The sequence below is a fragment of the Peromyscus californicus genome, unplaced genomic scaffold (genome assembly GCF_007827085.1).
Source record: "Peromyscus californicus insignis strain IS unplaced genomic scaffold, ASM782708v3 Scaffold_9__1_contigs__length_137607984, whole genome shotgun sequence".
In the NCBI taxonomy this organism is placed as follows: Eukaryota; Metazoa; Chordata; class Mammalia; order Rodentia; family Cricetidae; genus Peromyscus; species Peromyscus californicus.
The window spans coordinates 16,873,303-16,945,391 of NW_026294617.1; the positions used below are offsets into that span (position 1 = coordinate 16,873,303).

At 40.2% G+C, this 72,089-nt stretch overlaps 1 protein-coding gene and 1 non-coding gene across 3 annotated transcripts; both read left to right on the top strand.

Moving 5' to 3' along the window:
• Positions 1 to 18,006: 18,006 nt before the first annotated feature.
• Positions 18,007 to 18,113, top strand: LOC128106874 (U6 spliceosomal RNA). The gene has a single exon (XR_008216905.1). It is a non-coding gene; the product is annotated as a U6 spliceosomal RNA (small nuclear RNA).
• A 7,503-nt stretch (positions 18,114 to 25,616) lies between these two features.
• LOC128105721 (zinc finger protein 431-like) lies at positions 25,617 to 49,821 on the top strand. Of its 2 annotated transcripts, none has more exons than XM_052731017.1 (4): positions 25,617 to 25,779; positions 45,980 to 46,106; positions 46,306 to 46,366; positions 47,501 to 49,821. In XM_052731017.1, exons 1-4 carry the CDS (start codon positions 25,729 to 25,731, stop codon positions 48,711 to 48,713), a joined length of 1,452 nt encoding a protein of 483 aa, XP_052586977.1. In that variant the 5' UTR covers positions 25,617 to 25,728; the 3' UTR covers positions 48,714 to 49,821. The 2 variants fall into 2 exon arrangements, with proteins under 2 accessions (XP_052586977.1, XP_052586976.1); XM_052731016.1 differs by lacking the exon at positions 25,617 to 25,779 and adding an exon at positions 35,396 to 41,380.
• Positions 49,822 to 72,089: the final 22,268 nt, after the last annotated feature.

Below are 72,089 nucleotides of genomic sequence, written 5' to 3' on the forward strand. Positions count from 1 at the left end.
AGAAAGATCCTTCCATCGCTCCTGGGAGTGATTTGCAACAGGAGCCCTCCAGTGCTTATCTGCAGCAGATACTCCAGCAGAATCCACTGATAAAAAATTTAAAATATATAAAACAAGGGAAAGAATAGAATGTGGAGAGAAATGATGAGCCCCTACCTCCCCCCTTTTTACTTTAGCAAAATATGTTTGTTTGGTTTTTTTTTAATAGTTCAAATTTTTCTTTCATTTTTTATTTTTAATTAATTAATTAATTAATTAATTTTTCTATTATCAGCTTGATACAGTATAAATTCTTATCTTAATAGTGAAATGTTTCATTGAGGCTTGCTCAGTAATTGAGTAAAACCAAAACTTATTGTAAGCCACAGTCATCCTAGGGTCCCCCATGATATATATATATATATAGCCCCCATGGTTCTGTGGGCTGCAGTCTGAGTGTTCTTTGCTTTATGTCTAGAATCCACTTATGAGTGAGTATATACGATGTTTGTCCTTCTGGGATATGGGTTACCTCACTCAGGATGATTTTTTTCTAGTTCCATCCATTTGCCTGCAGATTTCATGCTGTCATTGTTTTTCTCTGCTGAGTAGTACTCCATTGTGTATATGTACCACATTTTCTTAATCCATTCTTCAGTTGACGGGCATCTAGGTTGTTTCCAGGTTCTGGCTATCACAAATAGTGCTGCTATGAACATAGTTGAGCATGTATCTTTGTGGTATGATTGAGCATTCCTTAGGTATATGCCCAAGAGTGGTATGGCTGGGTCTTGAGGTAGTTCGATTCCCAATTTTCTGAGAAACCACCATACTGATTTCAACAGTGGTTGTACATTTGCATTCCCACCAACAGTGGAGGAGTGTTCCCTTTGCTCCACATCCTCTCCAACATTGACTGTCATTAGTTTTTTTGATCATAGCCATTCTGACAGGTGATTAAGGATGTTGAGAATTTCTTTAAATGTCTTTCAGCCATTTGTGATTCTTCTGCTGAGAATTTTCTCTTAAGCTCTACAGCCCATTTTTTAATTGGATTGTTCAGTATTTTGATGTCTAGTTTCTTGAGTTCTTTATATACTGTGGAGATCAATTCTCTGTCAGATGTGGGGTTGGTGAAGTGCTTTTCCCATTCTGTAGACTGTCTTTTTGTCTTATTGACCGTGTCTTTTGCCCTGCAAAAGCTTCTCAGTTTCAAGAGGTCCCATTTATTAATTGTTGTGCTCAGTGTCTGTGCTGTTGGTGTTATATTTAGGAAGTGATCTCCGGTGCCAATGCATTCAAGAGTACTTCCTACTTTCTCTTCTATTAAGTTTAGTGTAACTGGATTTATGTTGAGGTCTTTGAACCACTTGGACTTGAGTTTTGTGCATGGTGACAGATATGGATCTATTTGTAATCTTTTATATATTGACATACAGTTAGGCCAGCACCATTGTTGAAGATACTTTCCTTTTGCAATTGTATAGTTTTGGCTTCTTTGTCAAAATCAGGTGTTCATATGTGCGTGGATTAATGTCAGGGTCTTCAATTCAATTCCATTGGTCCGTATGTCGGTTTTTATACCAGTACCAAACTGTTTTTATTACTATAGCTCTATAGTAGAGCTTGAGGTCAGGGATGGTGATGACTCCAGAGGTTGCTTTATCATACAGGATTCTTTTAGCTATCCTGGGTCTTTTGTTTTTCCATATGTAGTTGAGTATTTTTCTTTCCAAGTTTGTGAAGAATTGTGTTGGTATTTTGATGGGGATTGCATTGAATCTGTAGATTGCTTTTGGTAAGATTGCCATTTTTACTATGTTAATCCTACCTATCCATGAGCATGGGAGATCCTTCCATTTTCTGATATCTTCTTCAATTTCTTTAGAGATTTAAAGTTATTATCAAAAAGGTCCTTCACTTGTTTAGTTAGTGTTATCCCAAGGTATTTTATATTATTTGTGGCTATTGTATTTCTCTGTTAAGTTTCAATTTGGCAGATCTGTCCAGTGGTGAGAGTGGAGTGTTGAAGTCTCCCACTGTTCATGTGTGGGGTTTTATATGTGATTTAAGCTTTAGTAATATTTCTTTTACATATGTGGGTGCCCTTGTGTTTGGGGCATAAATGTTCAGAATTGAAACTTCATCTTGGTGAATCTTTCCTGTGATTGGTATGTAATGCCCTTCTTGATCTCTTTTGATTGATTTTAGTTTGAAGTCTATTTTGCTGGATATTAGGATGGTTACACCTGCTTGCTTCTTAAGACCATTTGATTGGAAAGTCTCTTCCCAGCCTTTTATTCTTAGGTAGTGTCTATCTTTGAATTTGAGGTGTGTTTCTTGTATGCAGCAGAAAGATGGGTCCTGCTTTCATATCCATTCTGTTAGTCTGTGTCTTCTTATAGGTGAATTAAGTCCATTGATATTAAGGGGTATTAATGACCAGTGATTGTTCATTCCTATTATCTTTTGCTGGTAGTGTATGTGTACTTCTCTTCTTTGGGGTTTACTGCTGTGGTGTTATTTATTGCCTGTATTTTTGTGGGTGTATCTGAACTTCCTTAGGTTGGAATTTTCCTTCTAGTGCTTTCTGTAGGGCTGGGTTTGTGGATAAGTATTGTTTAAATCTCATTTTGTCTTAGAATGTCTTGTTCACTCCGTCTATGATGATTGAAATTTTGCTGGGTATATTAGTCTAGGCTGGCATCCATGGTCTCTTAGCATCTGCATTACATCTGTCCAGGTCCTTCTGGCTTTCAAATTCTCCATTGAGAAATCGGCTGTTATTCTGATGGGTTTGCCTTTATAAGTCACTTGGCCTTTTTCCTTTGCTGCTCTTAATATTGTTTCTTTATTCTGTACATTTAGTTGTTTAATTATTATGTGGCGAGGGGACTTTTGGGGGGTCTAGTCTGTTTGGTGTTCTATAGGCTTCTTGTATCTTCATAGGCATTTCCTTCTTTAAGTTGGGAAAGTTTTCTTCTATGATCTTGTTGAATATATTTTCTGTGCCTTTGAGTTGGTATTCTTCTCCTTCCTCTATCCCTATTAGTCTTAGGTTTGGTCTTTTCATGGTGTCCCAGATTTCTTGTACAGTTTGTGTTATGATTTTTTTGGAATTGGTATTTTCTTTGACTGACGAATCCATTTCCTCTATTGTATCCTCTACACCAGAGATCCTCTCTTCCATCTCTTGTATTCTATTGGTTATGCTTGCATCTGTGTTTCCTGTTTGTTTACTCAGATTTTCTATTTCCAGCATTCCCTCTGTTTGAATCTTCTTCATTGTTTCTATTTCCCTTTTCAGGTCTTGAACTGTTTTCCTCACCTGTTTCATTGCTCTTTCATAGTTTTCTTTAAGGCATTTATTGTTTTCTTCCACTTTTTTTATTTGTCTTTTCCTTTAGTTCTTTATAGATTTCTTCCCATTTTTTGTTTGACTTTTTCTCATTTTCTTTATTGATTTCCTCCACTTTTTTGTTTATCTTTTCCTCAATTTCATTTTTTTATTTTTTCTTGAAAGGCCTTTAGCATCTTTATGATGCTATTCTTAAGGTTGCTTTCTTCTGCTTCTTCCACCTTGTGGTGTTCAGGTCTTGCTGTTGGAGGAGGGCTAGGTTCTGGTGATGCTGTATTGCTCTTTATGTTGTTGTATGTACTTCTGCTTTGATGTCTGCCCATCTCCTCGTCTAATAGGTATAAGAGGTGCCTGTGTCTGAGTGAGTTGCTGTTGGTCCACTCTGTGTTTGTTGTGTCTGTGTCTCAGGGGGCCCTTCTGGGTCTAATCTTAGCTCTTGGTCTGATTGGAGCAGGCAGCTTCCATGTCTCAGCGAGCTGCTCTTGGGTCAACCCAAGCTAGTTGATTCTGTGACTCACAGATTTGCTCTTGGTCTTATCAGGGCTCTTGGTCCAGTCAGAGCTGACAGATTCAGCATTTCAGGAAGCCTCTCTTGGTCCAGTGAGAGGTGGTGGATTCTACTTCTCAGAAAGCCACTCTTGGTCTAATCAGGGCTGGCAGACTCCCTGTCTCCTGAGTTTATTCTTGGTCCAATGACGGCTCTTTGTCCAATGAGAGCTCTCTCTTTCTCTGGGCCTGATGGGAGCTCTGGGCTGGATGGGAGCTGGGGGCTAGTCTCCAAGTCTCAGAAAGTGGTGGATGGGTGTGGAGGCAGGGCGTATAGATTGCAGTGTCAACTGGGGGGTCTTGGAGAAGGGGAACCTTCCCATGGGAGCCCTGCCTGCTGGCCAGCAACTGGGGCCAAGTTGGGCAGGTCTTCCCCTGGAAGGGCTGGGACCCAGGGATGGGACGTAAGGGCAGGCCTCCCTGGGTATGAACCCAGTCACTCACCACTGAGCCAGATGGGAACTCTGCAGCCCTATCATATTCTTGATCAACCTGTTCCATCCTGAGTATAGGAACTCTGAAGTCCACCTGCCCTTACTGCCTGTGGAATTGAAGCTTATCAGTGTTGTTTTCAGTGATTAAGATTTTAACAATTGTTACACATGTATTTTATAGTACTTGGAGGGGGAGCTGTTGCTGCTGTATCAAATGCCAAAAATGTGTAACAAGCAGAAAACAGATTTTTGAAAAAGTTGAAGACTTTTAAAGAACAAAGTTTGTCTTAATTTGAGCAAATTGGTACCCACATGCAGAATTTTGTAAAATAAAGCTCAGCTATTGAGCACTCTGAAGAGATTATGGGATCAATAAGTTGAAGCATTATTTCCTTAGAGTGTGTATGAATCATCATAAGTTCATATGGGCAGCAGTAATAATTGTAAAGATACTGTGTATGATCAATCTTAGGAACACATAATTAAGGCTCATGGAAGAGATTCTACATATTTTGTATCTTTGGTAACTGATATATCTATATTAGAATTGTGCCTCTGACTATGCAGAACACATAGTTTTAAAATTATGAAATTACATATTTAGTAAAAACAATGGTATTCTGTACCTAACATTCTTATATTAAAAGTCATTGTAAGTAGTTCTAAGAGGCAAGTTCATACCACTAATTGCCTATACAAAAACTTGGAGATATCTAATAATACTAACTTAATAACTCTATTAAAAGCTTAGAACAAAAGGAAAAAAATCACATGAAAAGAAGGAGATGTGCAAATATAAACTCAAGGCAGAAATCAAGAAAATAGAAAAACAACATCAAAAAATAAATTAAATGAAAAGTTAGTTCTTTGAGAAAATCAAATGAGATTACCCAATCCCTGTAGGTGTAAAGTTTCTGTCCCACCAGCAACTCACAAATTATTGACATGAGACTTATATTAATTATAAATGCTCAGCCAGTAACTCATGCTTATTACTAATGAACTCTTACACATAATAAACCCATAATTCTTATCTATATTTAGTCATGTGGCTTGGTACCTTTCCTCAGTACGGCATTCTCATCTTGCTTCCTCTGCATCTGGCTGGTGACTCCTGACTCTGCCATTCCTCTTCCCAGCATTCTTAGTTTTGTTGCCCCACCTAAACTTCCTGCCTGGCTACTGGCCAATCAGTGTTTTATTAAACCAATTCAAGTGACAAATCTTTACAGTGTACAAGAGGATTATTCCAAGGAAAACTCTATCCAAATTAACTAAGGCAGAGAGAGAACATCAAAATTAAGAAAATTAAATATGAAAAGGGGGATATAACAGGAGACACTGAGGAACTCCAAAGCATGATAAGGACATACTTTAAAAACCTATACACCATCAAATTGGAAAATCTAGAAGAAGTGGATAATTTTCTCTACATATACATACAACTTACCAAAGTTAAATCAAGACCAGATAAGTAATTTAAACAGATTATCACTCATAGTGAATTAGAAGCAGTCTTTAAAAGTCTCCCAACCAAAACAACCCAGGTCCAGATGGTTTTAGCACAGAATTCTACCAGAACTTTTTTAGAGTTAAGAACAATAATCCCCAAGTTATTCCACAAAATATAAACTGAAGGAACATTGCCCAATTTATTTTATGAAGTTACACTTATCCTGATACTCAAGCAACATAAAGACCCAACAAAGAAAGAGAATTACAAAACAATTTCCCTTATGAACATACTTGCAAAAATACTCAAAAAAACATTTGCAAACTGAATCTAAGGACACATCAAAAAGATCATCTCCCCAATATCAAGTAGGGTTTATCCTAGAGATGCAGTAATGTTTCAACATATGTACACTGATAAATATAATCTTCCATATAAACAAACCAAAAGACAAAAGCCACACAGTTAATATCCAATTATGACTTGGTACCTACCATTTTTGTTTTTCTGAGTTTGTGTTACCTCACTCAGGATCATTTTTTTCTTCTTCCATCCATTTGCCTGAAATTTTTATTTTTCTTACCAGCTGTATATCTTCCATAGTGTAAACATACCACATTTTGAAAATCTATTCTTCTGTTGAGAGACATCTAGGATGCTTCCAATTTCTGGCTATTATGAAGAGAGCCACAATGAATATGATTGGGCTAGTGTCTCTTTGGTAAGATGAAGCACTCTTTGGGTATATGCTCAAGAGTGATATAGCTGAATCTTGTGGTATATCAATTTCCATCTTCCTGAGGAAGCAGCACACTGATTTCCACAGTAGCTATACAATATTTTACTCACACTAGGAATGTATGGATATTTCACTGACATCTTTGCCAGTATGACCTGTCACTTGTTTTATAAATCTTAGCAACTCTGACAGGTATAAGGTGAAATCTCAAAGTAGTTTTGATTTGCATTTCACTGTTGGTTGAGTTTCGTCTATTGACAATCTCCTCTTTAGATCTGTACCCCATATTTAATTAGTATATTTATTTTCATGATAACTGACCAAAATCTGTAAAACTACAGATGCTAAATATAGATTAAGTGGCCAGGGGAAATCAATGTCAAGGCAAAGAGAAATAGTTATGGATGGATGGGGTGGAAGTTCTAACCAGAGAATCAGGTGGAGAAGGGTGAGACAGGGTGACATGGAGGGGAAAGTCAGCTGAATTTGAGGAGTCTTCTTTGTGTCTTGGAGACTGTTATCTGCCCCTATGCAGTCAGGAACTAAATAGAACCATATGAATTCGGAAAAGGCTGACAAGGTTCATCAGGATTGGAGAATCAGCAGCAGATTAGAGCACAGACCTCCTTTTACAGTATACTTAGAATGTCTTAGGTATATAACCTATAAGATGGAAGACCATGCATATTAAGCTTCTAAAAGGAATTCAGCAATAAGAGCTAGAATGACTAGGAAATGTAACAGCATATATAGGTGGTATAAGAATGACACAGAATGTAAGAAGTGTAAGGTATTAAGATTTGTCCTTCCTAAAAAGATTGCTTTACATCAAGCAGTTGTGGTATTACTTAATTTAGAAACAAAAGAATTCTTTTACTCAACAAATTCCTATAAGATTATAAATATAAATATAAAAAATTGAAATAACAGCTACAATGGTTCCTAAGCCTGAGTGGCTTAGTCTAATTTGCAAGTAATATGATTCACCATTAAAAGTTAAAAAAAATACTGTTCAAAGGATGGTGATTCGCCTGGACTGACCCAAATATTATCTAAAGCATCTTGAAACCACAAACTGATGCCAGCTTTAAAGCAAGCTGCTATATTATGCCTGCTTAAGCTGAAACAATCTGTGGAATTCTGGGAACAGCGATGTGGAGTTGATAAAATCTATTCTATATGTACTTAGCCTATAACCCTGGGCATACTAGAGAAGTATTCCCAGGACAAAATGATGTGATCTGTATCTCTTTAGAAATAATGAATCTGTATAAATAAGGAAATTTTCTGATTGCTATTCAGTCAGTTTGCAAAGTCTTCCCATCTGGGTGTCTGACTCAAACTTCCCTTCCCATGGTCCTTACATCCTCTCTGGAACCCTTTCACTGTTGGGGCTGGCCCCCAGCAATTTTCTTTTATTAATATCCCTTAGATGCTTCCTTCTTTTCTAATGAGAAATAGAAAGAGGATAGATTGGAGTGGGAGGCCAGGTGGGAAAGAACCGAGAGGAGGAGGGAGAGGGGAAACCATAATCAGGACATGCTATTTGAGAAAAATAATTTATTTTCAATAAAAGGTTAAAACAGAGAAATCAGAAAAAACATAATGATGTAAAATATTAAGGATACTACAAGATGGGGACACTAGGAACCTAACACAATAACATGGGTCCCAGTGTTACTTTCATGTGAATAATAATCATCACATTACTTAAAGAAAAACATTAGCTTAATTGTTATTGGAGAAAAAACAAATGTTTTGTTTAAAAAAAATAGAAGTAATTATAAAAGTATTAAGGTCCCTTTCTACAAGTAAAACAAGACAAAATCGGCCTTTCTTTGTGACAACATGAAAATGAGCAACTTCTTTTATTTATTTTTTTAAGGTTTATTTATTATGTACACAGTGTTCTGTCTGCAGGCTAAAAGAGGGCACCAGATCTCATTACAGATGGTTGTGAGGCACCATGTGGTTGCTGGGAATTGAACTCATGACCCCTGGAAGAGCAGCTAGTGCTCTTAACCATTGAGCCATCTCTCCAGCCCGGAAAATGAGCAACTTCTATTGTATAGTGTATATGACCAGACTGCTTTTCACAATTACTTAAACATTTCTGTCTGTGTAAAAGCTACTAAAGTAAAATAAATTTAACAATGCAAGAAAAGAGGCTGAAACTAAGAAAAGGCTTCAATTAGGTTCATATTCAATGATTACAGATGTCACTAAAATTAAGGAATGAAAATGTACATTCACACAAATTTCAAGAGGATTAATTGCTAGAGATCTCATTAATCTATGCAGTATAGCTACCTATACACTATGTTTGTATATACACACCCATATGTGTGTGTGCATACATATTAAGCTCATTTTCTATGCTGCATTCTTCAAGAAAGACTCACATAAATACAACACATTTACTGAGCAAGGACTTAGACAAAAACGACAAGAAGGGATAAGAAAAAAAGTAGTTGTCCCCAAAACTGAAAAATTTGAGAAGGTATATAATGACAAGAAGGGGTTAAACCAAACCAACAAACAAAACAAACAACAAAAACAAACAAACAATGTAGTTGTTCCCCAAAACTGAAAAATTTAGGAAGGTATGTGAACAATTAGCTCCAATTTATTTACATACTAGCATAAAAATTCAAGGGAGTGAGAATTCTTGGAAAGTCATTTCTGTCATAAGCATTGTTCAAATTTTGAGAAATAGGTGCAGAAGAACAGCAAATAATTTTGGAAGGATCAAAAGATTCTGAAAAACAGGAGAGTTTGTAGGACTTTGGATGAAATGTGACCACTATCCAGTAATGATCTATGGTCAAAATAGTTAAAACAACACAACTGAGCAGGGCATAAAACCTCAATATAACTCCAAAAGCCATTTTAAGAATCAGAGGTTTTCCTACCATGTGGTTCAGAACATATCTCCCCTGACAGTTTAGAGTCTCCTTTCTTTAGAGAACAGCACTTAAGGTTATTATCCTAAGTAGCTTTTCATGAAGCTAGAGCTGTAGTGTTATACTTAGTTCACACAATCTGGAAGAATCAAGATAGGACATCTCCTGAGACCACCAGCCTATCCTAAGGATCAAAAGTAGATATTAGAGAATACCTTTTCAGCAGAGCCTGGAATGGAGGGCCTTTCAATGGACTTGAAATTCTCTTTTTCCTCCACGGCACTAAACACCAAAGATAGCTACAGCAGTTGGCAGACTAACTACTGAAGTCTGAGGAGTCTGCAGTAGTCAAGGTGACTGACCTCTGTGACATCAGAGTTCTGAGGATTGTGACATAACTGACAAAATGATATGTGCTTTTCCCTCATTTTTTTTTAAATCAAGATACAATTTTAGATTCAAAAATAGTTTCAGGGATGAACAGAGATACTGTGATGACACAAATTTGTACAATAGAAATATTATCATCCATTCATATCAAAAGTAACCTGTATCCCCAAACCCTAGTGTGCTATGATAACTATATATAAAATTATTTCCCAGCGCTCATTGCTGTAAAGTTTAAAAGAATAAGAGTCGTCTATCAATTTGCCCTCTAGTCACTGTAACCTTGATTATGTTGCATCAAATCAAATGTCATCATGTCAGAGACATGAATGAGACAGCATGTGGTGAGACATGAGCCAAACAGTGAAGACAGGCTTACTGTTGTCCTCTGTTAATTATGCTCATGTATCTACTAGAAAGGTCACACTAAATCAACTTTAATCCCTTCAGAGAACAGCACTTGCAATTACAGGGTGGCATCCTTGTGGGTCCTGTTTCTTAGAAAATGCCACCCTCTCTCAACATTGCCACATTATTATTGCTTTTACACAAGTATATACATATAAATTATATATGCTTTACATTTGTATATAAATATATCTAGTTATGCATATATATATATATATATATGTATATATATATACACACACACACACATAAATAGTTCTTGCTGACTCTATTTTCATTATTTGTGTGTCTATGATTTCAAGGCCAGCCACTCTGCACTGGAAAACCAACACAGGGGTTAGATCCTGGGAAAATGCTATTTTTCCTTTTTCCAGCAATCATTAGTTTTCTGTACTTCCTTTTCTAGACACGTGACCCTGTGAAATATCTTATCTTTACTGTTAACATGTCCATTGACAGTGCCATTGTTCTGGTCTTGTTTATGAAGCTGTTTCTAGGACAGACTGTTTCACAGCAGACTTCCTGTGTTTGGGCTCTTACAGTTGTCCCAACCCCTCTTCTGTGATGTCCCCTGAACCAAACATGCAGGAGATACATATAGATCTATTTACTGGGACTGGGTTTCCCACGATTTAGTGATAGCTAGTGTTTCCAATTGTGCCTTTCTATGCTGGCCTCCATTTTCTGTAAAGAGTGGCTTCTTAGAATGGGAGGGAGTGGTATCTACACTTACCTGTGGGTATAAGGACAAAATTTAGAACTCAGTAAGGGATTATGATGGTCTAGCAAAGTAGTGGTAATAGATAGTTTTCCAAGGTCCATAACCTCACTAGCCTCAAGAAGCTGGCTAAGATTCTAGTACCAGTTTATGATTTCCCTCCTCTTGAGTTAGACAGAAGTCTAGTTAGACAATTGTGGGGAGCCATTGAGTGAGTGCCACTTCTCACAACTTTATATGATCTTATCTGGCTGGTAGTTGCCATGGTCCATATATGCTGTAGTTAGATAGGACTGCATATCTGCTTCCCTCCTTTGGAAATTTGTATAGTATTCTCTGTAACCATCGAAGCTAGAACACAGGAAGTGGCTTTCAGGTTAGATTCAGCTCCAACCTTCTAAGTCCTGTGTCCATAGTGTGTAGCATCCTCAGTAATATGGGCTCATCATCAAGCCCTGAGAGGAAACTGCCAACAAGGTCAATAAACTGCATTGCTTGGGGAGTTGTTTAGATTGTCCTGACCAATGATTTGAAGGACATATCTCATGCCTGGCCCTGGTTTTACAATAACAACAGTGGGCTTCTTGTGTTGACCATCCTTTTTGTAGTTCTCAAGCCATTATCCACTATCCATTTCTGTGGTGGTTTCTTTTCAAGAACACAGTATATTGAGGAGCATAAGCTGTATTTGGGCTTTTGGAAATTCTTTTCCAACAATCATAATTGGAGTTTCACTTAATGACTCATATTACTGCATATTATTTGGATGTTCACTCATAGAGTACCAAGTATACATCATGCCTGTGGAACATATCTTTATATATTTCCTTTTAAGTATTTCACCACAGAAGGACTTGTGGCAGGCTCCAGTTGGATGATATTGCAAATAACAGTTGTTAAAATCATTTGTGTACACTGAGGAACCCAGGCCGTTGCCTAGACCCCTGCCTTGGCTATTCAGCAGCTGCTGCAGACAAGACCCAGCAGATTGTAGGCCTCTGACTCAACAGGATGAGCCCTTGAGCCCCTGACCTTGAATTCAGTCCTAGTTACTAAGAAAAACCAGATGTCCCCATATGTTAAAGAACCAATGAGAAGTGAAACTAGCAGGCTCTTGAGGTGCTTTTCTAATAAAGATGGAATGCATAATCACAGCAACTACCACAAGAGAGCAAAACTTCCCTGCAGCTATAACTAACCAATTAACCAAGGACAGGTACCTTCAGCTTGGAGGTACACCAATCCTGGGTCTGTTCCTATGTAGTCTGTAGACCCCTAGATTTTCCTGCTTTACCCCCAATAAATACACTGCCTCACTGCTACTCAGGATCTCCTCTGCTCCACCACTGTATCAGATGGATGAGAGACCTGGGTCTGAACTCACAATTAAAAGACTCTTTGTCATTGCATCAGATCTGGTTTTTGGTGGTCTGGACTTTGGGGGTCTGGACTTTGTGACCAACCTTTAGAGGTCCCACCAGGATTTCCAAAGTCCACCAAGACCACCCTCCCTTGACTCTTAAGGCGCCAACTCTCAGAACTAGCAGGTATCTTTCTAATTTGCCCAAGAAAGCTCTGGTTTCTGTTTCGGGCTGTTGGAGCTCTTTCTTTATAGACTGTTTAAGATCTAGGCAGACACACAGATCACAGGCTGGGAGACCAGGGGATGCCCAAGAATCCTGCTGGTGGATCTGGAGACTCTTCGGAGGGGGTTGGATCCCTATAGTTCTTCTGCAGAGACAGAGTGGGTCACGACACAGTCATTTGTCCAGTGTCTCATTTTCAGATCTGTGCACAGTTGTCTGTTTTGTTTGCCGTTTGTGTGTGTGTGTGTGTGTGTGTGTGTGTGTGTGTGTGTGTGTGTTGTTGTTGTTGTTGTTGTTGTTGTTGTGTTTGCTCCTCTGTTTTGGTGGTTTGAACATCCTAGGATCATAGACCAAGCCTCTAGTCGTCCCACCCCACTAAGCCTGTTCCCTGGTACTTTTAAGGACTTCAGGACATTGGGTGTCACACTGAATTGGACAATTTAAAGTTGGGGCACCTGAGAAGCCTATGTGAGCTAGAATGGCCTGCCTTTAACACTAGGTGGCCACAAGACGGCACTTTTGACCAATCTATTATTGGAAAACCAAGGAGGTCATCCACAGAAGACCAGGACACCCTGACCATATTCCTTACATTTCTGTGTGGGAAGACCTGGTCTATTACCACCACCACCACACACACGCACCCTGGCTTAAGCCTCTAGTCCTGACTCAACTGCCACAAAAGTCACAGGTTCTATGCTAAAAGAAAAGGGTGTGCCCAAGAAAGCTACCCCTTCTGCCCCGACCCCCCCCCCCATCTTGCAAGGGAGGACAGAGGAAGACCTCCTCCTCACACCCCTACCATAACCCTCACCTTCCCCTTCAAACCCTCAACAGGTACCCCCTGCCCCTCAGGAAGAAGCCAAAGTGATGGCCAGCCCCCCATACAATTGTCGATGCATTCCCTATTGAAGCTACTGGACACCAGCCACACTCTACCACCTTGCCCCTCCAGGCAATAGGGCCACAGGATGAACAGGGGAATGTGCTATCAGTACTGGCCATTTGCTATGGTTGACTTGTATATTTGTAAAAAACCAGAACCCTCCCTTCTCTGGTAACCCAAAAGGATGCATTAACCTATTAGATTCTGTTATTTTTACTCATCAGCCTTTTGGGGATGATTCTTAGCAGTTATTACAGATTTTGTTCACAAAAGAAGAGAAAGAATGGATTGTGGTGGAAGCCTGAAATTTGGTCCTGGGTCCTGATGGCTGTTCCACCACTAACCAAGCCCTCATCAATGCAGCCTTCCCGTTGACCAGGCCTGAATAAAATGTCAATATACCTGAAGGTAGAAAAAGCCTCAAAAATCTACCCTCAGGCTCTAATGGGGGGCCCTCAAGGCTGCTGCATGGTGACCTACCAATTTGACCAAATTAATAACATTTACAGGAACCAACTGAGTCTCCAGTGGCCATTTTAGAGCAGCTGATGGAGGCATTCAGAGTCTACTCTGCAATAGATCTGGAGGCAGCTGGTAACAAATCAGCTGTGATCTTAGACTTTGTTAATCAGGCCACCCCAGGCATTAGAAAGTAGCTACCAAAGATAGATGGTTTAGCAGTAAAGTGTTTGTCTGAACTTCTAGAAGTAGTAGCTAAGGTGTATAACAACAGAGAAACTCCAGAGGAAAGACCGGCTAGGTTAAGGATTGAAGCAAATGAACAGGGAGACAGGATGAAGGCTGCAGAAAATGACAAGCAGAGACATGCCATGGCAATTGCAGAGGATAGGCAGACACATGACATGGCTTACCTAGTCCTGGTGGCCACGGTTTCAGATCCAGAGAAGTGAACGCAGCTGCAGTGCCTGACTGGAAACCAAGGTAAGTCTTCCTGCTGTGAGGGCAGACCCCCCTCTGCAGAAAGACCAATTTGCCTCTTGTAAAAAGATAGCCCATTGGGCAAAAGAATGCCCCCAAAAAGAGGGACATAAAAAGCCACCTCCCCGGACAGGCGGTGGTGGCACATGCCTTTAATCCCAGCACTTGGGAGGCAGAGGCAGATGGATCTCGGTGAGTTCAAGGCCAGCCTGGTCTACAAAGTGAGTTCCAGGAAAGGCTCAAAGCTACACAGAGAAACCCTGTCTCTGAAAAAAAAAAAAAAGCCACCTCCCCAGGTGTTGATGACAAAAGACAGAGAAGAGATCGGTTGAAGGGGATGGGATTTGGTTCCCCTCCCAGAACCTAGGGTAACATCAAAATTGGAAAGGAGGCATGTCCAATTCATGGTGGATATGGGTACTCAATACTCAGTTCTGACAGAGCCTATGGGTTCTATAACCAATGAAAGGGTATGGGTATAGGGAGCCACTGACATGAGCCAATACTCAAGGACTACCCGAAAACAGGTGAACCTTGGGTTGGGCCAGGTATTCCACTCCTTCATGGTCATGCCTGACTGCCCATACCCCCTTCTGGGAAGAGACTTATTAACTAAAATTGAGGCTCAAATAACCTTTGTACAAGAAGGGGTGGCAGGAACAAACTTAAAAGGAAAAGCAATACAAGTCCTAATAGTACAGTTAGAAGATGAATATAGACTCCATGAACAGCCCTCCCCACCCTAAGAATTGGGTCCTTGGCTAACACAATACCCTGAGACATTTGTGGAGACAGGGGGGCCTGGACTGGCTCAACACTGACCCCCCATCTTGGTAGAATTAAAACCAGGGGCCACTCCAATGCCGGTCTGTCAATACCCCATGTCAACAGAAGCACGGATGGGAATAACCACCCACATCTGTCGCCTACTTGACCAAGGAATTTTTAAAGCCTTGTCAGTCAGCCTGGAACAGCCCCTTATTCCAAGTCAAGAAGATAAACTCTGATGACTACTGCCTTGTCCAAGACTTGAGAGTGGTTAATAAATGGGTCATTGACATTCACCCCACAGTCCCAAATCCATATACTCTTCTGAGCTCATTGTCACATAGCTTACAATGGTATACTGTGCTAGATTTTAAAGATGCTTTCTTCAGCCTACCGCTGGCCCCTCAGAGACAGGCTCACTTCACCTTTGAATAGCATGACCCAGGAAAAGGAGTCAATGGACAGCTGACTTGGACTTGACTGGCCCAGGGGTTCAAAAACTCATCCACCATATTTGATGAGGCTCTCCATGAAGTTCTGGATGCCTACCAGACTGAGCACTCCAGAAATTGTCTTCCTACAGTAGGTGAATGACCTCCTGATTGCAGTTGCCACTGAAAAGGACTGTAAGGTAGGGATAAGGACCTTGCTTCAGACTCTGGGAACTCTCCAGTATCGAGTTTTAGCCAAAAAGGCACAGGTTTGCCAAGAAAAAGTGACGTATCTAGGCTATATTCTCAAAGGGGGGCAGTGCTGGCTGTCAGAGGCTGTGCTAAATATACTCACCCCAACTAACAGAAGGCAGGTTAGAGAGTTCCTGGGATTAGCCTGCATCTGCCGCCTCTGCATCCCAAGCTTTGCTGAAACGGCCAAACCCCTGAACAAAGCCACTCGAGAAGGGCAGCCCTTTGACTGGACAGATGAACAGGAGCAGTGTTTGCCCAGATTAAAACAGCTCTGTTATCAGCCCCAGCACTAGGGCTCCCAGACATCACTAAGCCCTTCTGCCTATATGTAGATGAAAACAAAGGGGTAGCAAAGGGAGTCCTACCCAGATTCTTGGGCCATGGTGAAAGCAGTGGTTTATCTCTCAAAGAAACTGTATACTGTTGCCTCAGGATGGCCCCTGTCATGAGAATCAGTGGCCATTGCCTTGCTTGTCATAGATGCAGACAAGCTCATCTTGGGGCAAGAACTGAATGTGACCATGCCGAATGCCATAGAAGGGGTCTTCAATCAGCCTCCCAATTGCTGGTTGAGCAATGCACACATGACCCACTACCATACCTCCTCTCCTTAACCCCCCACGTCTACGCTTTGCCTTGTCAATGGCCCTAAATCTGGCCAGCCTGCTCCCTGAACCCAACTTGGATTAACCAACTCATGACTGCTCTGAGATACTTAGCCAAGTCCGTGGGACACAGCCTGATCTGAGGGGCCAACTGATGCCAGATGCTGAATTCACCTGGTACACCCATGGGACGAGTTTCATCAAGGATGGAAAAAGGTATGCAGGCACAGAGGTAGTCATGGAAGGAGAGGACATTTGGGCTGAGGTTCTGGCCCCAGGGACATCCGCCCAAAAGGCAGAACTGATTGCCTTAATCAAAGCCTTACAATTAGACAAAAGTAAGAGACTTAATGTATATACGGACAGCCACTATGCCTTTGCTATGGCATACATACATGGTACTATATATCAAAAAAGGGGGTTTCTGATAGCTGAGGGAAAACCTATCAAAAATAAACAAGAAACTCTAAACCTACTGGAAGCCCTATGGCTCCCAACCAAGCTGGCAATCATTCAGCGTCTAGGACATCAAAAAAGAGACTCCCTGTTTGCTCAGGGAAATCTGTGAATGGACAAGGCTGCTAAGGCAGCTGCAGAACAAGCAGCCTCAATACTAACTCTGAAGCTGCCAGACTTGAGCCTCCATAAACTGACTGACAAGCCGGCACATACTGCAGAAGATTTGACCCTCATCCACAGCCTAACCCAAGCCTGGAAGCCCCATGCTGTGGATATTGCTCTGTATAAAGAAAATGCTGATTGGACAGTAGCCAGGCAGGAAGTATAGGCAGGACAAGCAGAGAAGAGAATTCTGGGAGCAGGAAAGCTGAGTCAGGAGATGCTGCCAGCTGCCACCCTGAGTACCAACATGTAAGACACTGGTAAGTCACAAGCTATGTGGCAAGATTTATAGCAATGGGTTAATTTAAGATGAAAGATGTAAGAACTAGATAGCAGGAAGCCTGCCATGGCCATACAGTTTGTAAGCAATATAAGTCTCTGTGTGTTTATTCGGTTGGGTCTAAGTGGCTGCAGGACTGGCAGGTAAGAGAGATTTGTCCTGACCATGGGCCAGGCAGGACTGGAGAAAACTTCAGCTACAGCCCCAAGATCCAGAAGAATGGTGGCTGACAGGAAGCAATAGAGTAATCCTGCCTGCCAAAATGGCAATGAACTTGCTGAGGCATATCCACCAAGCTACCCAAGCTAAAAAGACTTAGTTTGTGATACACTGTGGACTTTCCCTTGGAGCCCTGTCTGCAGCCTGGAACCTCATTCTTCGTGGGCTGTGATAATTTTATAGGGCTCACACCTGTAATCCCAGCTCTTGAAGGCAGCAGGACTACCCCAAGTATGAAAACAGCCTGGTCTACACAGATAAATTCCAGGAAAGCCATTCAGCAAAACTATCTCAAAAATATAAATCAATTCATTAATTAAAAAATTAAAAACAAGGTAAATATAATTTAGTAAAAACATTTTTTAGGCTTTGTGATGAAAGGAAAAGCACTCTCTTACATGCAGTCTCCAAACCATCCACAAGGAAAGCTTGAGTCTTTATTCAAAGATGGGATACAAGAAACAAAAAAGTCTTAAGAACTAAGTCATCTAGTGCTCGCTTTGGCAGCACATATACTAAAATTGGAATGATACAGAGAAAATTAACATGGTCCCTGTGCAAGGATGATATACAAATTTGTGAAGCGTTCCATATTTTTAACTGTTGGTGGGAATGCAAACTTGTACAGCCACTTTGGAAATCAGTATGGTGGTTTCTCAGAAAATTGGGACTCAATCTCCCTCAAGACCCAGCTATACCACTCTTGGGTATATACCCAAGGAATGCTCAATCATACCACAGGGACACATGCTCAACTATGTTCATAGCAGCATTATTTGTAATAGCCAGAACCTGGAAACAACCTAGATGCCCCTCAACTGAAGAATGGATATAGAAATGTGGTACATATACACAATGGAGTACTACTCAGCAGAGAAAAAAAATGACATTAATGAGGTTTGCAGGCAAATGAATGGAACTAGAAAATATCATCCTGAGTGAGGTAACCCAGATTCAGAAAGACAAACATGGTATGTACTCACTCATAAGTGGATACTACATATAAAGCAAAGGATAACCAGACTGCAACCCACAGCTCCAGGGAGGCTAGCTAGTAAGGAGAACCCTAGGAAAGACACAGGGATTGCCCAGTGACAGAGACATGAATGAGATCTACATGAGTAAACTGGGGGTGAGGGAGGGTAATGGAGGGGAAGAATCTGGGGAAAGAGAGCTTAGGGGAGCGGGAGGTTCTAGCTGGATCAGGAACAGAGTGGGAAAACAAGGAAAGAGATACCATGATAAATGAAGACACCATGGGAATAGGAAGAAGCAGAGTGCTAGGGAGGTCCTCAGGGATCCACAATGATGACCCCACCATATACTACTGGCAATGGTCGAGAGGGTGCCTGAGCTGACCTACTCTGGTGATAGGATGACCAAACACCCTAACTGTCATCATAGAACCCTCATCCAGTGACTGATGGAAGCAGATGCAGAGATCCACGGCCAGGACCCAGGCAGAGCTCCAGGAGTCCAATCAACAAGAGAGAGGAGGGATTCTATGAGCAGGAGATATCGAGACCATGATTGGAGAAAGTACAGAGACAACTAGCCAAACTAGTGGAAACACATGAACTGTGGACCAATAGCTGAGGAGCCCCCATTATACTGGACTAGGCCCTCCGGATAAGTGAGACAGTTGTTTAGCTTGAACTGTTTAGGGGGCCCCCAGGCAGTGGGACTGGGACCTGTCCCTAGTGCATGAGGCGGCTTTTTGGAGCCCAGTGCCTATGGTGAGACACTTTGTACAGCCTTTGTGCAGGGAGGAGGGCTTGGACCTGCCTCAACTGAATGTACCAGGCTCTGCTGACTCACCATGGGAGACCTTGCCTTGGAGGAGGTGGGAATTGCAGGGGCGCGGGGATTGTGGAGGGAAGGCTGGGGGTGGGAGGAGGGAGAATAGGGGAATCTGTGGTTGATATGTAAAATGAATAGAAAATGTCTTAATAAAAGAAAAAGAAAAAAAACCTAAGTCATCTAACTGCACAATTATCCTACTGTGAGAAGACCCACAGAAGAAGTAAGAACTAATACAAAATATTTATTGAGAAAAGGGCTTGATCTATTTACTAAAATCATACCAAAGAAAAATACTTTCAAACATCAAACAAGTATTTCTAAGGAAGGGAGCAGCTCAGTGGTAGAGCAACTACCTAGCATGACCCCTGCCTGGGTTTCACTTCCAATTCGAAAATAATCTAGTATAATGAGGAATCTAGGATATGCAAAAATATCATTATTGGAAAATCAAATAAGCTCTAAAAAGAAGCTGAGTAATAATGATGATTTAGAACTAATTCTTGTAGACATGGGCCAAAAAAGACAAAACACAAACAGAATTCATACACATCTGAATGAAAAACAAAATTATTCTTCAACTCTGAATCAACTCTGTGTGAACAAAGGAACAACATTGCTACCTTTTACATGTTTAAATCATAAACCGGTCAGTGACCTGTGTGAAGGTAAGAGCATCAAGACAAGGTCATCCTTAGGTGAGTATGGAATTCAAGGCCACCCTGGCCTACTAAAGACCAGGTCTCAAAATAAGCAAGTTTGGCCTCAGATATTTAGCCCACATATATTATTTTACTTTTTCAAAGCACAACAACATTTAGTGGTTATATAAAAAAGATCTCAGCCAGGTGTGTTGGCACATATTTTAATCCCAGGGCTCTGGAGTGAGAGGCAAGCAGATCTCTGAGCTTGAAGTCTGTCTGCTGTACTCAGCAACTCCAGGTCCACCAAGGATACATATTGACACTGTTTCAATGAACCTAAAACCAAGGCCAGGCTTGCTGGTGTAAGCCTTTCTTCCCAGCACATGGGAGGCAGAGACAGGAGGATCTGTTTGGGAGTTCAAGGTCAGCCTGGTCTACGTAGCAAATTCCAGGATAGTCAGGGCAACATAGAAAGAACATGAACACACACACACACACACACACACACACACACACACACACACACACACACACACACAAACCTTCAATAGCCGTATAAGTATTTAAGGAACCCTTAGGATATGTGCAGTGAATAAAGTTACACAGAACTGGATTTTTTGTTCAATTTTTTTATTGTAATTTGTATGACATAACAGTATGTTCTGAAAAGTTCTGACCTCATAGAACTAGTCTGTTCTAGTATCCATAAAATATGCATACTATTTTGCTTAATTGCAAAATATGATACTTGGAATAATTTGGTTACTATGAGGAGATCATGAATAGTTTTTTCATTTAATATTACGGATTTAAAATAATCATTTTGAATTTTATCAATAGAATAGAAAAACATTTTTTGTTTTGGTTTGGGGTTTTTTGGGCACATTCTTTCTATGTAGCCCTCACTATTCCGTAACTTGCTATGTAGATCAGTGTGGCCTTGAACTCACAGACAGATCCTCCTGTCTCTGCCTCCCATGTGCTGGGAAGAAAGGCTTACACCAGCAAGCCTGGCCTTGGTTTTAGGTTCATTGAAACAGTGTCAATATGTATCCTTGGTGGACCTGGAGTTGCTGAGTACAGCAGGCAGGCTTCAAGCTCAGAGATCTGCTTGCCTCTCACTCCAGAGCCCTGGGATTAAAATATGTGCCAACACACCTGGCTGAGATCTTTTTTATATAACCACTAAATGTTGTTGTGCTTTGAAAAAGTAAAATAATATATGTGGGCTAAAAATTTGAGGTCAAACTTGCTTATTTTGAGACCTGGTCTTTAGTAGGCCAGGGTGGCCTTGAATTCCATACTCACCTAAGGATGACCTTGTCTTGATGCTCTTACCTTCACACAGGTCACTGACCGGTTTATGATTTAAACATGTAAAAGGTAGCAATGTTGTTCCTTTGTTCACACTGCATAGGTTTTGATTCAGAGTTGAAGAATAATTTTGTTTTTCATTCAGATGTGTATGATTTCTGTTTGCTTTTTGTCCTTTTTGACCCATGTCTACAAGAATTAGTTCTAAATCACCATTATTACTCAGCTTTCCTTTTTTAAAACCCATTTGCTTTTCCAATAAAGATATTTTTGCACATCTTAGATTCCCCATGATTCTAGATAATTTTCATGTTGGGAGTGAAACCTAGTCAGAGTTCATGCTAAGCAGTTGCTCTACCACTGAGCTGCTCCCTTCCTTAGAAATACTTGTTTGATGTTTGAAAGTATTTTTCTTTGGTATGATTTTAGTAAATAGAGTAAGACTTTTTCTTAACAAATATCTTATATTACTTTTTACATCTTTAGTGGGTTTTCTCACAGTAGGATAATTGTGCGGTTAGATAGATGACTTAGCTCTAAAGGCAAATAATTTATCATGTATCCCATCTTTGAATCAAGACTCAAGGTTTTCTTGATGGTTTGGAGACTGCATGTAAGAGAGTGTTTTTTTTCTTTTGTTACAAATCCTAAAAAATATTTTCACTAAATTACATTTACCCTGTTTTTAATTTTTTAATTAATGGATTAATTGATATTTTTGAGCAAGTTTTGCTGGATGGCTTTCCTGGAATTTATCTATGTAGATCAGGCTGGTCTCACACTTGGGGTAATCCTGCTGCCTTCCAAGAGCTGGGAATACAGATTTTTGCCCTGTAAAATTATCACAACCCATGAAGAATCAGGTACCAGACTTCAGAAAGGGCTTCAAGGGAAAGTCCACAGTATAGCACAAACTAAGACTTGTTTATCTCAGAGGTTTTAGGGAAGGGAAAAACTCACACATACTATTGATGGTTTCTTTTCTGTATTTTTTCATGTTGTTCTCATCATGCTGTTCTCTCTCATGTTGTTCCTTCTCACTGATCTTGTCCTCTTATGTCTTATTACAATTTTATATATGCCAACAAACTTTTTCAGGCAATAAGAGTCATAAAACAGTCACATTTCAAAGGTAAAGATTGTGTGTAACTTCTAATTATTCAAGAACACCTGCAGCCCTCATTTGGTGCTACAGAGTCAAGTTATTTTCTGTAGCCTTGACTAGTTAGAATGTATTTTCACAAATTGAGGTCAGGAAAGGGTGCAAGGACTCATTTGCCAGCTAGCAATAATTGAGCTGCTTTGTTTTTATGACCTAGCCAGATAGTACAGCAGTATGTCCTTGTGAACTTAAAGATTGGGAATGTTTATCTAAAAAAAACATTAGCAAGGCACCTGGTCTAATCTAAAACTACTTTGAAGTTTTATGTCAGCTAGCAGTGTACAGCTATCTTGGCAGCTAGAGAAATTCAATTGTTTTCCTATGTCAACCTTAGCTGTGATCTAAAGCAGCTTTTTAGTGGAACTCAATGGTCCCTGACTATGTCAAAATTATACAGCATCTTCCTGACAATCCACAGTTATAAATATGCCCAGTAGATCAGGATGTATTCATGAGATAGACACACTATAATAAAAGTAGTGGAGGACTCCCCACACCATATACATTATAGCAGTAAGCATCCAGGTACACTACAGAAGCAAAATACATTCTGGAAGCTGTATTCTCACAAGCCTCACTTGAAGGAGACATACCCATCAGAGAATTTCTAATCTGCTGAGCAGAACTTTAATTGCTACCTGCTGTTGCTCTGAATGGCCATGGCCACCTGCATAAAATAACATTTATCTTCAAGTTATTTTCTTCCCTAAGACCAGCAGCAGGTCATGTCAGGTCAGTCATTGTAGCTTGAAGTGCTTGTAGTTGGGCAAGACTGATGATTGCTTGTCTCCTCCTTACATAGCATGTTCCAGCACTATGAAAGCAAGTCAGTGAGATGAAGCTTTAGTATCTTTACCAGTTTGATTTTTGCCATGCTTTATGACTCAAGCATATGGTGGCTTCAGCAATAGGGTCTTATCATCAAGTTCTTGAGGATAACCAACTTTCTCAGACTGGAAGCCTCTGAGTCCAAAATAAATCCAAAATGAATCTCAGCTGAACTGCTGCTAAAAGCCTAAAAGCTTAACCAGGCTCTAGTTCTTGGTCCTCACGCCTTATATAACTTTCTGCTTCCTGCCGTCATTTCCCGGGATTAAAGGCGTGTGTCACCTTTTTTTTTTTTGAAATGGTTGCACCAGTTTGCATTCCCTCAACTTGAAATGGAGTTCTTTTTCCTCATATCAATGACAGCATGTGTGAACTGCACGCAGTGCATTACTCTTGGTTTCTGCCTATATACTGTCCAGTGGGCCTCATGGTGTTATCATGAGTGATTGATGTGATTGAATTCTGGTTATTAAGTGAAGCCTTAGTTGTAGTGGGGTTCCTGACTAAGCTATTTTTACATGTCTAAAGGATATGTATTTTTTTTACTATGCTCATAACAATAAGGCTTCTGATTCACAAATATTTGGCCATGAGTAACAAATAATACACAAGGATGCCTTGGAATTAATAATGGTATGGGTTTTTCTTGGGCAAATGATAAAATGCAAAAAAATAGTTTACCCTGTACAAGTTATTGGAAGCAGAGCTTTTAAAACAGGAATCTCGGGAAACATAACCAGTATTAAAGAAGTGCCTTATTAGTCAGTATTAAAGAAGTATCATTAGATAGTGCTGAGCAACAAGAATCAAACAAAAGAAAGCTGAATAGAAACTGTGTATAAGATAATGTAATAAATAGTACTTCCTAGGTACAATCTGTTAAACTGAACCTTAGAGAAAACACAAGGCAGTCTTCAGACAATACATAGCATCACTACTATAACCATACTTTTGGTTTTTAATGAGTATATGTAGGCAATACAAAGATACAGCAAATATATAACAAAACATCATTGAATAGATGTGTACAGCATCCAGTACAGCACAACTAAAAAAATCCCTCTTAAAACTATGATGATCTAGCTTAGTATAGAGAGATCATTGTATAGAGGGTTTGCCCTGTTCTCACCATGGATACGCATCTGTAGTGGGCAGCTGTTCCAGCTTTGACCTTAAAACTTTGCTCCTAGAGTGACTGCAAGTAACTGCCACACCTGCCTATGACCTTCCCCTGGGGCGTGGCCGAGAGGTAGCCCCTTAAGACTCGAGGTGCATATGTGCTTGGCCTCTTTTGGATATCTTGTGGTCCCGGAATCTGGATGGGAGACCAAGCCTGAGTTCTCCACTGGATGGTACCTCATTTCTCCTGGATTCTGTAACCAATCCCTATTGGCTGTAAGTTATCTCAGAAATAAACCTCTCTTAATTACCAGATAATTTACATGGAATTGCCTTGTTAAATACAGCAATATACATCCAATTAGCTGTTTTTACCACAGACATGTGACCACTATACATAAAAGCTGAACAAACAATTACATCCTAACATCTTATTCTGTAACAGGCCTGGTTTTCATACTACTGTTTGGGGTGTTTTAGAGGCAGACCCCCCCCAATACATGCCCCAGTTAAATTCTACTTTGTATGACTTACTATATCCTAAGCATTGCTAAATCCTTTATATCACCAATTCTACTCTTATACATCATAGCTTAGTAGTGGAGTGCTACCCAGTACATGAGATGCCATTTGTAATCTCCACAAAATTAACTCCAAGTGGATCTTACACATAAATGTTAAATTCAAAGTGCAGAACTTCTAGAAGATACTTGAGAAACTATGCCTCTCTTAGTTTTGCAACCTGCCTAAGCCTTGGGCGATTTCTCTAAGGCCCTGAGAGGGGAAAAAAGAATTCCTTCTCTAAAACTAGGAATATGCTTGGGAGAGCTGGTAAAGGTCTGGGACCAGGGCCTTTGGGAAGGGGTTACTTCAGATCCTGAGAACCATCTCTTTCCACACCTGGGCTGTGGTAATTGGTCCCAGCCACTGTGGACTTTGTTTATAATGATGTTCTAGAGATACCTTGTGTTCCTCTTGTGCAATATTGTCAGATTAGCCTCCTTCTGAAAATGTATACTTTAAAAAAAAAAAAAAAACTGAACCCATTAGTTTATATTAACTAGAGACTTGCTGTGGAATTTGGCTCAAATCTCCAGTCAATCTGGGATAGGTTTGTGCTTCAGGTGGAAGCCAGGGCTGGGAACCACTGTGCTGTCTCCCTTCAGCTTATCCGGTCCTGTCACTCAGCCTCACTAACCAATCAGGGCCTCCAGCAAACCCGCCAGTCAGATGGAAGGGTTCTTCCTCCTGACGCTAGGATTCTGGCTCAGTTTCTCTGCAGAGAAAACCGGAAGTTGGCTCCTGTGTTGTACCTTGGGTTCTGCTGTGGAGAGAGCAGCGGTGACATGGTAATCGAGGAGCTTCTGTTCCCAGAGCGGGAGGACTGGCCGGCCATGGTGAGCGAGGGGATGCTTTCCGCACACTGGGAGGAGCGGCCGGCTGAGCCGTGGGAGCCGGGTGGTAGGTCCTCCCTGGGCGGGGTGGGAGCCAACAGCCAGACGCACATTTGGCGTGGTCCTGGCTGGTCCTGTGTGTCCTGCGAGTCCCACGTGTTCCTTCCTGGTCCTGCGTGTCCTACGTGGTCCTTGCAACCCTGTTGGCTGGGGCGGCAGTCTCTGAATAACTTCAGTCTGTGGGCTGTGTTTGTGCAGAGCATGGGAACAGGACTTACAAATATTTTTGTTGTTGATGTCACTATGAAATGCTGGGGCCTATAGTGCTCGTATTTTCATAATGGAAGGCAGATTTGCCAAACATGGAGAGCCCTGGTCTCTCTAGTATCTTTCAGAAGTTCTGCACTTTTAACATTGAACATTTAGGTTACGATTTGTCTGTTGTTAATCTCGGGGAGCTTGTAAAGGGCATCTCCTGTGTAGAGTAGCACTCCACTGCTAAACTGTGATGTAGAAGAGTAGAATTGGTGGTAATAGAATTGACTGTATAAGGATTTACCCATTTTTAGGAGACATTAAGTCACAAAGTAGAATTAAGCTAAGAGAGGGCTGTCTCCCAGATATCCCTAAGATAAGTAGTATTCTTACTATTGTACCCAGAGTTCCCCAAAGACCATCAAGAGGCCAAATTTGATGTAAAAGTAAAGGATCTTTTTATTCTTGCTAGTTAACTAGGGCCTCTCCATTCACCTGATGCAGCAGCAGAGCAGGAGAGACCCTGAGCAGCAATGGGGCAGAGTTTTTATTGGGTGTTGGGGTCCACAGACTACTTAGGAACAGACTCAGGGTTGATGACCATCCCATCCAGAGTTGCTGTCCTTGGTTAACTTGCAGCTGCAAGAAATCAGCTAGCTCTTTTAGCGGTTGCTGTGGTAACTCCATTTTTTCTTTATCATGAGTCTACTAGCTGTAACTTTTAATTGGCTTCTTCTACTATATGGGGACATCTAAAGGGGTTTTCCTGTAACTAGAGGCAGGCCCAAGGTTGGGGGCTCAAGGGCACATTGTACTGTTCCAGGGGCCTACATCCTGTTGGGTCTTTTCTGAAGCCTGTCATGGCTGCAGAATAGCCAAGGCAGGAGTCTGGGCAGGGGCCTGGGTTCCTCACTTACCATGCCTTTTAGGGATTAGTATGATAAGATTAAATGTGTTTCCCCAGGATTAACCAGCCACATTCCTATAATAAAGGAGACAACCCTGATTTACAACCAGCCAAAAGGGTCCTATTCCCTGCCCCCTGAAACTCCCAATCAAAAACAGGCCTCTAACCTGCTATAACAGGGTCATAACCAGCATTAAGTCCTGGTGTGCCATTAAGGATATATTAAGTCTAGAACAGCGCTGCATCTCCAGTCTTTTTCAAAGGTGTTTTTGAACAAGGTCTCTGATATAGATTGAGGTGGACTTAAACTTATCCCCACAGGGCATTCCCCTTGCTATTGTCCTGAGACTAAGCACCAGGAATTCTTGGATTGCAGATCTGTAGCACCACAGAATTCTAAAGTAACCACTTTGAGTCACATAGTGGACTGTACATTGCAGTAACAGGAAAGTATTTGTGTGTGGATCATGGCATCTCCCTTCAGACCAGAAGAGGAGGAGGAACAGTGTCCTGTGTACACTGCACGGGGAAACAGACTAGGCAATAGCTGATGGGCTGGAGTTTAAAGCAGTGAGCTGCAGAGGTCTTCATCATAAAAAAAGGACCCGCTGGGCAGGGGGAGTGACTTTCTGTGTAATTTAACTCCTGGTATTATTCCTTCCATGTGAATGAAGATAGGCAGAATTGGTGGGTGTACGATTTAGGGAGGGTAACTTGAAGTACTGAGTCTTCAGGTTCCAGTTAGGGAACTCTCCTATGCAGATATGAGCATTCCTGATTGACACAGTTAAGTCAGCTCAGAGGTTTGAGACACAGGCCATTGGCTTTAACTCCATGTGTCAGCTTATAGCACCCAGCAGCTGACACTTTACATGGGAAAGTCATGCAGTGTCTTATGAATGGCATTCTCTCTAGCAGGGAAGTGCCTATTCTGTTCCAAAGTCAATATTGTTAAGTGTTCTTCCAATTATTTCTTATCATTTTAAAAAGTCAATTATTGGTACCATTTTTTATATTTCACTTTCTTTATATGCATTATAGCTCTAATCTCCATTTGTTTCTGTTTTCCAATGTTCCCCAGCCATTAATATTTCATGCAATTTTTTCTTAGGTTCTATTTATTTATTTATATCAGTTTATAGAGCAGTGGTTCTCAACCTGAGGGATCAAGCCTCCCTTTAACAGGAGTGGTCTAAGACCATTGGAATATGCAGATATTTTTATTACAATTCATAACAGTAGTGACATTTTAGTTAAGAAGTAGCAGTGAAAATAATTTTATAGTTGGGTTCACCACCTCATAAGAGACTGTATTAAAGTGTGACAGCATTATGAAGGTTGAGAACCACTGGTTTAGACCAATGTCTCCTGTAGCTCAAGTTTGTCTCATACTATATAATTGAGAATTACTTTGAACACCAAATCCTGCCTCTGCTGCCCAGTGCTGGGAAGACAGTCCTGCAAATCCTTCCAGGCTGGGCCTTGACTGGTCAGTGAGATGGAAAATAGACCAGTGAATGAGTGTCCTCCAACCTTCCTAGATTTCATTGTGAAATTACAGATGAAGTGGGACCTGTGTAAGAGTTGAGTTCACTGACCCACAGTAAAGCAGGTGTACTCACAGCACAGAAAGGATTGGCAAGAAGGAGGTGAAAGCTTTCCTGCTGTGACAGGAGTTGACAGTAGCAATGAGTAGTGAGGTCATCGATTTTAGACATTCCATAGATGTCCTGACAGGCCATTTCTCTGTTCCACAGACCAGACAATCAAGAATCTGGACAAAGGGCCGGGGAGTGGTGGCGCATACCTTTAATCCCATCACTTGGGAGGCAGAGCCAGGTGGATCTCTGTGAGCTCAAGGCCAGCCTGGTCTACAGAGTGAGATCCAGGACAGGCACCAAAACCACACAGAGAAACCCTATCTCAAAAACACCAAAAAAAAAAAAAAAAAAAAAAAAAAAAAAAAAAAAAAAAAAGAATCTGGATAAAGAGCTGAATTTTCGTGAAACCAAATTACAGTAGCTACACCAGTTCAACCTAAATAGAAGAACTGGGTAAAATGGTGTGGCCCTGCCTAATATTACTGCTTTCCAGGTTTAAGATGTACAGCCTGGGAGAAATGCATGAGTGGTACTTAGTGTGCTCTAGTACACATCCCTAGTCTCTGGAGCACATGGCCATAAAGCCTGTTTCAACTTTCCAACGTAATTTTATGGGATTATAATGACCTCATTTCCACTATCTCTTTCCTGGCTCCAAGCCCTCCCATAGACCCTTTATTGTGTTCTAATCCATGGCCTATTTCTGCTTTAACAACAATTACTGTTTGAATGTGACCCGTGTTTGGCTGCAGGACCTCCCAGCTCTGAAGCAAAACCTTGACACATTTTTTTTTCCTGTTTTTTCGAGACAAAGTTTCTCTGTGTAGTTTTGGTGCCTGTCCTGAATGGAACTCACTCTGTCGACCAGGCTGGCCTCGAACTCACAGAGCTCTGCCTGCCTCTGCCTCCCGAGTGCTGGGATTAAAGGCATGTGTCACTGCCTCCTGGCAGCTTATAGGTTCTTTCCAGGATTCTCTCTGCTACTGTAGCAGCTGTAAGAAAGACTACAGCCATGCCATGATGAGTGTGGGAACTACTGTCCCCAGACCAGAAAGAACAGGTTGGTTGAGCTGTCAGAGTCTGAACTGCTGGGACTGGGATGGACCCTGAACCAGACTGTTTCTGCTGTTTCCTGTGGTGACATGGGCAGTGGCCCTTGGTCTCTGAGCCTTAGTGTGTGTGGATTCCCTGGGGAGGAGAAGGCTCTGCCACCCTGGCATGGGAGGCTATGAATGCTTTGTAACTTTCTGCTACTGCCAGCCACCATGGTGTGACTCAGTTCCAGGGGACAAAAGGAAGCTCTGAGCTGCAGAGGTATCTCAGGTTTGCATGATTTGGGGCAGGTGGATAGGGCAGATGCCACATCTTGTGAGATGGAATAATCTATGTGGGAGGAATCAGACATTAAATTACTCTTATACAGTATTTTCTGTGTGGGCATCATTGGGGCTGGGTTTGCCTGAAAACACAAGGGAGCATGAAGGCTGCAGAGCAATAGCAGGATCTGCAGGAGACCACCTCCCTTTGCAGAGAGAGCTCTAGAACATGGAGCCTCTCTTAGAGAAATATCAGTAGCTAGAGGGTCAGAAACAACAGTTTAAGGGTCACTTTGAGTTGAAAGTTGTGAGATCTGTGTTTATTTAATTTCTATACATATAGAGTCATAGGTAGCTGCCTGCCTTTTATCTTACCTTAAACCACTGGACTATAGGCATGCACTGTTGCAACTGGCTTTATAATGCAGAAGTAGAGGGGTAGTTGCAAGGTGAGTACTTTATCTGTTAACCCACTTTCTCAGCCCTAAAGTTTATTATGTAGAGATTTATGGAGTGGGTCTGTTTTGAGACACAGTCTCACTTTCTAACCCTGTCTGACCTGGAACTCACTATGTAGTAGATAGCTAGACTTGGAACTCACAGACATCCACCTGCCTCTGCCTATGTGACCACACCTGACTTAAAAGAGATGTTTATCATGGATTTAACACAGATATTAGTGGAAAGAAAGGACTTTTGGATAGTGTAGTCTTGTGAGGGAGAGCCACACTTAAGAATTGACACAAAGCCATGTTTACAGTTCTGTTGACTTTGTAAGTTTCATTTCAATGGGTCCTTAGGGAGTCTGTCTCTCACACACTCTTTCTCATTCCCTCTCTGTCTCTTTATATTGTCTCTATCTCTCTGTCTCCTCTTCTCTTTGGTAAGAAGATCATAGCTCAGTTGCTGAGATGGCTTGGGTAAGATTCTGATTTAATAAAGTAAAAGCATGGGTCAGCAGAGTTCTCCAAGGTGCCTTACTCTACATGGGGTTCATATTCCTGCCCTGGAGATCCTTAGCAATTTGCTGCTTACATCTGGGAAAGGAGTATGTTCATACTCAAAAAGTTTTATTTACTTTGCCCTCAAACATGGCTTATAGGTATTTGGGATATTACTAAAAAAAGGAATATTGTCCCTGTCTACAAAGGTAGTCTACACAGCAAATTTTATTAATTTTGTATCCTGACTAATATTGATTTTCAACTTACTAAGACCTAGAATCAGCCAAGGGTTACTCCTCCACTCACACCTGTGAGGCCTTATCTAGATCATATTATACATCTGGGTTGTGCTTGCGGGAGATTAGCTTGTATATTAAGTTCATTGAGATGAGAAGACTCTTCTGCCTTGGAGAAACGGATAGCACCATTCCATTCCATTCCATGGATTTGGCACTGAGTTATGTAATAATGATCAACTTTCTACTGTCTGCTTCCTGACTGTGGATACAGTGTGATCAACCACCATTACCCTCCACCATGCCTACTTCTTATAAACGTTCTTTTTATTCACTTTTAAAATTTTACCTTTTGAGCATCCACATGTTCATGCTGACTCCAATAAAGTGGAGTAAGAAGTCACCAAAGCCAGACATGGTGTCAGAACCCTCTGATCACAAAATTTAGTAGGCAGAAGCTGGAATTTGAGAGTTTCAACAATGTGAAAGGATTGAGTGTACAATGGGGTATGGAGTCAGGTTCCCAGGAGCAGACAAGAGTATGTTGGGCCCAGGAAACTCTCCCCAGACTATAGCAAACCCGTGGGCCTCTGGACAATCTCAGATCTAAGGCTCAAGGTGTCTTCTTCCATGATGCATGTGCACCCCAAGGTCTGAGCTGTGGAGATGTGAGTCCCAGTTGCCTTGAAATCCAATGCACAACGTTTCTATAGTTGCGTGGTCTCAGGATGTGAGGGTAGGGGATGGGGAGAAGACTTTGCCCAGCTGCTGATTGGATGGGGTTAATATCTTTCTGCCCTTTCCCTGCTCACTTTCAAAAACCAGCAAGCCATGCTGGTTTCAGGAACAAACAGTAATTACAAAGCTTGGAATAGCACTTCCCAGGCTCCATCAATGCACCATCTCCAGGAGGTCAGGACTAGATGGCCCAGACAGTAGAGACTCCAGGGAGCTGGGACTGGGACTCAGAGAACTTCCAGCACCTCCAATGCCCTGGGGACACTCAGGTCCTCTCCTGTCCTTTCCCATCTCCTTCATGTCTCTTCCTATCTACTGGGTATATTTTTCCCCTTTGTATCCCCTCAAATTCAGTAAGCTCTCAGGTAAAAGTAGAATCAACATAAGATAGACTCAAGGAATAGTTACTACTCTTGCTTTCTATCTGGGCAGAGCCCAGACAGTTTGGTAATTTGCTGGGATTCTTCTGCCTCGGTATCTTGCCTGCCAATCCAAGACTGAAGGGCTCATGAAGAGCTGATGACACTGGAACAGATTTGAAACACCCGTGGAGAGGCCCTGAGAGGTCAGTGAGTCCAGTGGACACCTGAAGGGGTGGTAGGTTCCTGGACTGTAGGATGACCAAGGAGAGCTGCAGTTGTGGAGTAGAACTGGGATGGTAGGCAAGCTGTGTATGCTAGAGATGGCAGAGCCTGAAACATGGAGCTTCCACAATCTCTGAGAGCCCAGACTATCATTAGAGTCTCAGAACTTGCACAATCTAATACAGGAAGCACTTAGGTTTTGATTTCCTTAAATGTGATTGATTTGCTATTCTCCCGTTCTCTGCTTTTTGAAAACAGTGGGCTGTTACTCATTTTTTTCAAAGAATATATATTTATGAGACTGTAGACTTACTAAATTTTGGAATTTTTAAAGACTATGGGATTTAAGAAGGTAAGAATGTTTTACATTATTATTAGCATGATACTTCAGATACCATGGATGGAAAGGTCTTGTTTGATTGGAATGTATCATAAAATTATGAATAAAATGAATGTTTTCCCCCTAAGGTACCTTGAGTTAGATTATTTTATCAGTTTAATAGAAATGAGAATACTCCACTGCCCTGTTTGGTGCTCAAAATGAAAAGAACCTGGATATGAATTCATGGGCATCTGCAAGGCCTCTTACTGAAACACACTTTCAACATGCAGGTTTGAGTCCTCTTCTGTGTCACTAATGTACATTCCCTTACTGCTCTCTATTACACTGTCGTCAGCCCTGCAACCATATACAACCAACAAAAACAGACTCAGCAGGTTACCTTCACGTATTTCAGCATACTTACTCATACATACTTGACAAGGAAGAAGTTGGAAGGGAAACATTGGAAAAGGGATGGAGTGAAGAGAGAACAAGGCGGAAAGTGATGCTGTATCTTTTAATTAAAATGTATGGAAATAAAATGTAAATAATAGAAGGGGCTAGAGAGATTGCTCAGTAGATAAGATCACTGGATGTTGTTACAGGGGACCCAGGTTCCATTCCCAGAACCCACATGGTAGCTTACCATTTGTCCCAGTCATATCCTGCCCTCTTCTGGCCTCTGTAGGTACTGTGCAAAGACACATGCAGGCAAAATACCCATATAACTAAAATTTTTTTAAAAGTTATAAAAAGGAAAAAAATTGAAATTCTGTACAGCAATGTCACAGTCCTGAGACAGAAAGCAGCCAGGGCTAGTGAAAATAAACTCCTTCTGATCTCCATGGAAGCAACTGTCATGTTTTTCTGAGTCAGCCTGCTCAGAGGCAAAAGAAGCCTTGTTCTGAGGTTACAATAGCTCAGCAGAGCCATCCAAATAAGAGCAGTGACCACAGTGGTGATAGGTGACTTTTCCTTTGTGTTTTCTGAATTCATGTTTTCTGTCCTTTGTTATTGTGAGAATAGCAGAACTGTATATGAATGTGTGCAGACTCCCCAAGTAAAATCCCCATGTGTCTGTTGCTTAGGGAAAGCATTGCTTTGGAAATGACTCCTATGTTCTCCTTGCCTCCTGCAGGTAAGAAATCTCAGGTCCTCTGTCTTGGCTCTTGTTTTGACTATTCTTGGTAGACAAAATGACTACCTCTGGAATTAACTAATACACAAAGAATTGGGTAAAGGTAACGAAAGCCTTTAGGGACCTGCTTTAAAGATTTTTCTCTCAGAATCCAAAGGAGACTCTACAACCAGCAGAGGAAAACTAGATTAAAGGATAGAGGAATGAATCTACTCACACCATGTGTCCATGTGTCTATATTGTTCTAAGTAAGTGTCATCTCTACAGTGAGGATACCAGCTTATAAAATTGGCAATGCAATGTGCGGCTTGAATTTCTCAGGATCATAGAAAAAGGTATAGAATTCACACACAGAGCAATAACTGTCAGGTTTCATTGATGGCACAAGGTGGGAGTGGCTAATGATAGTTTTCTGGTGAGGTCAACTAAGGATTAAATCAATAGAGGGAATCTAAGAGAGCAATTCATGTGCTCAAACTACATTCCTAAGTATGGCTTGGTTTAAAGTTAAAAGTCTATTAGTGAAAATCATGAATAAGGTAAAACTGTCTTTTCTCCCTGCTCTGCTTCCAAAGGCTCTCAGGAGCTATTTTTCCAATGGGCTGGGTAATGGGTAAGCATCCTTGGTTACTAGGCAATCTGCATAATCAGTAGAGGAAGACCTGCAGCTTTTCCTCTGCTGTAGCACTTTTGCTATAATCAGTTGCTTTAAAGGAACTTCTTAGATCTAAGGATTACACCTATTGCTTAAAGATGCACAACAAAGATAGGATTAAGCTTAATTTGCACAAGAAACAGAACCTGGCACCTTCCAGTCCCTCAAGCCATGGTGGCCAGGTCCTAGAGGGTCAGTGGGAAAGTTTACTCTTCTCTAGGAACTAGCAAATGGCTGATTACCTTTTCCACTATATCTCAGTGTTTACAAGCAATAAATCTCTAAGCTAAAATCATGTGTTAATAAACTGAGGTGAAAGTAAGTATAAGGAGTTAAGAATTTAAGGTTAGTGAGGTTGGCTTGGGATAATTTTTCTTACCTGCAGGCAACGTAAACCGGGGTACATTTCTATCTATCTGTATCTATCTAACTATCAACAATGTGGTAATGTTTGAGAATGTCTCAAATTTTTGCCTGCATGACTGTTTTCACAAATAGCTAGGGGACATTATGAATATACCCCAAATGCATAGGGGAAATTGTGCCCAATAAATGATCAATCACACTGCTAGAAGCTTTTGTGAAATGAATCCCAAGGTAGTAACAGATGAGAAAGCTACAAGAAATTCACTGCAGGAAACAGCCAATACATTGAAAAGGCAATAATTCCAAAATGCCTTGTATTTGGGCTTAACTCCTCTACCAGAACCCCTGATTCTAATGAGTTGGCCTTGTCAATGATGGCTGAGTCCCTACTTCATATTTCTGTGGTTTGCAGCAATTTGGGTATACCTGTGAGAGATTCTTCTTCTTCTTTTTCTTCTTCTTCTTCTTTTTCTTCTTCTTCTTCTTCTTCTTCTTCTTCTTCTTCTTCTTCTTCTTCTTCTTCTTCTTCTTCTTCTTCTTCTTCTTTTGTTTTTCAAGACAGTGTTTCTTTGTGTAGTTTTGGAGCCTGTCCTGGATCTCGCTCTGTAGACCAGGCTGGCCTCAAAAACACAAAGATCCGCCTAGCTCTGCCTCCCGAGTGCTGGAATTAAAGGCATGCGCCACACAGCCCAGCTGAGAGATTATTAAAGGTTTGAAATGGGAAGACCCTTGATCAATCTGGATCTTTGAGGTGATATGATCCATCTTTAATCTTGGCCAGACCTTCTAGTGGCAGCCTATATATTTATATAAAGAATATTGAAAAAGGAAGCTCTTTGTCTTTGCCTGATTGTCATGGCTTTGCCTAGGAAGGTCATTCATTTACTCTCTTTAGAGCCCAGTTCTTAGGAATTCTGGTATATACTAAAGACCATCCAAGATGTCCAGCCTCAAGGATTGAAGAAATACTGAATTCTTGACCTTTCCACTGGTAGACAGCCAATGCTGGACTAGCTGAATCACAGACTGTGAGACATTCTAATAAATCCACTTTCTACCTACATAGGGAGATTTATTCTATCAGTCCTGTTCAAGCAGAAAACCTTACTAATACTGTTCTTGCTTTTTTTTCCACCTGCCCAGAGGAAGATGTTGTAGCTAACTGTAGTGCTCATAAAGGCATCCTTCCTTGTTCCATTTCTCTCTAAGAATTCAACTTGTTGTGAAGACTACACTTCATATTGTTGTTAAATTGCCAAGAGATTGAAATGGATTTCAGGAATATATAAAACTCCTAAAGCAATGGAACTATCATCCAGCCTTCTGATGGAATAAAGATCTATCTTGTCTGTGATCTGGTTCCAGCTTTTCTCTCCTGGTTGTCTAAAGTCCCTGTGACAACCAGGTAAAAAGTACCTGAGTTCATCAGACCTCAATGTGAAGCCATAAAACAGATATTTCATTTTGTATCCTAAAATCTCTCTTTAATTGTTAATATTCTGGGCATCCTTCAACCTGGTGGAGAGGGGAATCATTCTACTCCACATTGTGTAATGGGCTGTGCAAGCTAGTCACATGGTGTCCAGGAGGTAGAAGGGGAAGTGCCTGTGGAGTGCAGGAATATAGCAGGGTCAGCTATTTGAGCCAGGGGCAAGTGCTATTGAAATGCAAATCTCTGCAGATCTGGAAAAAGTCTGGGTCTTGGGTGGAAGGCAGGGCCAGGAACCACTGTGCAAAGTCTTTAAGCACACTGTTGCCCTAAGGGAGGTGCTCTTGTCACTCAGGCCTCACTAGCCAATCAGGCCCTCCAGTCTGACCTGCCAGTCAGAAGAGTGCAGGGGCCCTTCCAGGGCCAGGCTGCAGGCTTGTCTTTGTAACAGAGTGTATGCCAGTGGTTTTGTGTGCTGCCTGTGCTGTTGGAAGGAGCTGAGGGGAGAGCATGGGTGACCTGGGAAGTCAAGACAGTGAACAAGAGGCTGCTGTCCCTAGGTCAGGAGGAGCAAATGGTGAGTTTCAGGAGCCAGTGTGACAGTCCTCTCTGGGTTTGGGTGGGAACCTGTAGCAAGATTCCCTGTCCTGTGAGGTCCCATGTGATCCTTGCAACTCCCTGGACCCAGGTGCAGGACTCTGAATAACATTGCTCTGTAGGCTGCCTCTGCTCAGAGCATTGGGAACAGGGAATTATGTGTAGAAAGAAACATCTTTGTAGTCAAGGTTAACAGGCCTTTGATGCATCCATGGAAGGCAGGCAGCCAAATTCAGAGAGGACTACTTTTTCCAGTATCTTCTAGAAGTTTTGCACTTTGGAGTTAATATTTAGATGATAGATCCATTTGCAGATAATTTTGTGGAGATTATAAATGGCATCTCTTGTGTTGAATAGCACTCCACTACTAAACTGTGATGGAAAATAGTAGAATTGGTGATATAAAGGATTTACCAATCCTTAGGAGATAGTAAGTCATAGAGAGTAGAATTTAGCTAAGGGAGGGCTCCCTCTAAAATACCACAAAGGTAGGTATATGCTAACCAGGTCTTTTAGAGATTAGGATGCTAGGATACACATTTGTTCACGAGGATTGTCCAGACATTTGCCTCCAAATCATGACAGAGGAGACACCCTTAAGCTACATCCAGCCTCTAAACCTTTCCTTATTCAAAGAGCAGGCCTCTAACAAGCTGCTCTAGGGACACTGAAGGGTCACAACCAACCTTAAGGCCTGGTGTGCCATAAATGTCCAGTTTTCTTGAGAAAAGCACTGTTCTGACAGATGGACGAGATGACACGTATTTGAAAAGAAAAACACCGTTGTGTTGAGGGCTGGCCTGATCAACAGTACTCCCTTTAGGCCCTCACACAGGGAGAAGGAAGGTGCTTCAGAGAGCCAGGAAAGGCCTGGAGTCTAGGACTTGGGAGCTTTTCCTAAGGGCCTTATGTATTGAGAATAAAACAGAGCTCTTTCTTTAAAACCAGGAATATGCTAGGGAGAGCTGGTAATGATCTGGGGCCAGGGCCTTTGTGGAGGGGTTGCTTCATATCCTGAGAATACAACTCTTATTACCACATGGCGCTATGGTTATCAATCCCAAGGCCACTATGTGCTTAGCCAGTAATGTTTTTGAGGTACTCTGTATTCTCCTTATGCAGCAATGTGTGAATTGCCTCCTCCTGAGTTTGCCCCATTGTATGGTAGTTTCTGTTGACTTCATAGAAGTCTCTCATTTTCTTCCATTTCCCCACTGGAAGATGCTATTCTTCGTAAGTTTACTTGGCATGAGGCATAGCTCGTGCAAGACCTCCCCATCCCAGCCTTTATTATTATTTTATTTTTTGCCTTTTATTTTTCCTATCCTTCTCATGCCCTGGATGAGGAGGTGCCTTCTCATCTCCCGGCACTTCCACCTCAGGACCGTGTCACTGATGACTGACCTACTGTTTCATGTTTGTGGTGTACTTAAGAAATAAATCTGGAATTATCTTTGCTTTGTGAGTTTCCCATCTGCCTAAGTGGCTAGTTTTGCAATCTCCTGATACTATTTAAATGTTCAAAGTGTAACTGGAGCCTTAACCTAAAAGAAACTTAAGGATGACAGAACATGTGGAATGCAAAATCTGTTCCAGGCTGGCTCCTCTTTGAGCATTAGCCAGATATGGATGCATGCTCTCATTAGAGAAATTTTTCTTTATTAATCTCTTAAGTGTATGGAAGGCATATTAATTTTTTAACAGCTGCACCTCCAGCTATTTAGAAAAATATTTTTGAGAGAACTGTCTTATGTTGACTCAGGTGACCTTAATCCCAGTCTGTTGGTCCCCAGGGAAATGACCTTGGCATCCATGATTGAACATTATAAATTCTTAAGTGACTACCACCTCAGAGTTTTAAAATTCCCCATTTGTGTCATGTAGTTGATTATCCGTTGCAGTCACAGGAAAAGGATTTGCATGTGGAGCATGACTTCTGCCTTCAGAGGAGATAGGAGGAATAGTTTATTGTGTGCACTTCAGGGGGAAACAGGGTAGGCAATCAGCTGCTAGAGTCACCATTATGAAAAAGGACTTCAGGGTGAGTGATTCTGTAATTTTTAGCATATTTTAATCCATATCATGAACACAGATCAGATTGTTGGGTGTACAATTTGAGAAAGTTAGTTTGAGCCAATGAATATCAAATTTCCAATTAGATGGCTCTCCTTTGCAGATATGTTCAGTCCTGCTTGACAGAGTTAAGTCAGCTCAGAGGACTGAGAAACAGACCATTGCCTGTAACTCTTTGTCAGGTTACAGATCTCAGTAGCCAACACATGCACATGGGCAAGAGCAACCAGTCTCTTGTTAATTGCATTTCCTCGGCTAGCGACGATCCTACTCTTTTTTTATGTCAACATAGCTAAGTTTTTACCTTAAAAATAAATTACTTTTATCATGCTAAAAAGACACTTAGTATTATTTTTTAAATTTCCTTTTCTTTAAATGCATTTCTTCTCTGATCCCTATTTGTTTCTATTCTCCAATGTTTCTCGATCATTAATAGTTTCATTCCTTTTCTTGAAAGTGCTGTTGATTATTTAGCTATATGTAGAGTGATGTCTCCTGTAGGCTGGCCTCATGCTATGTAAGTGAGAATTGCTTGGAACACCTAATCCTTCCTCTGCTGCCCCATACTGGTAAGTTAGTCCTGCAACTCTTCCAGACTGTGTCTTGACTAGTCAGTGAGAGGGAATAATAGACCAGTCCTCCAATCTCTCTGGCTTTTATTGGGGATCTAGAAATGAAGAGGGACCTGGGCAAGAATGGAATTCACTGACCAATTTTGAAGCTGTTGTAGTGACAGTGCAGAAAGGGAGGAGCAGGAAGGAGGGTGAAACATTTCCTGCTTTGTCAGTAGTTGAGATTAGCAACGTGGTAGTTAATCAATTTCAGATGCTCCAGTAATATCCTGACTTGCATTTTTTGGAGTCCACATTCCAGGGCAATCAAGAATCTGGATAAAGGACTGACTTTATCATGAAACCAAATTATTGTAGTTATCCTGGATCAAACAAAATAGAAGAGCTGGGTAAAATAATGAGGCTCTGCCTAACAGGACTATTATTTTCCTGGTTTAAGCTGTTAAGCCTGAGGGAGCAGGCGTGAATAATCATTGGTGTGTTCTCATACAAATCTGTAGTTTCTGCAACATGTGGCCCTAAATCCTGCTTCAACTTTTCAAAATAGTTCTTTGAGAGTATAACTACATCATGTCCACAGTCTCTTTCCTGCCTGCAAGCCCTACCACTGCCCCTCATGTTTTCTAATTCATGGCCTGTTTTTGCTTTAAAAATAGTTAAATAATAGCAACAGTTGCTTTTTGAATGTGAACTATGTTTGACTGTAGTAGTTCCCAGCTTAGAAACTAAGGGTTGACTGCATTGTAAATTGAGTGGGTAATAGATTGTTCATACATAACACTCCATGCCTTGGAAGAAGAATCAGTCTGGGAGACTGGGAGAATTTCTAATAAAGTACTAGGGACCTGTCTTCTGGGGTGGAAGTGCAGAGGAGGGAAGGCCTGTGTTGTCTGAGTCACTTTACCCAGTCGTGGAAGGTACTAATGTCCTGAGGCCCAGCTGCGTGGCCTAGACTAATGTGGGACCCTAGGAAGGTTTAGTAATTTGGAGTACCAATAGAAGGTAGGTATAGAGAGCTGCGAGGGAGACCAGAAGCCATGCCATCGTGAGTGTGGGGTCAGTGTCTTCACTGTCACAGAGCAGGAACAGTTCTTCCAAAGTGCAGAGGTTTCTAAGTTGTGTGTGGTTTTGGGTGAGTGGATAGGGCAGATTCCACATCTTGTGACATAATCCACATGGCAAGAAATTGACATTTAATTATTCTCTTACAGTGTTTTCTGTATGGGCATCCGTGGGACTAGGTTTGCCTGAAACCAGAGGAGGACATTATAGTTTGCAGAGCCATAGCAGGAGATCACCTCCATTTGCAGAGAGAACTCTGGAGCATGGAACCTGTCGGTTTTGAAGAAATAGCAGTAGCTAGAGGGTTAGAAACATAACAGTTTAATGGTTACTTGGAGTCAGTTTTGTGGAAGTTGTGATGTCTGTGTCTATTTAGTTTCTATACACATAGAGTCATAGGTAGCTGGGTAATATTTGTCAAGATCACATTTTTCCTGGCTGAGTATCCTTTGGTCTTTTGATTAAAAGTGGAGTATATTTTTCTGTTTTGTTCTTGACTTTTTCTCTCTATCTGATTTATTCTTTCATAAATATTGTACACATTCTTGATTGGTGTAGCTTTGTGTTAATTTAGAAGTCACATTATGCCAGTGTGTGTGCTATCTTTTCATAATTCAATAGAGCATTCTGTGCTGTGGGATGTCTTTCTGTATGCTTGAATATGTGTTGCTCTCATTGGGTAATAAATAAAACTACATTGGCTTATGGCAGGAGCCAGGTGGGAAAATCCAAGAGAAATAGGAGAGGAGAAAGGAGAGTGGGGAAGATGCCAAACCGCCATCCTAGGAGCAACATGTAATGGGATGCAGGTAAAGCCATGGAAGATCCTGTAATACATAGATTAATAGTTATGGGAGGAGTCAAGCTATAAGAACTAGCTAGCAAGAGGCCTGCCTTAGGCCTTACAGGTAGTAATTGATATTAAGCCTCTGAGTGATTATTTTATAAGCAACTGTGGAACTGTGGAGCTGGGTGGGCCAGGAGAAACTTATGGCTAAAATTCTGAGTTTTTCCACTTTGCATGTAGCTTTGGAATTAAATATCATGTTATAAAATTTTGGGAATATTCTTCAGATTGTATTCAATTCATGCTGCAAATTTACCAGAGCCAACATTGTAATATTGATGCATAATGTTCCCAAGTATCATTTATTTACTTCTTTATATTATTTAGGTTTTATTGTTATTGTTGTTGTTAAATTATGAAATGTAGACAAATTTCAAAATGGTCTTATTAAATAAAAAACACAGAGCCAAATATAGAGGTGAAAGCCTTAGGGAGATCAGGGAAATAGGGAAAGCCACCAGCCAACCTTACCTCACCAACTCTGCAGCTTCTAAATGCGAGTTAGTTCCTGTCTACCCCCACACATATGCCTTGCTGTTCTGCCATCTGATTTGTACTCTGCTAGCTACATCACTTCCTCTTCCTGCCCAGCCCTGTCTCTTACTGTCTGTATGTACAGACCTCCAGAAATCCATGGTTAACTAGTTTTGAATTTAAGGCATGTGCTACCACACCTGGCTCTGTTTCCAGTGTGGCCTTGAACACAGAGATCCTACCTGCCAAGTGACAGGATTAAAGGCGTGTGCTAACACTGCATGACTTCTTTGTTTACTTATAATGGCTGTTCCCATTCCTCTGATCTCTAGGCAAGCCTTATTTATTAAAGCACAAATAAAATATCACCACATTTCAGCACAATGAAAGACTTTTAGTTTGTTGGATTGAAAAGTACTAAGGGGCTTAGCAGGTGACTTACCACATATTCTTCTTGGGGGTTTCCTGAGTTCATATACCAACACTCTAGTTGGAAGGCCCCTAACCACTTGTTACTCCATATACTGGATATCTGACCCCCACTTCTCTGCTCTGTCACCTGTACACACTGAAATCATTTCCTCTCCCACACAAACATACACATAAAAATGGGAATAAACTTGTTTTTGAAAGTGTTTGTGACTTACAAAGCAATTAGAGCAAAACAAGTTTTGGGTTTTTTTAGGTGTATAATACAAATCACACTGTTTCTTTAAAAATGTGTTATCTTGCATTTGGTTTTAATACTCTGATGTTTACTTATATACACTCATCCATCATACTCATCCATTCATAATAGCCAGGAACTGCTATGTCTCTAAGAGATTGTGTTGATTGATGATTGATGTGAGAAGGCTCTTCCACTGAGGTTGCAATATCCCTAATCAAGTGGGCCTGAGATGGATGAGAGAGCTAGCTAAGCATGAGAGAGTGACCAAGGGAGAGAAAAAGGCAGTAAGCAGTTTCCCTGTGCTTTTTGCCTTCAATTGTTTGCTTAAATTTCTATCCTAAGCTCTCAAAATGATGGACTGTGATCTGGCAATATCAGCCAAATAAACCTGTTCATTACCTGAGATGGTTTTGGTTAGAGAATTTAATCACAGCAAGAAACAAGCAAGTTAGAACAAGATGTGGTATACCAGAAGTAGTTTTGTTAATGCAAAGGACCTTGGATTGATGACTTTTGGAGGAATATTGAAGATATTAGTACTTTAGATGGCAAAATCCATAGAAAGTTGTACACATAGCTTAATTGGCTATTCTTGTAGGATTGGGAAGATGGGAATGTTGAGAGTAATGCATACAGTGGAGCTTGAGGTCATAGGAATTCAGTGGGAACTAGACTCCATGAAAAATTTAGCTAGAGGTCATTTGTATAATATTTTGGCCCAAAATCATTCTTACTTTCTCCATTCCATTAGAAATTGAGTAAGCCATAAATAAAAAGTAGTGAGCTGATTTCTTAGACAATATATTGATTCTGTTGCTTGCTTATTACTGCTGACTCATTCAGGTTCTACAGTGAAAAACAAGTGGGGCAGAAAGAAATGAAAAGTCTGTGTTTTGTAGAGAAAAACAGCACTATGTAGTTTCAGATGACAGTCCACTTGTGAAGCCAGTAGGTACTTTCAAAGACACTGTTATTGTTAAAGAGAACTCCCTTGCTCTCTACAGTAGAAGCCTATCAGTGTATTCTAAGTGTAAGACTCCATCAGCTAACCCTTCAGTTTATGAATGGATTGAGCAAAGTGATTTCTACTCCCAGGATGCAACTTTACACAGAGCCTGCTGTAACTCGGGTCGAAGCATGGCAGGGTCCATCACAACTTAGAAGCCAAATTTGGGGGGAGTCACCCATGTTGTATTGGTTCTGGAAATGGGAAAGATGCACAATTTAAAGGTCATAGACTCTCTGTGGTATCTGTTTAGCACTGTTGTACCCATCTATGTTTGGCAGAGTCAGAAACTGTGAGGAGGCTATGAGTGTTCATTGCATAAAGTTGTGAAGATGAAGCTGGGTTGCATTTTTGAGACCATAGGATGTGGTGATATTTTAATTGTGCTGAAATGTGATTTTATTTGTATGTTAATAAACAAAGTTTGCCCGAAGATCAGAGGTCATTAGTGAGGCAGGAACAGAATTCAGGTGGTGGTAGCCCACGCCCTTAATCCAATCACATGGCAGGCAGAGTGTCTGTGTGGTTGAGGACACAGTCAAGTGTGGTGACCAGAACCTTTAATCCCAGTACCAACCAGAGAGACCTGGAGGTCTGTATAGACAGGCAGTGATAAGGAAGTCATGTGGTTGGGTTTAGAGCCAATGAGAAGGCAGAACAGAAAGGCAATAAAAAGACAAGTCACACAGGAAGAAGGTCTCTCTGGGGAAGCGACGGTGACTAGGTGGTAAGATAAGGTGGTCTTGGTTCTTCGCTAGTGCTCTGATCTCTTGGGCTTTTAACTCTGTATTTGGCTCTGTGTTTCTTATTTAATAAGACTGTTTAGAATTTCGTTTACAATGGGTTGTTGAAATACCCAAGCTATGGGACATCTGCCATGGGGAACTGCATACGTGGAGTAGAAGTAGCACTGGAGAGACATGTATGAAAAGTTGCAGGATTAAAGCTATTTAAGCCCTTTGAGAATGAAGCCCCATGTATCTTAGATAGAGCTACAGGATTTGGTTTTTTGCTCTGCTGAGTTTTAGTCTTGCCTTGGTCCAATCTTGCCTCTCTGTACCTATATTCCTCTGTTTTCTTTTTTAAAATTTATTTTTCTCTCACACAATACATCCCAAATGCAGTTTTCCCTCCACTACTCCTTCCCTGTTCTCCTCTCCCCTAGATCCCCTCCTCTTCCATATCTCTTCAGTAAAGGGCAGATTTCCCATGGATTATCAACCAAACATGACACAACATGTTACAATAAGACTAGGCAGAAACCCTCATGAAGACTGGATGAGGCAACCCAGTAGGAGGAAAAGTTCCCAAGAGCAGTGTTAGGGGTACAGGAAGTATGGAGGAGGTCCATGGGTAGGCATCCTACATGAATATCGGATGGCTGGTATGGCTTCTAGTCCAAAAGGGAGTCTTTGCCTGAGTTTGTCTATGTGCTCTTCTGGCTTATATGGCCTGTACTTGAACAGACGATGTCCAAGTTGGTGGTAGCTGGAGGGTTGATGGGGGAGTGTGTCTATGGGAACAAAAAGAATTAGGAAGTTCCATGGGCTGGTGTCCTACCTGTTCTTCTGGCTTGTGTGGCCTGAACATGAGCATGGGCTGACTACCTGAGTTTTGTACTGGAACCTAGCCACATTCCTCTTTCTGAATGAGAATATATCCTGTGCCATTGCATGTTGCAAAGGTTTAATTTGTTTCTTGATTTTAGAATATTTTACATTCAAGAGATTGGCTGATGAGCCTGGAATGTAGGTTTTTGTACATGTCAAGCATATGCTGTTTTGCTGAGCTTCACCCACATCTTGAATTTGAAATCTGGCAGAGTATATCATTCTTTTTCTAGAATGGCAGTAATCATAACATTAAAACTGCCTGAGCCTTCTGAATCATTCAATTGCAGGTGTGTGTGGAAATTCCCATAAACACCTGTGACTTCTTTCTACCTTTTTTGTTCAATTTATTTTTATAGGTGAGATAGGGTCTTACTAATATCTAACTCTATCCTGAAATTCACTGCACAGGCAAGGCTGTCATGCAACTCAATCAAATACACCTGCCTTTGCCTTGTGACTGCTGCGATTAAAGGCATGAGCCAATACACACAGCTTGCCCATCATTTTTGTAGTTAGTGATTATTCATGCAATTTCTCTGGTGTGTACTCCGATCTCTTGCCTCTCTGTGTCTCTTAATAGGCCTTTCTCCTGCAAGGCTATATCCTAGACAAAGTGTGAAGAAATGACAGAGGTGAATCTCATTGTTCACTTTTTTTTTCTAAAATGAATTGATTAGAATTTCTGTTACTGAATAAGTGTGGTAAGCCCCAGAATTATATGAATATATTTTCAAAGAAGTATACATTAGCATGCTATCAGTATCACACTCTGTTGTACACATGTATGGGATATTTTAGGCTGCAGTGACCTATGATGATGTGCATATCGACTTCACTTGGGAGGAGTGGATTTTGCTGGATCCTTCTCAGAAGAATCTTTACAAAAATGTGATGCTGGAGACCTACAGGAACCTTACTGCTATAGGTAAGACTGAATTTTCCATCACATTTTAAAATAATGGGAAAACAGTTTCTTAGTTATTGATATACTTCTGTAATTTCAACTGAAAAAGAAGAATGAGGTGAATAAATCTGGCATGGTTCTAAGGTTCATTGAAGATAGTAACTTAAATTTTGCACAATTTCCCATATAATGTCATTAATTTTCTGGTGCTGTATTTTAGGCTACAGTTGGGAAGACTATAATATTGAAGAACATTGTCAAAGTTCTGGAGGACATGCAAGGTAATTTCATGTGCAAGCTGATACAAATGTGCCTATGGAGAAATTGTAATGTATCCTGGAAGTTTAAAACAAAAGTAACAGTGTAAATAAGCACAGTTTAAAGTATACTGATGATAGTTATATTCTCACAAGACCAAATACCTCAATGTCACATAACTGATATGTGTTTGCAAGGCATTGCTCTAAGAAAGAACACAAGAAAACAATGCCTTATCTGATATCCCCATTTGAATTGCAGCTCCATGGTACCTAGGCTATAGAACAGCCAATCTGTTTAATTTCATGTCACTCAGGTATTGCATAAAGAATTCATGTTGGATAGGTGAGATGTATATATCCAAAACCTTCTAGTAAGCAAATAATTCAGAGTAAACTAGTGCTACTCTTTTACTTGTGACTTTTCTAAGTTTAGTGAAAGGGATAGTTTATGAGAGTCAAGAAGTTGTTGTGGAGAATCCTTAATCCCTATATCACATGTTTGTGAGGAACAGAAAGTCAAGCTGTGTGAATGCAGTGTAGAAACATTTTATTTATTAGTTTTCCTTTATCAATATATCCTATGTCACTCTGGATACAAACCATGTGAGCAGGGGTATATGAAAGGAAGCAACATAACTCTCTCACACACAACAATTAGAAGATATATAGTAGTCACTTTGAGTAGGATTTTTGAATGTGATACAAGTTTAAAATTAATTGCTTTTCCAAGTTCATTGGGAATACATCAACAAACTCACACTACAGAAAAGCCCTATGAGCATTGGAATATATAAATATGTCTGTTTGTCATGGTTCACTTTGCAAATGTAGTATGACTCACACTATTGGAATATTTATGAATGCAATCAGTATGTTAAAGCTCTGAGTTCTTCTAGTTCTCTTCAAATATGTGTAGAATCTCATATAGAAAAATGATGTTACAAATGTGGACCCTCTAATAAATGTTCTTACCATTACAGATGCCATCCAAGACACAAAACATCCCTAAATGTTGGAGAACACTATGAGTGTATACTTTAAGATCTTATTTGTCTTAAGGATTAGAACAAATTGTAAAATTAATTCATACAGATAAAAATATTCAGCAGTTAATAAATGTGAGAAAGCTTTTACTTGTGCCAATTATCTTTACAGGTTCAAAAAATGTCATACTGGAAAGAAGCCCTGTGAATATACTCAATGTGCAAAATTTTCATATCATAGTCATCTTCAGAAGCATGAAAATATTTATACTGAAGAGAAACCCTACGATTGTATTCAGTATGGTGAAGCCGTTGCACACAACAGTATTCTCCAAATACTTAAAGGAACATGTGCTGGAATGAAAAACAATGAAAGTAATCAGTATGGTAAAGCCTTCACAAGTCATGGTCATCTTCAAATACATAAAAGAACACATACTGGAGAGAAAACATATGAATGTAATCAATGTGGTAAAGCCTTTAAATATGCCAGTAATCTCAGAGTACATAAAATAGCACATGCTGGAGAGAAACTCTACAAATGTAATCAATGTGATAAAGCTTTTTCACAACACAGTAATCCTCAAATTCATGGAAGAACACATTCTGGAGAGAAAGCCTACAAATGTAATCAATGTGCTACAGACTTTGGATGTGCCAGTAATCTCCAAATATATGAAAGAACACATACTGGTGAGAAACCCTACAAATGTAATCAATGTGATAAAGCCTATTCAGAACTCAAAACTCTCAGAATACATAAAAGGACACATTCTGGAGAAAAACCCTACAAATGTAATCAATGTGATAAAGCCTTTTCACAACACAGATATCTCCGAATACATAAAAGGACACATTCTGGAGAGAAACCCTATAAATGTAGTCAATGTGATAAAGCCTTTTATCAACACAGTCATCTCCAAAGACATGAAAGAACACATACTGGAGAGAAACCCTACAAATGTAATCAATGTGGTAAAGCCTTTTCACAATACAGTAATCTTCAAATGCATGAAAGAACGCATACTGGAGAGAAACCCTACAAATGTAATCAATGTGATAAAGACTTTGCATGTGCCAATAATCTCCAAATACATGAAAGAACACATACTGGAGAGAAACCGTACAAGTGTAATCAATGTGATAAAGCCTTTGCATATGCCAGTAATCTCAGAGTACATGAAAGAACACATACTGGAGAGAAACCCTACAAATGTAATCAATGTGATAAAGCCTTTGCATATGCCAGTAATCTCAGAGTACATAAAAGAACACATACTGGAGAGAAACCCTACAAATGTAATCAATGTGATAAAGCCTTTTCACGACACAATCATCTCCAAAAACATGAAAGAAGACATACTGGAGAGAAACCCTACAAATAGAATCAATGCAATAAAGCCTTTTCATAATAATTTAATCTCTAAATACATAAAAGAATTCATACTAGTGAGAAACCCTTCAAATATAATCAATGTGATAAAGACTCATGAAAGGCTTTATTACATACATAAAATACAAATACATAAAAGAACACATTTTGGAGATAAACCTTATGAATATAATCAATGTGGTTAAGCCTTTACATGAATCAGCAGTCTCAACTCATGAGAAAAATTCATACTGCAGAGAAACCCTATAAAAGTAGTGAGTGGAGAAACCCTATAAAAGTAGTGAGTGTGGCAAAGTTTTGCATTTCATGTTAGTCTTTATACAAGAGTAAAACTTTTAGTGTCTAATTGGTCTCTTAAAGCTTTTTCAATTTACAGTAGTCTTTGAGGGCCTGAGAAAACTAATACTCAAGGAAATCTGGCCATAAAGGTTTTGGAAGATGTTTACCCAACAGACTTACATTCAGTTACACAAGTTTATTCTGGACAAAATACCTGACAAGTGTCACCTATCTGTTCAAGCATTATGATGTTCCTCTTTATTTTGTTTGCACCATCAAACTCATATGGACAAAATGATGAGGTGGCACTTTTCTATTCTACAGTTCTCTTCAATTACATAAAATAAGGCATCCAGGTTTAACACTTAATGGGTGTGTATTAGTGCCTTTTCTGTTGCTATGATAAAACATTATGTCTAAGTAAGTCAACTTACTAAAAGTTTGCCCTTGAGTCCAGAAGGATCCAGGATAACCATGAAAGTGGCATGGCAACAAGTGTCAAACATGGCAGCTAAAGCAGAAAGCTATGAACTCACATCTTCCACCTTTGGCATGAATGTGAAAGTGGGAACTGGAAATGGTGTGTGGATGTGAACTCTCATGCTCACTCCCAGGGAGGTACTTTCTCCAGCAGGGTGAGCGTTATATATATCTTCCCAAATGATACCACCAACTAAGAAAGATTGATTTCTCTGACATCAAGCCTATGTGCTTGCTTTCTGTTACATGAACCAGTTCATGATGAAGAAAAACTCTGTAAGTAAGCCTTTTAATGCCTCAACAACTGAGTTACAGAAATAAATGCTCACAAGAGAAAAATGTTCTTGAGTGAAAATCTGATTGTGATGTCAGTGTGTCTTTGTGTGGGTATGTGCGTGCTGATTCCCCAAAAGTTTAGATCCTTGGATCTCCTTTTAGCAGGAATTACAGGAAGTTGTCAAAAACCCAACCTTTGTCCAGGGAATGACCTTGTCTTAACTGCTCGGCTATGTCTCTCACCCTGTACACATTTTTAAGCCTTCATATATGATCTTGATGTCAGAAAATAGGAAATAATTCATACCTCTATGTAGATGTAACTGTCTTTTTAAATTAAAAACACAGAGCCAATTGTAAAGTTAAAAGCCAAAGAGGTCAGAGCAAAAGCTAACAGCTAAAAACCTTACCCTTCACTGCCGCTGCTGTCCTCCTCAGCAAGAGACCTACTTCCTGGGTGTTTGCCCTTTTATTGACTTTCTAGTCTGCCTTCTCATTGGTTGTAAACCCAACCACATGACCTCCTCATCACTGCCCATCTATACAGACCTCCAGGTTTTCTATGGTTGGTATTGAGATTAAAGGCGTGTGTCTCTGTGATGGCTGTATCCTTGAACACACAGAGATCTGCCCAGCTCTGCCTCCCAAGTGCTGGGATTAAAGGCGTGCACCACCACCACCCAGCTTCTGCTATGGCTTGCTATTAGCTCTGACCACCAGGCAACTTTATTTATTAACATACAAATAAAATCACATTTCAGTACAAATAAAATATCACCATACCTCTATTCGGGTAAACAATTTGGTAAGGACTTTAGAGACATCACAGTTGTCTTCAGTTTCAAGAAAAGATCTTGTTTCATCTCTTTTACATCATAACCTTGAAGGAAGTAAACTATTTACCATGTTCATTCCAGACAGATTGTAGAGATGACTGCATTGTGGTTTCTATCTGGCAACATTTGAGGTAGATACTACAGTGTGCTATACATGTGGCAAATCCATTTAGTGAAGTGTATTTTGTGGTTCTTATATTCTTTCTTTGACTTCTGTTCATCTTCTGTTGTGTTTTCACTTAGTAATAGGTATTTTTCTGCTACAGTGTATAGAATGGGATGCCCATCATCTAAGTGGTCTATTGTTTATTTAAATATCAGGCAGTGTGTGATCATACTATTCAAGTAAGGGTGTCTATGAAAAGGTGGTGAGTTTTCCTGTTTTTTTTTTCTTCATATTTTCACAAATTCCTTTGAAATTTATTATTCAATGTCAGTAATTAGCCAGGGATACATTTAAACTCTTGATGCTTATGTGTCACCCTCTTGAGTACAAGTCCAAGGGTAGATAATGTACCCCGATGTATGCTGTTTTATTAGCATGTTTTAACAATGTTAATGTTAAAATTCTTAATAGAAGAGAATACAAAAAACATTACCTCATGTGTATCCAAAGCTGCATTTTCATATATCTGGTAGAGATGTAATAAAGGAGGATAATCAGCAATCAGCAGTATATTTCAAAACATAGCTTGATTGCTATGGATATGTATATAGTATTTGAAGTTCTATGTGTGTTCATGTCTCCATTAGTTATGCATTTAACACTTCATCTTGAAATACTACATTCTAAGGAAATTATCCAGAGATGCCAGATAATGTAATGGTAATGAAATTTGTTTAAAAAGAAATTCTGGTGTGTGTGTGTGTGTGTGTGTGTGTGTGTGTGTGTGTGTGTGTGTGTGTATGTGTGTGTGTGTGTGTGTGTGTGATATGATTACAGTTTTATGAGCCATGACACATATCGGAGACTGGAAGACAACTTTGTGAGGACTCCTTTTTTTTTCTTATTCATATGATGATGAAGATGAGGTTGTCAATCTCACTTACAACAGACATTTCCCACTGAGGCACATCTCTGATTCTTAAATAAGATTGGTTGAAACATATAAATTGTTTTTCTCTGTTTTCTAAACTAAAATATTGTTTTCTTTTCAAATTGTAAACATACTTTCATCAAAGAATAGTGGAAAACAGGACAATTTGAATAAAAAATCTTATTTGCAAATGAAAATAATATACCCATATCACTTTCTTTTGGAATGTATTAGTTTATTCTGAGGACTAAACATTTTTTCATAACACTTTCTCAGAACCACAAATGAATGCCACAGAATTATCTCAGTTGATAAAGTGAGTTGCTGCTTAGCCTGATGACCTAAATTCAATCTCTAAGAAACCCATAATACTCCTAGAAATTTTTCTTTTATTTCTTCACTTGGGTTGTGGCATATATACACTCCTACACCAGCACATACATGAATAATTTTTAAACCCAGTTATGTGCCATTGAGTTCACGTGTAGCCAAACAGCACTATGGATTTCATCTCTAAAACTCACATAGGAGAAGTAGATAATAGACACCTTTAAAGTTGTCCTCTCATTGCCATATACACAACATGGCTCAGGTAAAAATATAAACATAGTTAAGCATTTTTAATTGGGTGAAATTAACAAAGCAAAGAAAATAACCCTATTATTGAGAACATATGAAATGATTTGTCAGTTTAAATTATTACTATAAAATTTCAAGAAGTATTAGTCTTCACCAAAACATCCCTGGTTCCTTGTAAATTCTTATTTTGTCCATTAATTCTCTGATTCAAAGATAGGCCATGTAAAAACATAATCTCAGCTTGGCTTAGTGGTGCATCCCTATAACCCCAGCACTTGGGAGACAGTGGCAGGCCAATTTCTCTGAATTTGAGGTCAGGTTGTTCCACATAATGAGTTCCAGGGCAGCCATGGCTGTCTTAAAAGAATACAAAAAGGAAATGCATATCTAAAATTATGGAAAATTTCCTAATACACTCTGACTGGAGTCCTTTGACAACTATCTAGCAGGGACATTCAGCATGTTCAAGTGATAGGACACAGTAGGAGTAATGGAGCATTTTCATCTTCTGCATTATAATGACATATTGGGGAGCTGAAGAGTTTGCTCAGTAGTATTGCTCCTGTTGGGCCCCCATATTTGGTTCCTAGCACCTACATCTGATAGCTCAGAAGTACCTGTAATTCCAGTTCCAGGAGAGCTGATGCCTCATCTGGCCTCCTAGGACACCAGATATGCAAATAGTGAAAAGACAGATATAATTGGGATTCCAGATTGTTAAAAAGGTTTTCTTCATGTTTATATTATTTTTAAAAAGAATTTAAAGTAATTTAGGTGTATGAGTCTTGCCTCTGTGTATACCTGCTGGAGTTTAAGCTTCCTGTAAGGAGAGAAAAGGAACTTGGAGGCATGAAGACCAACTTGTCTGAATGGCATCATATTCTGTTTCCTTAATGTCTTCAAAAGGTTCAATTAGTGTCCCTGAGTGATGATGACTCCAGATGAAATCCAGATTACCAGGAGATCCTGAGACTTAAACAGAAGTCACTATAAATGCAAACAGGCATTTACAAAGAGATTATGGGTGAACTGTTAGGGATGGAGTTTTGAATGTGAGAGCCAGAGGATCAAATTGCCAGAGGACAATGATCAGGGTGTACCCGAGGACAAGCTGGCTCCTACTGTGCTCTCTGTATCTACCCAGCTGTGGTGGGTTAGCCACCTCCAGGTCTTCCACACTTTTCTTATTCTTGGCAACTACAGTGTAGCTGCCACTGACAGCACCCTGCATCCCCCCCATGTGGTGGTTCCCAGCCTGTCATCATCCCTCTCACCTGATTGCCTGACAAAAGTTAGGATATTCTAAAGAAACATTTATGTTTCCCTTTGGCTAACAATTAGATAAACAGTGAACTGAATTAAATTCAAATTTCTCTTACAATAACATTCTGGGGAAAAAAAACAGATTCCATATTGCACCCTACCTGAACAATACCTTGCAGGACACAGAGAAGCTAAGAATGAGGGAGAGTTTAAAGAATGGGTAGAAATTCATTGTATGGTTTGGTTAGGTTTCTTGCTTGTGTAATGCCTCTTGCTTTCTATTAAAACAGGATGACAAGAATAGTTAACTTCTATCTTCATCACTGTTCCAATTTGGTCATACTGAATACATATCAATTCATGATAAATTTGCTTTTTCATTGTCATTTTAAAATTTTTTAAAGAACAGTCTCCCTATGACTCCCTTGCTGGCCTGGAACTCACTAAATAGACTAGGTTCTTCCAAAATATCAAAGAGATTTATCCACCTTGTCTGCAGAGCACCTGTATTATAGCACATCACAACAAACTAATTTGGCTCTTTAAATTCACTTATTGAGGATGAGTAACTGAGCCTGGCTGATTAAGTGTAGGTAGGACACATCCTCTGGTCCTAACTCCTGTAAAATAAGAAGGATCCCATCAGCCCTCCTGTTTTACAGTCCACTGTCTTGCAATTGTGAGCAGTACTGTCTTTCTTTATCATTGACTCTTGTATAACTTATCAAAGGACCTGGGCAAAATTCTGCCCTTATACACAGATAGTGAAACCCAGGCTCACAAAGATAAGTGGTTCTTGAATATGGTTAACTGTAACTGTTCATCATCCTTGCACCCCCATTCTAATGACTCACTAAATGAAAAGAAGCCACCTAAGCCAGGCATGGTGGCACAAGACTATAATCATACCACTTAGAAAGTGGAGTCAGGATATTCATGATTTCAATTCATCCAAGTTGAGAGTGGTCATTGGGGTATGGTGGGAAACCCACTAAATGAAGGGAGACCGGGATTGGCCCAGGCCAATGTCCATAGTCTTTCCTGAAGCTCCAGAACTTCAGGGAGTATGGCACAAGCATGTGTTAACTCTGAGGCTCAGGATGTCTTCTGACCCTCATCAAGGCATTCTCTTCTCAGCAGCCTGAAAAGAAAGTTTAGGAGCCCTGGAATGTTGGAGTCTCACTCCTCTTGTATTCTAAGCAGACAGCATTTGTACCAAGTAGATAATGTCTCTTTTATATGTTTGTGGGACTGGCAAGGACAGAAATAGCCACAACAGCCCATTGTCTATGGTGGTTATTCATGTGCCTCTTCCCCAACCACAGGCCTAGTCACAGTGACAGGGGAGGGTGTTGCAGGTCCAAGTGAACTGAGGAGCCCTCGCTCACATGGTGATGAACAGGCCTTGCTTACCTGGGATAGACCCTGAGATTTCCACCTTTTTCTAGTGTATATTCATTGTGTGTTTATGGATATCTCCATTTTGTTTTATGCCACAATAATACAAAAGTCACATGTCACTTACATTTTATGAAACCATTAGCAAAAAAGATTCCCAAGTTGTGACTGGCATGGCTCCTTCTATTTTGATGAAGTCACCAGCAAAGAAGAAGGCAAACCACATGGTTCCTTTCTGCTCAAGGTTAGTTCAGCCCCATGGGAAGGTGAGCCCATTCCCCATCAGGCACAAGTCCCTGTAGGATACACACATCTGACAGGTTAAATGTGCACTGTTACACCATTTCCTTAAAAAACCCACTTTAGTTAGTTTAGCATGAATATAGGAGGAGATGTTGCCTATGGCCTAGACAAGTAGGCCCTAAATAGCAAAAAGAATATAGGAAAAGGAGTCCATGGTCTTGGTCAGAGACAGTTGAGTTTATATATCTTTCATTGTAATTGTAACTGTGAAAGCCAAGCATTGTCATCCAGAGGTTTTAACCTTTTAGTCCCCAAACTCAAGGTGTTTCTTACCCCAACTATCCCAGGTTAGTAAGCTGAGATCATCAGATGGATCTGTCACCCTCCATATGGGATAGAATTTAAATCTTTTGGAAACAAAGTTTTTGAAAGAGTTCATCCTAATAAAATCTTGGGAGCTTTTTGTGGCACTTTTACTCAGAATAGAATTGCCTCATGTCATTGTCTAAGACCAACTTAACCACACCATAAAACTAGCTTTGTTCCTTCCACCAGACCTGATTCAAGGTTTCACAGATTCTCTCAGTGAACTGGGTGGGGAGGGATACAGTGGATAATGCCATGCATGCAGAGGAAAGATAGGGACTTAAACCCAAGTTTGAGGTCTCTCATTGTCCAATCTCCTTCGTCAAGATCGGGCAGATTATATTAAGGGAGACTGTAGGTCAGCCTGAGAACTTGGCCCCCTTCTCCTTAAGGGAAATATTTTCTTTCTTCAGTTTCTTTGTCTCTTTCTGTCTCTAATCTTCTTTAGAGTTTTTTTTTAAACCTAGATTGTCTTCCCATCTTGGTTTACAGTGTGCTTAGTGTCCATTTATGGAGATTGCTTGTACCCAAATTTCATGTCAAACACAAGTTTCAACCCTTGGATAACCAGACCACCAAAAGAGTAGTATTCTCTTCCTCATAGCATTTCTTACCTTTAGTCTGTATACAAATTGGTTGTGTGTTCCCTGGTAATTTCGTTGTACCACTGTCACTGTGATATTCAGGGACTTCTGTCAGGGACAAGGACAGAATCTCTAGTTAATGGAAAAATACAGACCCCCAATAAGACAGGGAACTGGAACATCTTGTGGTCAGGTTGCCTAGCAACAGGACATTGAGTCAGAACCCTTGGCCTTTTCACATTGTCAACATCCTGCACAAACATCCTACACAAACATCCTGCAGCTGCGTTACCTTGCTCCACGCAGATAAGAGCTTCCTGCTCCCCCTACCCTGCAAGAGCTATATAAAACCTTTTGGAGAAAAATAAAGTTGTACCTTGATCAGAATCCTGTCTTGGTGTCTTCCTTTGTGTCTCCTATCCTTATCATTCCATCCTTAGGGTGGTCGAGTTCCCATTGAAGCCCTGCTGGCCAGGGCAGACTTCCATCCCTGGGGTTCTTTTGCTGAACTGCAGTGTTCCAGAGTCGCCAGGCTGCTACACAAGCTGTTGGGAAGCATTTATGTGAGGCCATCTGAGGCGGTTCCTTGCGTAAGCTATGTTCTTAGACTAACCTGTGAATTGCTAGAAATAAGTGTCTGGACAAGACAAACTTTTCTCTTTCTCAAGAGGGTGTCCTGGTGAAAGGGCATCTTACCTAGATAGGAACTGCACTTGATTTTATCCTAAGGAAAGTGGTGTCTGCATCTTTTCCCCAATATCTAGAGTCAGACTTCACAGTCTTATTCATTACATGAGTATGAAGGAAGGAGGAATGTGCACTGCTTCCTGGAATGGAGAATCAGTCACTTCTTCTGGCCATAAAATTCTTATAATTTAGGCTTGGGGCCTGAAATAAACAGTATTTTACTGAATGGAGGAAGTATTATAATTTGACTTCCACATTTTAAATGCACTTTTTTTTTTTTTTTTTTGGTTTTTCGAGACAGGGTTTCTCTGTGTAGCTTTGCACCTTTTCCTGGAACTCACTTGGTAGCCCAGGCTGGCCTCGAACTCACAGAGACCCGCCTGGCTCTGCCTCCCGAGTGCTGGGATTAAAGGCATGTGCCACCACCGCCCGGCTTTAAATGCAATTTTTATAGTCATTGATAAAAAGGATTCATATTTAATATTTCTCACAAACATTAATGTGGCTGCATTTGTTGAATCCAAAGAGAAAATAAGGAGGCTGCAGAGGCACAGCAGACATCTCTGATCTCCTCTATGTCCAGAGAAAGTTGTAGAGAATGGGGCCTATATGTTGGTAGGAAGATCACCAGCTGGAGAGCCAGTAACCTAACAGTTTAGGATCAGTTTAAGTCAGTTTTGTAGGAGTTGAGAAGCCTTTGTGTACTTAATCTCTATACACGTTCTTAGACTTCATACATTCCTATAGAATCATAGGAACTTGGGTAGCATGTCTCAAGATCACAATTTTACTTGCTAAATTTCCTTTGGTCCTTTGTTTGAAACTTCACTATAGTTTTATGCTTTTTTTCTTGACTTTTTCTCTCCATCAGTATTTTTTTTACAGATATATCATCCTTTTTTGTTGTTGTTGTTCTGGTATTGTACTTTGTGTAGAAGTCAAATTGTGTCACAGTATTATTTCTTTACAATCCTATTGAGCATTCCACGTTTTTCTGCTTTCCATATAGGCTTAGAATCAGCTTTTCTTTTATAAATCATTAGTTTTTCTTGAGTATGTTGAATTCATGTTGCAAATTGAACATACCTGACATCATAATATTGATTCATCTTGTTCACAATGATCATTGGCTATTTCACCATTTATTTAGTTGTAGCTTGAGTTTTCCTGCCTGGCCCATAGTCAGGACAAATCTCTCTCACCTGCCAGTCCCACAGCTGTCAGACCCAACCAAGTAAACATAGAGACTTATATTGGTTACAAACTGTATGGCTGTGGCAGGCTTCTTGCTAACTGTTCTTACAGCTTAAATTAATCCATTTCCATTAATCTATACCTTGCCACATGGCTCGTGGCTTACCGGCATCTTCATATGCGGCTTGTCATCATGGCGGCTGGCAGTGTCTCTCCGACTCAGCCTTCCACTTTCCAGCTCTATTCTCCTCCTTGTCCCGCCTATACTTCCTGCCTGGCCACTCACCAATCAGTGATTTATTCATTGACCAATCAGTAACACATTTGACATACAGACCATCCCACAGCATTTAGTTCTTTTAATTTTTGATAATATGTGAAAGATTTAGTATATTGGATAAAAATTACTTTGAAGATATACGAGTGGCCCAGCACACAGTCTTCTTTGGGATGACCTTTGATTGGATCCCAGTGCTTAAGTTGTGGGGGTCATAACTATCTGCAACTCCAGATCCAGGGGATCTGACACCTCTTCTTTCAGGTGTCACTTACATAAGCATGGAAGACATTCTCTCTCACACATAGAAGCACACTTAAAATGGGAATATTTTATTTTTCCCAAAGCACTTATGGCTCGTAAAGGAATTAGAGTAAAACACATTGCTTTATGTGTTCAACAGAAATTACATAACTTTTCTTTAAAAAAATTGTTATCTTGCTTTTGGTTATAAAAGGTATACATTATTGTTCTTCACTGTGCTACAGATGTACATTCAGTCATTAATCATTGCAAACATAAAATAATTTCTTACTGATCATAATAGATATCATTTCCTTTACCATAAGAGAGTGAAACATTTTTTTATTGGTTAAAACTAATATCTCCAAAGGTGAAACATCAGTGTACTTCAAGTAAATATTTCCAATTTGGAAGAACAATCTCACAAACACCATTTTCTGTTATTGGCAAAGCAGAGTACTAGAGTGTTTAAAGCATGAGTCCTGGCCCATGATTTCTTTAATTATTACTAGTTATGTGATATTTTGTTTGTTTTCTGACAAGGTTGCTTGGGGATGAGAGGGCTGAGTCAGTCACTAGTTAACCATAGAACCTGGATGGTGGTGAGTCACCACTTTAATCTCAGCTCTTGGGAGGATCATGACTTTAATCCCAGTACTTGGAAGGCTTATCCTTTAATTCCAGCATTTAGGAAACTCATGCCTTTAATCCCAGCACTTGAGAGTTGGGGAGAGAAAGTGATAATGGGTGGAGACAGGATCTCAGCCCTTTCATTTGGAGGATCTAGAGAGATAAAAAGTCACTAGTGTCTGCTCCTCTGATCTTTTAGGTTATTATGCCAATATCTGACTCTTGGTTTTTATTGATAAGACTAATTAAGTTCAGAATTCACCTGGTGTCCATCTTTTGAGGCATGAATTCATGAAAAGCCACATGTTTAATCAAAAAGGAAGGTTTTAACTTTAACATAGTAAAATTACATATTATAGAGCAGTTATGCAAAAATTATAGTTACAATATCTAATCTATTTGTATTTGGCAAAATTAAAGAAAATATTTGTCATCTGTTCTATATTTGTGAGTCTAAAGATTTATATCTAATTTATCTATTATCATAATCAAAGAAAATTATAACTTTAACTATTTAGGCTTCAACTACATCAAAGATGCCAGAAGGATATAATGGTATCTAAGTAAACAGGAAGTGCAATGTAAGCAACTTCCAAAGTTCTGGAAATGAGACAGTTAGCAGCCTGGATAGTCATCCAATATTCCTCTGCAATGTTGGTGCATTCATCTTCGGCCTACAGGCCTAGAATCTCAGGCTGACTTTTTAGTGAAGAGGAAAATTTGAAGCATTATTCTGCCCATTTTGGCAAATTTGTCAGTCACTTCTTCGTGTCCTATAGAATGTCTGGCAGTTTCTTCTGTGAAGCAGGAACCTCAAGAACTATCTCACCTTGCAAAGCTCAGTGGTCATCTTCTTATGGGTTCTGCATATCTAGTTTATACAACATACCCTTAAGCAGTCCAGGCAAGAGCAGTTTCTTGCCCAAATGGCTAACTTATTCCATAAAGAAAGCAAACTCCATATGGAGTTTCTTCAATGCCCATCTTCCTCTTTTAAGTAGATCAGTGCTGCCAGAAGTAGACATGTCTCACTGTCTAGAAAAGTCAACGTTTTTAAAACAATTTAAATGCCATATTGTAGATGTAACCAACTGTCTTATTAAATAAGAAACACAAGGCCGATTCAGAGAAGAAAGCCAAGAGGTCAGAACTAAGAGCCTCACTCTTCCTGATTCAGCAATCCTCTTCAGCCAAGAGAGCTCTCTGAAAAGGACCTACTTCCTGTGTGTATGTCTTTATATAGTCTAGCTGTTCTGCCTTCTCATTGGTTGTAAACACAAACATGTGACTGCCTCGTCACTGCCTGTATGTACCGCCCTCCAGGTCCTTAAAGGCGTGCGCCACCGCCGCCACGCACTTGCTATGCCTCTAATAGCTCTGACAACCAGGCAACTTTATTTATTAACATACAATTAAAATCACATTTCAGTACAAGTAAAATACCACCACATTTCCCCTTTTCTATTTTAATAAAAAGGAAAAAAAGTAAAAAGGTTATAACTAACAAAAGAAAAACTATATACAAAAGTACAATGACTATATACAATATATACAAGTAATAAATGTCTAAACAATGTCTAGTCCATTTGTATTTGACAAATTCAGAGAAAATAATTTCATTATCTATCCTATTTTGGTAAGTCCAAAATGTATCTAATTCACTTTCTATCCTAATTAATCTTCAACTATAACTAACTAACCTCCAACTATAAATAGTTAATCTTCAACTCCCTCAGAGACCCAAGAAGGAAATAATATTAGCTAACAAAAATAAAAACAGGAAGTGCATGCAAGCAACTTCCAAAAAATTTGTGAGTTGACAGAAACACCCAGCTGCCTGGACAGTCACCTGAGGTTTCTCCACAATGCTGGGGCATCATCTTCAGCCTATAGGCTTAGCATATCTGACAGACTCATTTTTGAAGTAGGATGTACACAAGGTCAACAGTTCAACCTCACATTGGGTGAGAGCAGTCCATGTACCAGAAACACCTGAATTCCACTAGTGTCATGTTATGATTCAGGATTTTAAATTCTGGAAATTGTTGATGGTTTTTGAATTCAGCTGTCCATTCGTCTTGGCTGTGTATATATGGCTTCATCTCAGCATCCCGTTCTTCTCCACATCCCTCTATCAAATGCCACTCTACTATTGAGAGGCGTGAGCTTAGTTACTCTTCAAGAATAACTGTTTCAGCTGCTGTTCCATTGCACATCAGAAGCCATCGGCCCACTGCCTGTTCAGTTGCCTTCGAAGAAAAGGGCACTGTACCTTTTCCGAATTGCAAAGGCCACTTCAGGGATGGTGCCATATTGTCCTGGCCTCAGAAGATGCCTTTTGATAAAGCCATAACCACACTTGTTTTGGCAAGAATCAGTAGTCCTTTGTTTCATGTCCTGTCTGTCCTGTTTGTCAGCAGTTAATTCGAGGATACTTTGTTGTCCAGTGGCTAACTTTTGCCACAATGAAAGTTAACCCCATATGCAGTTTCTTCAATGCCCATATTTTCTCTGAAGTAGATTGGTACTGCCAGGAGCCGACATGTCTCATAATCATAACAAAAAAGAAAAATTTTCTAAGTTATTCAAACATTTTAAATGCCATATTCTGTAGCTCTCTGAAGGGTTTGAAGATGACCTGTCTAAAATATATCTGCTCACTTTTTAAAACATATCTAATATGACTACAAGTTCTATTGCAATGTCTAACTACTAACTTTCATTTCTTTATATCCTAATAGTTGGTAATAATAACATTCAAGGATCAGAAAATTGCATTGTTAAATGAACAGTATAAGTACAATTAGAAATATACATATAGCATTTTCTAACAATATCAATTTCAATATATATAATTTGTATACAATATAAAACAATCCAATCCAATGTAAAGTATTTAAAACTAGTAATTGTCTTTTTCTTCTTCTTTCTTTCTTTCTCTCTTTTTTTTTAAACAAGAACCTTAAATCTAATCTCCTTTGCTTAGCCTTTCCCCTAACAGTTGACAACAACCTGTAACCAACCCCCCTAAAAATGAAAATTATCCCAGACCCAAAACCCATTAAAAAGAACAAAAAACTACCCACCCCACACCACTTCTTTGGGAATGTGGGCGTCGTATTCTTAAAATTGCTTCCTGCTGGGTATGGGCGAAGTTGTCTTTATCCTAAAAGAAAAATTTTAGGTTAATTGTCAAATTCTAGGAAAGGTAACTATGTCCTTCATTATCCAGTCTGTGTATAATGCCAAAGTTCAGGGTTTATCTCAAGTCCTTATTCAAGTAGTCTTTGAGACTGGATCATCTCAGCTAGTCATCTCAAAATTGCTCTGAGCACCTTGTAGTTCAAAGCTGATCTGTAGATGATGTTTGTCAGCTTAGTGATATTATTATTGTCCACATGGAATTGTTGTTGTTGTGGGGCCCCAACTTCTTCCTGGAGACTTCAGTTGATGTTAGACCTGGCCGTGATTTCCTGCAAAAAACTGATAAGAGGCTCGAAAACAAAGACATATATATGCAGCTAATTGAAGCCTTTTTTCTAGAATTAGTTAGTACTCTATATGACCATTCATATCTTAACAAAGGTTAAAATGTATATATATATATATATATATATTAATCTTGTAAATTTTGATATAAAATTTATACTTTAAGAAAAGTTTTAAAGAATCAGAATAGAATCAAAGAGTTGAGATTAGTAATAGAATAGTCCCTTAATTAATTTGGCTTTTCTCCTGTCCCATAGCAGAAGATGGCTCTTTTATTCTGGCATGATACAGGGAGTTTGCATTTTCCTTTTAACAACATGCTTGAGTTTAAAGAAGGAGAGAGCCATTCTACAACTCTAAAGTCAGCTTTAAATTTTAATTGAACTGGGACTATCAGAAGACCAATAGTGTTAAATTTTTAGAGAAAAACAGAAACAAACATTTAGGAAGACATAACATTTTTTAGAAAATATATACCCATATGCCGTTTCACTCTGTTTCCTGGGATAGATGATTTGTCCCTTTTCTTCAGTTGTCTCATTTGTCCAGTGCTCTTCAGATTCCTTAACCTTCATTCTCCTAAAAGACAAAAACAAAAACCTTTCCCCAAGACTAATTTGGGGATGTTCCTTTTTGGCAAGTTATTATCTGATTAAATGAAAAGACATGTGTTACTGGTATAAGTTAGTTTAAATTGGATGTTCATGCTGGTTGATGAACTATCACCTCCTCTAATTAAGGGGTTTCTCTTGTTCAAATCGAACCTTTATCAATTTTGATGGTACCCACAACTTATTTTCTCCTGTAGAAACAAAAGCAAAACCTCGTCCCCAACGTAACACATACCCTGGTTTCCATTCTGAGGTCAGCACATCCTTAAAGTATATGGGCTGATTTAATTCTGTAGTTTTTTTTCTATTATCCAATGTCTCTCTGCAGCTGTTGTTCCTTTCTCATTGGCATTAAAAAAATTCAAAGATAATAGAGCATTATGCAGTCTGTTTCTGGGGGGTTTTGTTACCCCTTTCTGTTTATTTAGCATATCCTTTAGAGTTCTGTTTGATCTTTCTATAACTGCTTGACCTGTAGGATTATGTGGTATGCCTGTAATATGTTTTATATTGTAATAAGCAAAAAACTGTTTCATTTTAACAGAGACATATGATGGAGCATTGTCAGTTTTGATTTGTGCAGGTATACCCATGATGGCCATAACTTCTAGCAAATGAGTGATTACAAAATCAGCTTTTTCAGAACTCAAAGCAGTTGCCCACTGAAATCCTGAATAAGTATCGATATGTGGTGTACATATTCCAGTTTTCCAAATTCTGCAAAGTGAAACATGTCCATCTGCCAGATTTCATTCCTTTGAGTACCCTTTGGGTTACATCCTGCTGGTAATGGCATTTGATTGTAGAAGAAACAAGTAGGACATTTCTTTACTATTTCTTTGGCTTGTTGCCAGGTTATGGAAAAATCCTTTTTTAAACCTTTACTATTGACATGATGCTTTTTATGAAATTCTGAGGCCTCCAGCACATTTCCTATCAATAATTTTTCAATCTCATCATTGCCTTGTGCTAGAGGGCCTGGCAGACCAGTATGGGATCGAATGTGAGTTATATATAAAGGATGACTCCTTTTCCTGATTGTATCTTGTAATTGAATAAATAGTGAAGTTAATTCTGAAGCATCAGGGATAAATTCTGCAGTCTCAATATGTAATACTACTCTTTCAGCATACTGAGAGTCAGTTACTATGTTGAGAGGTTCTGAAAAATCCATTAATACCAACAGAATAGCATACATTTCTGATTTTTGAACTGAATTATAAGGACTTTGAACCACTTTACTTAAATTTTCTGATTTGTAACCTGCCTTTCCTTGTTTGTTGGCATCTGTATAAAATGTACGAACTCCAGATATGGGTTTTTCCCGTACAATTCAAGGCAAGATCCAATCAGCTCTCTTTATAAGATCAATTCTATAGCTTTTGGGATATTTGCTGTTAATATCTCTCAAAAAATTACTGCAAGCTCTTTGCCAAGGTTCACTTTCTGTCCATAATTTTTCAATGTCCTCCTTGGTTAAAGGTACGACAATTTCTGCTGGGTCTATTCCTGCTAAGTGACAAAGTCTCAATGTTCCTTTCCAAATCAAGTCAGAGAATTTTTCCACATAAGTTTTTAATTTTTTATTTGGTTTATTTGGTAAAAATATCGATTCTAATATAATATCTCCCCTCTGCATTAATATTCCTGTAGGAGAATGCCTAGAAGGTAAAATAACCAAAATGCAATCCAGCTTTGGATCAATACGATCCACGTGCCCTTCATGTACTTTCTTTTCTACCAAGGCCAATTCTTTCTCAGCTTCAGGTGATAATTCTCTTGGACTATTTAAGTCCTTGTCACCTTCTAAGGTTTTGAACAAATTATGCAGTTCATCATTTTTTACCCCAACAATAGTTCTTAGATGAGAAATAGCTCCAAATAATCTTTGAAAGTCATTAAGAGTCTGTAGTCTATCTCTCCTAATTTGCACCTTTTGGGGTCTAATTTTTTGTAGCTCTATTTTATATCCTAAATAATTAATAGAATCTCCTCTTTGTATCTTTTCAGGAGCAATTTGTAATCCCCAGCAAGGCAAAATTTTTTTTTACTTCTTCAAACATTCTTTCTAAAGTATCTGCATTTGAGTCAGCTAGTAAAATATCATCCATATAATGATAAATTATAGATTTAGGAAATTTTTTATGTATCACTTCCAATGGCTGTTGTACAAAATATTGGCACAGAGTTGGGCTATTCAACATTCCCTGTGGGAGGACCCTCCACTGAAATCTTTTAACCGGTTGAGAATTATTATAAGTAGGCACTGTGAAAGCAAATCTTTCTCTGTCTTTTTCTTGTAAGGGTATTGAAAAGAAACAGTCTTTTAAATCAATAACTATGAGAGGCCATCCTTTTGGTAACAGAGTAGGCAAAGGAATTCCAGATTGTAGAGAGCCCATTGGCTGAATTGCTTTGTTAATTGCTCTAAGGTCTGTTACCATTCTCCATTTACCAGATTTCTTCTTAATAACAAATACAGGAGAATTCCAAGGGCTGGTTGATTCTTCAATATGCTGAGCATTTAACTGTTCTTCTGCCAGCTCTTGTAAAGCCTGGAGTTTCTCTGTTGTTAAAGGCCATTGCTGGACCCATACAGGCTTGTCTGTTAAACATTTTAAAGGTAGAGCTGTTGTTGTTTTTGGAAGATCATCAGTTGTTGTGCCCTGTTCTCATATAATATGGATGGCTGGTGACCACTCAGAATAATGCCTTCTAATATTTCTCTCAGAAACATGTGCTAGTTTATGATTTGTTTCTGAGATTGGAGGGATGTTAATCTGAGTATTCCATTGTTGCGACAAGTCTCAACCCCACAGGTTCATAGCTATGTTAGCTACATATGGTTTCAATTTTCCTCTCTGTCCTTCTGGACCTATACATTTGAGCCATCTTGCACTGTGTTTCACCTGAGATAATGTCCCAATTCCTAACAGTTGAATGTTTACCTCCTGAAGAGGCAAAGTTGGATACCAAAATTCTGGTGCAATTATGGTAACATCCACACCTGTGTCTACCAGACCAGACAACAAAACACCATTTATTTTTATCAATAATTTTGGTCTTTGTTCATTAATAGAAGTTTGCCAAAAAAATTTCTTTATGTTTTCCCTTGAATTTTCTATTCTCTCTGTTTCATCATCCTGACCAGCATGACTTATTCCAATAGGCATTTGGTTATTTAATTGCTCTGAGTAGGGGTTTCCTCTACAACTGCAGGAAAGGTTTGAACTGGATTTGCTATTGGGGCCTGCATGAGGCCCCTCAGGGTGTTTCCCGAAGACTGAGGCAAAGGATTACCCTGTCTGTCCCTTGTTGATCTACATTCATTGGTCCAGTGTTTTCCTTTACCACACCTTCTGCATACTCCAGAAGGAAGGGGTATTTTGTTGCCATTGTTCCTTGAGGAAACATTGTTTCTAGGAATGACCTGTTACAGTCCCTTTTCAAATGTCCTTGCTTTCCACATCCAAAACATCTAACATTCCTCATACCTTTTGAAATTGCTTCTCCTACCCACGTATCATCATGCTCATGAGCTTCAACCTTAACCGAGTCTCTAATCCAATCTTCCAAAGGTGCAGATCTTGCCATTAACGGCCTGATTATTGTTTTGCATGCTGCATTTGCATTCTCCAAGGCCAAAGATTCAATTATTATCTTACTAGCTTCTGAATCCGGGACCATTCTCTTTACTGCTGAAGCCAGTCTTTGTAAATAATCTGTGAAAGACTCTTTTGGGCCTTGTACAACCTTTGTAAATGACTCAGTTTTTTTCCTGGTTCCTCAACTCTGTCCCATGCATTCAAGGCTGCTGTTCGACATAAAATTAGGGTTTGGACATCATATAAACATTGTGCTTGTGCTGAAGCATATTGACCTTCTCCAATAAGCTGATCCTGGCAGTCTTGTATTCCTTTATCCCTCCATTGTTTTTCTATGTTTTTAGCTACATCCTTGAACCAAGTTAGCCACTGAAGCCTTTGACTGGGTTCAAGAACAGCTTGTGCCAGCTCCTGCCAGTCCTGTGGTACAATCCTATTATATGTTGACCAAGAGTTTAACATTTGCTTTACATATGGGGAATGCATGCCATAAGATACTATTGCCTCCTTAAACCTTCGTAAATCTAACATTTCAATTGGAGCCCAAATATTTTGTGTAGTCATTTGATCAGGCAACTGCTGTATGGTTACTGGACAAACTAAGGGTGACTGTGTGAAAACAGGCTTTCTTTCTGTTACCCTATGATCCAATCTTGAAGCAACTTCACTGTTAGTTTCTTCTGTCTGAGTTTTTACAGGTTTAACAAGTTTTTCTAAAGCTGTCACCCTGGCACTTTAATTGACTATCTTTTTAAATAGTAAAATGAGGATAAGCATAGTAATAAAATGCATAATTCGATCAACATTAATCTTCTCATATAGCTGTTCCATTGTCAGACTGCCTAAAATTGCAAACAAAGCCCAATTTTCTTCCAATGAACACAGAAAACCCATTTTTTTTAATGTGGAAAAAAAATTCTCTTTTAAAAAGTTTCCTTTAAAATATCTGATATGTTATGTGACTTACCAAGTCCGAGTAGAACAGTACCAATCCGAGGGAATTTCAAAACAGCCACCTAGTGTCCGAGGTGTGAAGCCAGAGAGAGAGAGAGAGAGAGAGAGAGAGAGAGAGAGAGAGAGAGAGAGAGAACACGCAAGAACCGTAGCCGCAAGTTTTGCCTAAGAGCTTGAATCCAGCCATGTGTTCCCGCTTGAGCCTAGTCAAGCCTTGGCTCTGGCTACCTTAAGCTCCAACCACGTGCGTTGGCTTTACAGGCAGGGGCCCTGTTCGGCAGGGCAGGACTGAGTTGTTTGTAGCACCAGCTTTAAGCAAGTAGCTCAAGGTTAGTCCGGCCTGAGGCCAAGCTGACCTGGGCCCAGGCTAGGGAGCCGGCTGCCCTGGCAGGAAACTGGACCTGCCGCCAAGCCAAGTTAAGTGGTTTTTAATGGATTCTTGTCACGTTGAGCGCCAAATGTAGATGTAACCAACCGTCTTGTTAAATAAGAAACATTAGGCCGATTCAGAGAAGAAAGCCAAGAGGTCAGAGCTAAGAGCCTCACCCTTCCTGATTCAGCGATCCTCTTCAGCCAAGAGAGCTCTCTGAAAAGGACCTACTTCCTGTGTGTATGTCTTTATATACTCTAGCTGTTCTGCCTTCTCATTGGTTGTAAACACAAACATGTGACAGCCTCGTCACTGCGTGTATGTACCGCCCTCCAGGTCCTTAAAGGCATGCGCCACCGCTGCCACGCACTTGCTATGGCTCTAATAGCTCTGACACCCAGGCAACTTTATTTATTAACATACAATTAAAATCACATTTCAGTACAAGTAAAATGCCACCACACCATATTCTGCAAGTCTTTGAAGTGTTTGAAGATTACCAACCTAATTTAAAATATACCAGAGTATAACTAAAAAACTTAACTAACATGACTACTAATTTGTATTGCTTTCGATCTTTTTTTTTTTTTTTTTTTTGGTTTTTGGTTTTTGGTTTTTGGTTTCAGGGTTTCTCTCTGTAGTTTCAGTGCCTGTCCTGGATCTTGTGCTGTAGACCAGGCTGGCCTGAAAATCACAGAGATCTGCCTGACTCTGCCTCCCAAGTGCTGAGATTAAAGGTGTATGTCACCACCACCTGGTTAATTTGTATTTTTTAACTGTACATTACATTTTTAAAAGAGTTGCATCAAAATAACACCTTAAGGAAGAGTAAAAATATACAGTATATCAAAATTGACTTTAAATTTGTAGCAATAAACCAAAATCTGTAGCAATGTTGTTGCTTTTTAAAAGTAGATTCAATAATCTACTCTTTGATCCTATCATATCTATATCCCCTTTTCTTCTTTAGAGATTGTATTTATAATTTTTAATAAAAATAAACAAAGTTTACTAACTTCTTAGAAATTGTCTCCATGCCTTTCAGGAAGCAGCAAATCATAATATCCCTGCTCAGGTGGCCCTCCTGTCCCTGCTAGTAGTCCCAGCCAGGCTAGGATCTGCCAAATGGTTCCACTCTGCATACTCTCTGGCCATTGCCTGGACTCTGCTGAGCTTCTCAAGCATAAGGGTGGAGGAGAGACTAACTCAGAGATCATGCCAGGTTAAGTCATAGATTTGAGAAAGTGATGGAACTCTGTTATGTAGACACAGGGAATAGTGGAGAAAGAGCCCAACCATTGTTCCATGTTAGCAAGATATTGGAGGGAGAAGGGAACCTGAACCCAGAAGACAGCTTTGACTCTAACCACCTCCTGGATGGGAGGGAGGGGAGCAAGGTTCTGTTGGGATCCTGTGTGGGCAGCCCCTGGAGAGGTGGACTACTGTGTCATCAGTGACCAGGAAGAGAAGAGTCTAGGTGCTGGTGTGAAGGCTGGCACATAGGGAAATTTTGGTCAGAGGGTGGAGATATTGGTGATGGAAGAGGAGAAGGAGTCAGGGGCAGAGAGTAGGTGAGGCCTTGGGTTTCTGTGTAGAAGCTGGAAGTGGTGAATAAGGGGGTTTAGGGCTGCCAGTGGGGACAGGGTGTGTTGAGTGGACAAAGTAGGAGAAAATCTAGAGAAGAAGGGGACAGTGCTGGCAGAGGCCAATGAGATTCAGTTAGGGCTGAAGGCTCAGGGTCAGTCCCTCCAAATGAAAGCACAACTGAGGCTCTTTGACCATGGCCAGCAGAACCTAAGCCATGGTATTGGTGAAATTATTAAGGCTACTCCATGTAGTTAAAAGGAAGATTTATTTAGTGGGTAACTTACAAATGAAGGGATAGGCAGGTTGCGGGGTCTTGGGAAGGTGTATCGCAGTCCAGCGGTGTTCTCTGGAGCTCTGTTCCATCAACCTCCACCGTCAAGGGTCCAGGCACAGAGAGAGCACTGGTCCATCCAGATCTCGGGTCTCTTGGCACCTCCCTTGGCCCCTCCTTGTAGGCATGACAGTTGCTGAAGCCTCAATGGAGGTTGGAACTTCCAGATTAAAGCTGGAATGGCTACCCACTACATCTCCCCCTTTTTGTCTACATAAGAAGGTTCTAACCTAATACAAGACTATATACAAAGGAATGGTTATCAAATATTGCCTAGGAATAATGAGGGATAATGACATAGATAAGATGGAACTACAACCAATGTGAACAATATCAAGCAAGAAACACATAATAAAATCTAGAGAAGTATAGAGCATAGGTAAATGGCATGTTACAAAGATCATTCCAAAAGGTGTCCTATCCTAAAGAACCTGAATCTAATACTTAATGTGTTCTATCTAAGATATTATATGTATACTAAGTTGTAACTGTAACTGCTAGTCTTCAATCCCATCAAAGACCTGAGAAAGAATATAATGGTACCTGAGAAATGGTAGATGGAAAACTTCCTTTTTGAAAATGAAAAAAAGGGGAAGTGCTGTGGATATCGTTCTTATAAATAAACACTGAATGGCCAGTGGCCAGGCAGGAAGTATAGGCGGGACTAACGGAGAGGAGAAAAGAGGAAACAAGAAGGAAGAGGAGAGACTGCCTGGAGCCGCCGCCAGGACAAGGAAGATGTAAAGTACCGGTAAGCCATGAGCCATGTGGCAAAGTAAAGATTAATAGAAATGGGCTAAATATAAGAGTAAGAGCTAGACAATGATAGGCCTGAGCTAATGGCCAAGCAGTTTAAATAATGTAAGAGTCTGAGTGTTTATTTTATAAGTGGGCTCTGGGACTGGTGGGACTTGGTGGTGGGAGCTGGAGAGAAATTCTCCAGCAACACCATGGAGCACTGGCTTCAGAGGAAGGGGCCAGAACATAAATGCCAGAATCCATGTAGGTAAGGGAGCACAGCTCACTTGCAAGTTCAAAATAGAAAATTTGCAAAAACTTTCTAAATCATGAAGGATGTTCAAGTCAAGGGTGCCATCTGGTGGTGAGAGACCTAGGCCTCAGCAGAATTGCAGGCATAGCAGAAAGGCCTGAGCAGGAAGGCCAAACTCCTGACCTCCTGATGGCCTCTGACATTTTGCCCTAGCTACAGAGAGAGCCATGAACTCTTCACACCACACGGAAGGCCCAATCAGAGGGCCTTTACCCTAGCTAGCCACCCACACCATAGAAAAGGGCCAATCGCCGGGCAGTGGTGGCGCACGCCTTTAATCCCAGCACTCGGGAGGCAGAGGCAGGCCAGCCTGGTCTCCAAAGCGAGTACCAGGAAAGGCGCAAAGCTACACAGAGAAACCCTGTCTCGAAAAACCAAAAAAAAAAAAAAAAAGAAAAGGGCCAATCAGAAACCATGAACAACTCACCCCACAGAGAAGGGCCTACCAGGAGCCAGGAATACCTCACCCTATTGTGGAGGGACAGTCAGAAACAGACAGAAAACACCAGGTGCTGAAGCTACAATGTTGCAATTCTATAGACCTAAGAGAGCCAATCAGCACAGTCCAGGTACCCCTAACCAGGTCTTGAGCCAATCCCAGGTCTGTAACTGGGCAGTCTTGGAATTCCCCAAGGCACTCCCTCCCCCCACCATCCAGCCACTGTAAAAACCCTTGCACCATGGGGCTTGAGGTCTCTCTCCAGCTCTGCTGCTGCATCAGTTGGACAGAGAGGCCTGAGTTAACTCGTATTAAAGACTGCTTTTGTGTCAGATTCAATCTCTTGGTGATCTTTTGGGGATCTGAACTTTGGGTACAACAGTGGCCTCTTGGACTCATCCAAGGTATATTGTAGCCACATCACAGAAACAAGAGAAACCAGTGGCTTCATCATATGGCCTGGCAAAGTCCCAGTTTGGACAAATATCACAGCAGACATGCTGGGAGTGACTGAGATTTGGGTCCTATACCCATATTTTACTTCCTTCTTCATTTATTG

What these genes read in the sequence shown, in the direction of transcription:
- LOC128105721 (XM_052731016.1), top strand. Translation starts at nt 41,276, where the DNA reads ATGGCAGGAGCCAGGTGGGAAAATCCAAGAGAAATAGGAGAGGAGAAA. An exon ending in CAGGAACCTTACTGCTATAG is followed by an intron (nt 46,107 to 46,305) that starts GTAAGACTGAAT and finishes GCTGTATTTTAG; the next exon opens with GCTACAGTTGGGAAGACTAT. An exon ending in AGTTCTGGAGGACATGCAAG is followed by an intron (nt 46,367 to 47,500) that starts GTAATTTCATGT and finishes TTATCTTTACAG; the next exon opens with GTTCAAAAAATGTCATACTG.